General features: G+C 41.8%; 2 protein-coding genes and 1 long non-coding RNA gene across 4 annotated transcripts in view; 1 reads left to right on the forward strand and 2 right to left on the reverse strand.

Moving 5' to 3' along the window:
- The first annotated feature begins 18,016 nt into the window (after nucleotides 1–18,016).
- SYT2 (synaptotagmin 2) lies at nucleotides 18,017–33,653 on the forward strand. Its single transcript, XM_044447534.1, has 8 exons — nucleotides 18,017–18,218; nucleotides 19,485–19,645; nucleotides 25,694–25,819; nucleotides 27,275–27,442; nucleotides 29,078–29,245; nucleotides 30,326–30,443; nucleotides 31,370–31,503; nucleotides 33,443–33,653. Exons 1-8 carry the CDS (start codon nucleotides 18,017–18,019, stop codon nucleotides 33,647–33,649), a joined length of 1,284 nt encoding a protein of 427 aa, XP_044303469.1. The 3' UTR covers nucleotides 33,650–33,653.
- Nucleotides 33,654–33,665: 12 nt separating this feature from the next.
- LOC123031981 lies at nucleotides 33,666–48,002 on the reverse strand. The gene is made up of 3 exons (XR_006416431.1): nucleotides 41,839–48,002; nucleotides 38,134–38,407; nucleotides 33,666–35,552 (listed from the first exon to the last, which is right to left on the reverse strand). It is a non-coding gene; the product is annotated as an uncharacterized LOC123031981 (long non-coding RNA).
- Nucleotides 48,003–62,010: 14,008 nt separating this feature from the next.
- The window catches only part of LOC123032013 (protein phosphatase 1 regulatory subunit 12B-like), a 35,159-nt gene continuing 25,080 nt past the window's right edge, over nucleotides 62,011–72,089 (reverse strand). For both annotated transcript variants that reach the window (XM_044447610.1, XM_044447609.1), the window contains exon 7: nucleotides 62,011–67,810. In XM_044447610.1, the coding sequence (XP_044303545.1) occupies nucleotides 67,724–67,810 (87 nt within the window). In that variant the 3' untranslated portion in view covers nucleotides 62,011–67,723. The remainder of the gene's footprint in view (nucleotides 67,811–72,089) is intronic.

The raw sequence follows: 72,089 nt of genomic DNA on the forward strand, positions 1-72,089 counted from the left end.
TGCCTCCAAAGGTGTTTCGAGGCCAGCTGCGTGCTCAGAGTGCTTTTGTGACCTCATACCTGGGTCTTCAAAAAACGCTTTTGCAACCTGGATGCTGCCTAGCAGCCATAGGATTGCTCAGTGGTGGCTTGGCGAATTCAGATTTAAAGGACCTAGTTAAGATGTCAATTGTTTCATGTGAGGTCTGTGGCTAATAATGCAGAATTAAGACTTGGATCTTAGAATTAAGATTTGGATCCTAGTCTTGAGCTAAGGGGCTAAAAGGCTGAACTGTTGCTTGACAGTGCAAGTTACTCCCACAGTCTCTTCATATACACCAGGCATTATGCACCCACCTGAAGAATTAATACAGACATACTTTTAGTGTACCATTGTGAAGCTGATGATGAAACAAAATGTGAAATCTGGGAGAAGTAGAAGGTGTCTGTGCATTGTGGTCAGTAAAAAGGCATTTGGGTTAAGATGCTGAAATTTGTTAGATAAATCCAACCTCAGGGCTAGCAGTAGGTCGAATGATTATATCTCATAGCAAGGAAAAGAATGTGTGAAGAAACACATTGATTTATGTGAAGCTGGGAGGTTTCTCTTTGGATTCTTCGACAATCTTTTAGCCTGCTTGATATATTTCTATCCAAGTGGGCTTTTAGCCTCTAAGAAATGCATAAACTGATAGCATATTTAATCTTGCAAATACAGGGCAGAAAAGGTCTGTGAAGCCTGCCTCTAAGAGCAGCAGTTTATAGGATGGACATGGTTCCTCTTGTGCACAAAATCTGTTTGGGCAAATTGGCCTGGCCTGATTTCTCATATTTGTAATTCTATTAATTCACATGCCATTCTTCAGAGTTTTTGTTTCGTAACTGCTTGACTCTTCTAAATGCTCCCTGTTTTGTAGGGAGGCTCTCCACATTCAAAGTAGATGAGAAGTCTGGAGGTCTTAAATTCAAAATGTAGCTGCAAGATGACAGAGTTGGGTGGGTACTTTTTGTAAACTGTCCAGACAATTTTAATTATTAGGCAGTATTAAAATGTAGTAAATAAAATACGGAAGTATACAAATGTTTCTTCCCAACAGACACACTCGGCTGCTTAAAATACTGCTTAATAGTTCAGCCAACCTGTTAAAGTAAACAGACCAGAGTCTCAGTACCCAGGATGTGTTAACATAACAATAACTTTTAAACAATACCACAGACATAATTTGTAGTTTGAAAAAATAATATTTTTATTTATTAAAAACATTTTAAATAATTTATCCTCATGAGTGCTAGGATAGTGTACAAAAGGCATGACCAAAATTAATCATAGCAAGACTGAATCAGACGTAATTCCCTTGCTTAATCATGCAGTTCTAGGATTCCAAATGCCTAAGAGTCAACTCAGAAATAAGTCCCATTGTATTCTCCAGGATTTACTCCTAGGTAGGTTTGTACAGCATTGCAGTAAATCTCATTTTACTGCAAAGTGCTTTTTAAAGCTGTGGTTAATAAATTAATAGTGGTAATTAAGTAATGTTCTCTGTCCTAAGTTCCAGTTATTTTTGCATCTCTGTGCCATATGAGCCATGATAACACTGATGGATCAGAATTTTCTCCAGTGCTGATGGGCTTGGAAACAGAATTCTGGTTCAGTCCCCTATTAAATTTTAGTGATGTGGAAAAGGAGAAGAATTTTTAAAAAGTAGTCTTGTCAGAAGGCATCCCTGAGGACATAAATCAGAAGAACTCTGTTGACCTTTAGTGGAAGAAGATGCGCCATATTAGCATCTGTTTCACTTTTTAATTACAAGACCCCATTGAGTGCCTTGTAGAGCTAATAGAAACGAATATGATCAAAACAGTTCTTTTGCTTGATAGTGAAATATCAGCCTTTTGTGCATGCTTTGCTCAGATGAAGTCTTTCCGTGGGGTAGGGTTATCATGTTTGGGTCCATCCCAGCTGCTGCAGCAATAATGTACTTGCTCAAGTGCCACCCTTCTCGGCTATTGTATTCCCCTCTCACTTGCTCCATTCCCCGATCAGACCTACACATGTTATGAGAACATCTCATTTACTTTCCCGGCTCCCAACAACTGACTTAATTGTTGGGAGTCTCTTGGTTTCCAGCATCATAGCATGCTTGCTGTGGACCGAGGGAATTACAAATGCTTATTCCTGCATTCCAGTTGTTCTCATCGCTGCAAATTCCATTGGGCCTACCCAGTCCAATGAATCCTGTTTTTCATGGACAGCAAACCAGTTAGGATCCTTTTGGTGTCATTAAATCCTCCAGCAAGCACACATCAACCTATTTGTCATAGTGAAAACAAAGAGCACAGGAGAAAACTCAGAAATAATCCTTTGGTGCCTGACCTCCTTGGCAGTGATAAATCGCACTCAAGTAGGGGTTAGATTTAATGGTGCTGTGTTCTCAGAAACAACAGTTTCTGAATCCTACAAAAGAAGAAGGACAAACCTGTGGGTATAGGGTAGGGTAAGCATTCAGGAGCCAACTTAAAGTGACTTGTTCCTTCTACAACTTCAATAAACTGATTTAGACCTGTAATCTACCTTAGCTCATCTCACTGCCTGTAAGTCACCAATGGGATGGTTAATTGTTCATTCACATGCTTAATGGCCATTTCCTTTTCACATTCCAGTTCATAGCAGACTTGTATCTTACTAGGCTGCCCAACTGGGCTAGCCTTCAATCGCGATTGTCATTGGATATAGATTAAGAAATGATGGTCTGATAGGACAATTCCTTTCTGCAATTCTTACCAGTGCCTATGCCTGCTACCTTTCAGAAAGTGGTTAGATAGGAATTGATCCATCTGGCTGGCAAGCCAGGAGATGGTGTGGGAAGCTGCTAATCTGTTTGTTCAGAAGACGCAACAGTTCTGTGTGAAATCCAAATGCCATCTCGGGGCTGCTACACTCAGTCCCTTATTACCTCAACCTCTTTCATTGATCTTACAGCTCAGAAGCATTCACAATGGCTGGAGCTCAGAAGTGTTCACAATGGCTGGATCTCAAGGTCAACAGATGACCTCCATGTTACATTTCCCTAGGAATTTTTCTGCACTAGAAGGCCCTGCCCTTCTTTTTCAGTTTTTGTTCATCAGACCAGGGAACATATGCATTCAGGGGCAAGAAAATGAGACTGGACAGCAGCTGTGGTAAGGATGTGACAAATGAGAATGATCTCCACTTTTCCTTCTTCCCCATCAAAGAGTTCATTTCACGGGTTGCTACTGTTCTTACAGAAACTTAACATCTTTGGTCTGTGCATTACTTTTATACTTGGGACAGAAAATTGCACCAGCCTGAGCTGACCACTTGTAGGTCTAGCTAATCTTGAATTGTAGGACTAATCCAGTAAGAGAATCATCTTACCTTAAATAAAATTACAAGCCCTATGAAATTCGTTTATGTTCTGTTCCCCATCCATTCTGAGCATCAGTTCCCTGACTATCAAATGGGGATAAAAATAGGATTGCCCTCCTTTGTAGCACGCTCTCCCTCTTTATGCCTGCGTGTGTGCTTGAGTGTGAGTGAGTGAAAGTGCACATTAGAAAAGGACAATTTTCTCTGTGCAGCAAGTGCAGCAAACTCTTTGTTGGTGTGGATATTGTTACTGAAGAGTATTAAGATATCTTTTAGCTCTCAGCTAGGTTTCTTCAAAACATGCCAAAGGTAGCATATTACAAAGCCTAAGAGAAAGCAATTGGATCAAACCTGAGCATCAGCAAACGGCTCTGCAAAACTTAAAAGTATGTTTGCAGTATTTGTGCCACGTGTGAACGTTGTTAGCAAAGGACGGAAAACTAGTGTGATGTACCATGCAGGATTTACTCAGAGGGGAGTTCAGTGGCTCTGTCTCACTGGGAAGTATATGCATGTCAGATTGCTGCCTAAGACACTGAGCTGCAAATCACACAATCCCGCTTCAGATTTTGTGGCTGCCACTAGGTAGCATGGGCAATCCCTCAGCTTTCGTATTCATCTGCAGTATGAGATTCTTACAAAGGAGTGTGGTAATAAATTGCATTTGCAGAACTCTGCATGTTCAGAGGTACTATACAGATGGTTATGTTATTATCATTGTATTACTAGTATAGGATAAAGAGAAGTTAAGACGTGCTGCAGACATTGCAGACTCAATATCTCTGTTCAAGTGGATTTAATTGATAGGCAAACTTTCTCTATAAAATCCCCATCAAATTGGTTTGCTTATCTGTGAAACATCACAGAAAATCCTTCTTGCACATGAAGTTATTTCTGAGGAGCAATTCCAAGCAAATTGGAAACAAGAGTGTTATCTTGCAAGGAAAGGGTAGTTTAAAAGACTGAAATGTTGCTTAGGGCTTTTAATGGAATGGGAGGATGTTCTGAGAGACTTGTATGGAATTCTGCATGAACTGGAGAATATGGAGCAAGCTGGTAAATTCTTGGTGTCTGAGCCTGCAGCTGGACCATCAGCACGGGAAGCATGAGACAGGAATTGCTGCATCACAGCCTCTGCAGTTCGGTAGCTGCAACAACTGCAGGGAGCACAGTGTGGCTCGACATTTTCTTCCTCGCCCAGCTCCTTGTCCTGGGAGAGTCACAGCAGCTTCGATGACCTAAGCCAAAGAGGATTGGCTCTGTTGTTCTTGCTCAGGGATTGCTCTCAGCATCTTGGCAGGATGAAAGTGCTGCAGTGAAAGGTGGCTTAGTGACTCAGCACTTTCTCTCTTTCTCTGCTTCTTCTCTGCTGCAGTATTAACTCTCTCTTTGCATGGTGTGCCAGATACCTGATTCCTCCCTTTTCAAATGACAGCTGGAACGGATCTGGAAGAAACCATAAGAGGGCAGGACTGAGTAGTGTTAGAGGTCCAACTCTCAGGGAACTAGTCAGAATGTCTTTACAGATGATCCTTCCATTGTCTTTCAGAGGAATACTACCCAAGAATGTGCAGATGCTACTAAGTCATCATGCAAACAGCATCCAGGCAGCTTTCCTGAAGTTAAACATGTTGGAATTTGCATTCCCCCAGCACTATAGTTAAAATGACCAAAATTGCAAAGAATTTTGTTTCCTATTTCTTTGTGGGATAGAGGTTGAGATGTTTGTATAACGAGACTTTAAAAAAAAAAGACTTATAACACCCTGCTGTGGGAAATAGTGCCTCTTACTGTGAAATATGGTCCTTTTCCAGGAAATGAGGGTGAAATCTGGAGATTGGATAATCTCATGTGGTTGGATTTGAGTGTTACTAAGTTCTTCTGGGTTGGGGATGGGATTCCTCCCAAACCATTTTCAGGGCTGCAACTTCCCTCTTTCCTTGAAAAAGTCAGAGAGCCTTCACTGCTCTGACTTGCATAATGTGAGCAGGTCTGGACCTCAGAAAAGGGCTGCTGCTGATGTGCCTGCCCACCTGCCCCTGCTGTTTTTTGGGATGGTATCCTTGTTTCCTTCTATAAGTCAATGGAGCAGTGTGGAGAGGCAGGGAGTTGGCAGGCAGCAGTGACAGCCTGTTGCATGGCATGACCTCTTGGGTGCTTTGACTCCTGTGAGCACCATTGCTGGGGACACCAGCTGAAATTGTATTCCTATGGCAAGAATTGGACCAAAGGTTATAGATTTGTCTTCCTTTGCATAAAATGCTTCCTTGGCTGCCATTTTAATTACAGGGATGATTTGGGGAAATGCTTCAGTTAAAAAAAAGCAGTGTGAACTTTGTGAAGGGCTGAGAGCTTATCCTGCTGTGGGTCTCACAGCTGGTCAGAAGCTAAAGAGTATGAAATCTTTTCTGCTTCACTGATACTAACCTTTGGTGAAATGCAAAGTTTATGCTCCAGCAAGGACACTCTGTGGTTTCTGTTCTTGTCAGATGTGCTTGCTCTGAAAGCAAATTAAGGAAATTATCCCACTGATAATTTAAATCACATTGTCCCCCCAGCCCTGGTCTTTGCTTTGGAAAGTTTAGGAGAGATCCAGCTTTAGGAGCAGCTCTTAACCTCCTCAGTGCCACACTCTGAAAAGGGCTGTTCAAGTAAGGGAATAACCACAGGAAAGTGCTCCACCAGCGTTCAGTCCCAGTAGCCACTCCAGAAGGAAATTGTGGTTGATGGTAGCAAAAGTAATCGAGACAAGTAACAGTGTTTCACTTCCTCTAACTCTCACTTGGTGAGGGTCATCCTACAGGGTGCCTAAAGATGTTTTGGTGCCATGACCAGGCTTAATCTCAGATTGAACTGGCTTGGCAAATCCATCTCATCCAAAAAGAGCTTGGATCAGGCCAGCCACCACAGGCTCAAGCCCCTTGTTGAAGAAGAGGCATTTGCTGCTGGCACATAATTATCAAGATCTTCCAGGTTTTCAAAAGTGGTTTCCACCAGCTCCTTTAAGAAGACTGAGACCATTCCCTCTTTTAAAGGAAGATCAGACTATCTCCTGACCCTGACCAGCTATTTTTTCTTGTGAGATGTAAATCCTTGTCAGCATTCTGGGCTCTCACAAGCTGAAATTCATCCAAATATTATAGGACAAGGCAGTGCTGACCTATGCCAACAGCACAGTCTGAGTCCTGATATGTACTTGTCTGAAAGGTAGAATAGATCTATTTTTAAGCAGAGTGCTGTCAGTTTCCATGCTTCTATCTCATCCTCCTCTGCTGTTGTCATGCTCTGGATGAGCAAAAGAACCATTAACAAAGGGATGTTTTTTTTTTTAAGAGGTTAAAAAAAAGTTTGACTTGTGCTCTATTTCAACATATACTGTTGAATTTCAACATACTCAGACACACAGATAATATTCTTGGCCTGATTCAGGCAAGACATTCTGAAGCCATCAAGCTATGGTGTGCTATATCAGAACGAGCAGTGAATTTGAGGAATCCTTGCTCTCCCTCTTTCTCTCTCTACTGTCGTTGGAAAACACTTCCTGGAGTGTTAAGTGATAGGTTCTCCATGACATCCCAACCAGCAAACTGCCTACAAACCATCCAAATCAAGATACCATGAGTTAAAAGTGCTCTACAACCCTCATGCTGAAGATGGGTATATAATGGAAGGAGCCCATCACTTGTTCCCAGTCCTGTTGCAGAGTTTATTGGACCACAAACACTACAGATTCAAAGCTCCAAGATTAGTTTCCAGCCTCAGCTCTGGGTACTTGAAGTATCCTATGCCCTGCTCCCCTCAGTGATGCCAAAGGGCTATTGGATCACTCCCTCACAGATTCATAGCAGTGCAAGTCTTCGCGGACTAGAACATCAGATGCATAAAGTGTCACCAGCATAAGGATTGTGTGTGCACATACAACATACATCTTCATGCAGCTGACCAAGGGAGTTCTATTTCATGATTACTTTGACCACAATAAATGTTAGTCCACGATGCGAAATGGTTTGTTATAAATGGTTTGTGCTCATCCATTGCCTCTCTGTTTCTTCTTCCTGCATGAACTTCTCATGTACCCACACATGAAGGCATGCATGCACTCCTGTGTGCCTTATCATCTTATTAATACCAACTTTAGGCTATGATTGTACCTACCTTCCTCTAGCAGCATGTGCACTGTATTCCTGCATGATGGATGGAGGATGAGTTGTAGATGGGACGGGATTTAAACATTAAGAAAAGGTATGGATAGAAATTGCACAGGATTCATATAAAGTTTAGAAAAATGTGTAGTGGAAAGGTGTCCTGTGCAGTCCCCATTTAAAATAAATGCATGAAAACATTTTCACCTTTTCAGGGGTCCTCTTCATTTCGATGGGGCTCACCCAGAAGGCTTTCACAATTAATTGCACTCCATGTTGTATATGGTATATGCACTTTCTGCCAGGGTTGTTAACTGTGCATCGATAAAGCAATGAAGTGATGCAACAATTTTGAAGAAGAATTCAGAACAATTGAAAAGAAGAGATTTTACATGAAGAACACTGCTCTGAGAACAATGGGACTTATATAATAAGAGTTAGACATGAGAGAAAAAGTTGCCTCGTTTGGTTTTTTATGCTCCAAATTAGCACTGTGTCTAACTGGCAATACTCTCTGTAGTGCGACTGCCAATTCAATACTAGCTTTTTGTAGATATGCTACTTTCCATGTCAATATGAATTACTGTGTATAATTCAAGTGTGATCTCATGAGACACCCCAACAAATACTCTACAGGAAATCCAGAAAGAATGCCTCTCATTCTGAAGTTTAGCAACAAAGAGAATGAATATGTCAGACATAATTTGCTTGTTTGTTACAGACTATGTATTTCTTGTGCTTGATCCTTTGATTTTTACCTGGCGATTCATTTCTATTCACTCAGCAATATCTATTCTAGAGCCAGTGTGGTGTAGTGGTTAAGAGCATGGGACTGGGACTCAGACGATCTGGGTTCGAGTCCCCACTCAGCCATGGAGCCAACTGGGTGTCTTTGGGCCAGTCACAGACTCTCTGCCCAACCTACCTCACAGGGTTGTTGTTGTGGGGATAAGATGGAGGAGGAGAGATGATGTAAGCTGCCTTGAGCCCTTTGTAGGAAAAAGGCAGGATATAAATCCATAAATAAATAAATAAAAATAAAATAAAATTACTCATAGCAGTTGCTAATGGAGCTGACCGTTGTGCTCCTTTCTTATTTCCCAGGTCTCCTAATTCACCCTAACATCATGTTACTCCTTATGGCAATTAATGAAAAGACGTTCCATCAGATGTGTGGCCAGTTCATGTCTGGCCATCCATCTACACAGCAACACTGTGACTCTGTGCCGGCTCCACCCTTACTGCCTGTGGAGCCACAGGTGACAGTAAATGTATGACCAGGACAAGCAGGGCTGCTGGAACAGTGAAAATGCCCTTGAATTCTGAAGGCAGCCCTGCCTTGCAAGGTCTCCTGTGCTCCCGCTAGCACACAAGAACCAGTAACTTGGCATGAGCTGGCTCTCTTCAAGCGACGTGTTGGATGAAGTAGCTCATGGCTTATGATTGCGTATGGTCCATGGCCATCTAAGGCAGCTTCTGCTCTGCTTCTTTCCTGAATAGGTCTAGTGCCATAGGTTTCTGCCCGCTGTCTGAAGGAAGCCCTGTGTGGCAACAGGAACAGCTTTGTGATGCTCTGAGCCATTTCTAAACTTGGTCTTGTGTGGGGGGAAGATATCTCCATGCAGAATCTGTAGCTAATCAGGCCTGGGTAAGAAGAAGTGGTCTTTTTCTTTGCTGGAGGCTGAAATCCACATGTGAACCACCCTTGCTGAGGCTACTGGCAGGGTTGTAAGTCACCTTTCTACGAGTGTGTAAACCACTTGATACTTTCCCTTTTTTGAGGAAGCATTATACAAATGCCTCAGATGAATGGGGAAATGGCTTGCATGGCCTTATTGGCTCTGCATAGTGGAGCTGGCTCTGGTTTACTTGAAGTGACACACTTTTGACAGCCAGAAACAGGTTCACTTGGACCAATAGACTAGAATGCAAGCACATTTCTTTAATTAAATAACATTCATTACTTCAGTGTCTGCACTCCTTGGCCATCTTTTTTTAAAGCAGTTTACAAGTACTAACTCAGGATGGGTGGCTAATGTTTCCTCTGCAGGAGATAATGGCTGGGAAAGAAAGGGTGGATGGGAAAGCCGTTTTCTTCTCCCCTGCTAACTGCAGCTGCAGAATCATAGTCTTGAAGCAGAGGGCAGGGGAGGCTTTAAGCGGAAAGGAGCTTGGGGTGTGCCTTTATGAAGGTTTGATAAGTGGTGGTGAAACTGTTGCATGCTGGGAATGCTCATGGCCTTTGCTTCCACTTGCAGTACTTGTATGTTTGCAAATAAACCGAATATTATGAAACATTGTAAGTTCTCCTGGGAAGTCCCGGCTCAGAGAAGTGAGGATCCTGAAACAGCATTGCTGGCATACTCCAGAAATAATTTTAAAAATGATAGGCCAAGTCATTCCAAAGTTATGATACTTGTAAAGAACTGGCTAAACAACCCATGGTTTGGTCACTGTGGCTTGTTTGAGAATATACGAAGGATGCAGTCATGTGGGTTTCTGAGCACTTGTTTGTTTCTGCTTTCCTAAGTGACCCGGGAATGCTCCATTACATTCAGACCTGGAGCTCTAGTTGTTGAGAGAGAAACAAGAAGAAATTTTGGGCTGTTTCTTCCTAGACAACCTAGAGTTTTGGGTCACAGGAGATAAATCTGGAAATTCTGGTAAAGCAGAAGCTAGCAAAAAGTTAGGAGACACCACAGTTGCTCACCTGTGCAAAGCAGTCAACCTGTGGTTAACCACTGGTTATTTGAACAATATTGTTCTGTTCCTGCTCACTTTTTCTCTGTACAAGATTATTTGGATGAGGAAGTTCTATATCTTGGCAATTTTTAAATGGCGTTTAATTTCTGTTCTAAGTTATTAATGGCCCTGCTGTCCCTTTCTTCTGCCATGAATATCTAAAAGTGCTTCTCAGTTCTCCTTAGCCCCAACGGCAGGCCCTGTTAATTCATTTACCACGCTTCCTGTCCTTATCTTTCTCTTAGAATCCAGTTAACTGACTCGACATTTTCATCTCGAATGCCCTACATTTTTGTCATTTCCAGTTCAGATATTTGCAACCCACTTGCACAAATTTGGGCTTGCTTGCTGTTTCTAGGTGAGGTAAGTTGCTGCAGAGATATTTAGAAGGACATGTGCAGCTGCTGCATTATAGTTTCGAATCTTCAGAGAGTGAGAAAGAAAAGATAGCTATGTCCCGCCATGGTGTATGAGTGCGGAAGGAAATCCAGAATCTACAGTAGGACATTACTTTGATTAAGAGCAACCAAACTATCACAAAATAGTGGGAAATTTTTCAAAGGCTGGGGGAAGAGGATGGAAAAAGTATGCATAAATGTAATGCTATAAAGTCTACCCTTATAATACTCATAGCTCAAACTATGCAGTTCATTGCTGACTAGGTTCACACAATGAGCTAAGCCATGGAAGGGGTGGCTTAAAGTGTCATCTGAAGCCCCTTTGCTTTGGAGGGAAGGCTTCTGAGTCTCCCCAAGATGCCATGGCTTATTCTAGTTTCAGAAAACTTAGGTGGCTTTTTGAGTAATCTGAACCTGGGAGAAAGCCAGGATGAATGTACCATCCTCCCAGGAAGAAGCTGGAGGTGACACAAGAAATACTTGCTCCCAGTACTCTTAGAAATCAGGTTGCCAAGCAAAAGGGGATCTCTCTGTCCCTTCCCACTGTTCACACAAAATCCTGCTCTCGCAGCATCAGTGGGAAAATGGGGGAAGCCAGTGACAGCTCCCAGAGTGCAACTGGGGCTTCATTTGGCCTGGGCCGCTCTGCCTGGGACAGGAGATAGTCTATCTGATTCTGCAGCAATGTGAAGTGTTCTGGGTATATTCTTTCTATATGCATGACTGTTGTAGCATCAAGGGCAAGAGTTCTGCCGGAGCACTTGCATAGTTTCCCATTGCAGCCTTTCCCTCACAAAAAGATTAATCCAGTCTATGCAACAGCAATTGATTCTAGACTACAGAAATGGGTTTTTGCAGTTCTCAGTGTGTAATGCTGAAAGAGAGGCTAGTTTGGATTAACTATTAACATCTTCTTTAACATTAACATCTCTCAAGCCAGTGACCTTGGCATTGCTTCCAGTCTGCTCATGGCACACTTTTCCCCAAGTTATACTCTTTTGCCAAAAGGAATTGGGGGCTTTGTGCATTTTGTTTATCACAAAAAGCAAGAAAGCTGTATGGGATCCAACCATTTTCCCATAAGGAAAACTTGAAATGGTTGATTCTTTTAATAGCACAGCTTAAACCAATTGCAGAAGCAAGCTCTGTTGCCCTGCAACATCCTGTTTGTCCCTGCGCGGCATCATCAGTACCACCCTCAGTCACCTCTGGCTTCGAGTAATTTAAGCAGTCCAAATGGCCATTTGGCTACTGGTCTTGCTTTCCCTGTTTGAATCTAGTAGCTGCTGAGGAGTATCTGTAAGCATGTCATGTTGTGTTTTGTATCAAAAGGTCCAGGCTGATGGATAGGAGTTCACCTTGCTCCCGCTCCTCCCTGTGTTTCTTTTACAGCCCTAAGAAGCTGTCATTTAGGTTGAAGTGTGGATGTTAAATAGCCCCCCTCCTGACTGATGGAGGCTTTAAATTTACTGTGCTACAATGGGAAAGAATCCTAAGCAAGAAACTGACTGCATCATTAGCCATGCAACTGCCAGATTGGATTTTGCAGAGATCGGCCTGCCTTCTCCACTCACAGCCCCTCGTCCTCCCCCTGCTCAACTCCCCAACCTCCTGTGCTCTCAAACGTTAAATTATTACAGAGCAGGGAGAAGAATCTATTATGCTTGGTCTACGGAGGCACTTGCGCACCAGTTGCTGGATGGCTTCTACTGGCATTAATCTGTTACAGCTGCCAAAGAGCAAAACCGTAAGATGCTGTCCACCTGCACGCTCACTGTTTACCAGTCAGCCATAAACATTTTCTCAGAAATATGCAGGCCTCCTCTCATGTGGAAGAGTAAAGTGACAAGTCGAAGAGTTGGAATCCAAAATTTGCAGACTGCAAGGAATATGAGGAAGAAAGGATCCAATTCTTATCACATGGAGGGGGCCAGTTGCAGGCAGTCTGAAACTCAGTATTAGCAAGGAGGTGGGGGATACTGAATCTTCTATACCCCCATGCAAAAGTTAAGCAGTTTGCTTGCAATGGGAGGGCAGAGGACCCTTGTGTGCCCCCCATGCTGTATTTTCCATCCTGCCTCAAGCAATAAAATGAACTGGGAAGAATACAGATGGGATGCTCTATTATGTCCCAGGTCTGAAAGCAAAAACCATTCTATACAGCCTTTAAAAACATCACTGCCATATTTAGCAAAGCACACTCTGCATTTCCAGTTTGTTCAATACTTCTGTTCTGATTCCTTCCAGCAGCTTGTCTATCTGTACCCTTCTCCAGTGCTTGAGAAGGAAGAAATAAAACAGAACTCCTAGAATATTAGGGGAGAAATCTGTCTTGACCTCTAAGAAGCATCACATCATCAGTCACTGTGAAATGCACTTTGAAATGCATCTACTTCATGTTAGTGACAATGAAGCTGTTTGGAAAAGTGGCAAGCTATTCACATAGCATCCTAAAATCAGGGTCCCAGGAGGTGAGTTAGAGCAGTAAAGTGGCCAATTTTAACCAGGCTTGTAGTTTGTGTGATCACTGATACATTCCTGGGTAATATGCCATTTATATATCTTAAATGAATATGTGCAATTAAAATATGCTCTCTCTTTTTGGCCATAGTACTAAATCTGCTTACTGGAGAATAAGTCCTGAGAGGACATTTTTCTGGCTAAAAATACAAGAGAGCACACTGCTTAAATCCTCCTCACAAACTAGTCAGAATTAGATAGAGAAGCTCCGATTGTCCAGCCTTATATTCTAATTTGTTCCATTGGCTCGGGGAGCGGGGGGGGGGGGGGCAGCTAAAGAAAGTAGCCTGAAGAATTGCAGCCACAGCATTGCCAGTGAAGGGAATGGCACATGGAAGTAGAGAAGGTGAAGAAAATAATGTAGCACAGAAATAGGGTCTAGAATGAGAGAGCCATGGGCCGGTCTGCACAGAGAGTGCAGTAATATTTCTAGAACTGAATAGCTAGGCTTCTGCATTGCCAACATTTTTATTGGCAGCAGCTGGAGACAGACTAGCATGGATTTCACTCCTCAAGTGATTCCAGCAAAGCCTGCAGTGTTCTTTCAGTTCAGTAACAGAACAAGGCATGGATATTGATTCTGGCTGAGGTGTGTGTGTGTGTGTGTGCACGCGCACATGAAGTGGGGCCTGTATTCTGTCAGTTACAGTGCCATGGATGGGGAAGGAGGAACACAAGAGAGGTCCCTTCATGTACACTTGACAAGGATTCCTATATAAGGTTGCCATATCTCAGATCCACTTCCCCTTACCTACCCTCCTCACACTTAAAATTGGAGTAGTCTAATTTGTCTGATCTTCCAATATTGGGAGAATGTTTTCTACCAATTATGTTTCCTTTGACACATTAGCACAAATTTTTGGGGAAAGATCAACTGACTGAAAGAAGACATGCACTGGCCATTTGCTGATGTCTTTGCCATCTTTTCTACTTGCCTTTCTTCCCTGGGAGCTCCCACCATCCCTGCTCCTTGAATTGTAGTTCGTAGGCACCAGGTTAGGAAAGGCTGCTGTACACAAGTCCCAATGTGCAACTATATCTTATATACAATTAAGTATGAGCCCAAAATACTCGGAACAAGAAAGGGAAGGGTGAAAGAGTTTGGACCTTTGGGGAACAGTGTCCCCTCCAGCACACATTTGATCTGCCCTTCCTGGGACCTAGCAGGGTGGTGAAGCTCCAGAACAAGCTTTTTGCAGGTCTGCCTAATTGGGTTTTGGTGCAGTTTTTCTTTAAATACGACTCCTTCCAAAGCCGAAGTGATCATGTAGGGGAAAGCACCTTGATGAAGAGTGTTAAATACTGCATGCTGAACAAAAATAAATCCCAAGGTCACCTATGGAGAGCCACAGCCTGAACTGGCTGTGACTAACAAGGAAAGAGGTTTTGCAGTAATACATGGATAACTCAGAGGAAGCTATCTGTGCACAGTGACAGTGAAAAGGGCAAACTCAATGCTGCCGACTATTCAAAATAAGACCGAAAGGGACGTTGGCAGTAGCATAAATCCATGGTGTAGATTCTTTTCCAGCATTAACCACAGATTGCATTGCCCTGGAGAGAGAGACAGAGAGAGAGAGATTGAGAGAGAGAGAATTCCATGCATGTATGGAGTCCTGTTTGGCCAATGTTTGGAGGGGCGACCACCTGGAAACCACATGTAGCCACCTTGAGTTCCATAATGGAAGAAAGGTAGAATATAAAAGTCATAGATAAAATAGATGCCTGAAGAATCTTGTCCCAGTTCCAATTTGCTCAGTTCCAAGCCTCCATCTCTTATATGTTGCATTCACATTTATTAGTAATGAAAGTATTATGGCTCTCACTGGTTCTCAGAATGGATATGTTTGGCCTCAGCCTCCAACTGTGAGGCAGCATTTTATTTCTAGAATGACTAGAACATATGACTAGAAATGCTTGTAGCACTTTTCTCTTTGGCGTTCAAGAATTCTTGGTGCAGGTATCAGACTCTCACACTTCTCTGAATAGTTCTGTGTGCTTTTTTTTGTTTTTGCTTTTTTGTTTTGTTTTGTTTTGGAAGCTTACCTGCTTAATTGAGAACTTTTGTGCCTGTATGTGTTCAGAATCCTGGATCCAGTTTCAGTTGTCCGAATCATAGCTGATAAGAGAAATCTTAATTTTATATCTTATTACATCCATATAGCTAGTTCTAATATAAAGACAATCAACTATTGTAAGTCGTCCCAAGACATTCTGTAGGGGACAGGATAGAATAGCTTTTAATAAATAAATAAACTCTCTTCTTTGAAATCTTTGAATAACATTGTTTGTCTTTTATTGGAAGGAGCACTGATATATGCTTAGCTTAGGTGAGGTATGCAAAAAGACTTGAACAGCATGAAGCCAAAGGAAAACTGAATGTTTCTGAAAGCCCTCTTGCTTTTGTGATTGATGAATTTTCTCTTCTTGCCACTTGCTGCACTATTCCATGGTATGCAAGTGGGTATCTTGATTTCATAGAAAATTATTAGCCTGAAAGATTGTGATTTTGCCAGTTGTTACCCACAGAAATTCACAACCGAGTGGAGAATTTGAGACGAGGTTCTCAATGTTCAAAACAAGAACGCTGCCCCCTGCACCTTTATATGGAAGCCTACAGGTAGGAGAGAAAATAGAACAGATGGCATGCCTAGTTTGGCATGTATCCTTTCTTCAGATCTCTTGCACTCTCTCCTTCCATGCTTGCCAAGATTACTGCAGGCTACCCAACATTAATTTCCCAACCATTCTCTGGCAGCAGAGTGTGCTGTCTTGCACAGTCCAATCCCAGGGCTACCACCATGCTCTTCCTGCAGGGGACAAGTTGGCGGTAGGGAGTAAAGGTCACACTCGTAATATGGGAGTTCAACTGGTGTACCCTGTCATGTGTATCCTTTCTTACCAGATTGTTTCTAGTGCAAGGGACATTTTGTCTCCTAAGAAAGCATGGATTCAATGAACTATCACAATAATTGGAATTGTTTTTTTCCTTGAAGATGGTATATGCTGAAAAGTATTGGACATTGTGTATCATCTGCTTTTTTAAAATTTATTCTAATGCATCTATACCCTACTTCAACAGAAATTTACCAAAGTTCATACATTGCTTCTTGTTACAGTCTTCCATTGGTAGACTTCATTTTGAAGCTTTGCCTCTTCTTTTCTTTTTGGCAACCTGTTGTTAGGGCTGCCTCATTTTTATTCTGCTCTCTTCTGGCATCTTTCTTCTGTTCTTCTGCAGTAAGTCAGTTTGCATCACCCATATTTTACATTTTCTAGGTGGCAAACCTAACACATGGTAACTGATTCTGTGTGTGCTCTGATGAAACTGATGTGTGGGGAGAAAGATTCAGTGTCTTCGCACTTGGCCTACTTCTCAACAGTTCTTCAGAAGGTGGTAAACTGGGATCTTGAATGTGCTGGGGAAATGCTGAGATATTCTCAGTGTTTTCCACTGTGCCAAAAATAATGCAGATTGCTGTGGCTTCACTGCATAAAAATATTGTTTTAACAGATTCTGTTTGGGAGAAATTGACAGCCTGTTTATAGTTCTGCATATTTCATTTTCCATTACTAAGCTAATCATTCATTGGAGCATCATAGACCCTGAAAGTTAAACATCCTTGCAGGGAATATTAATTGTATTGTAAAGCTAAAGAGTATCCACAAAGTGGTGCTTTCTTCTAGAGATAATAAATGAAATTGTGGGATAAATACAAGAGGCTGAAGAGCATGTAGCATGTTCTGTACTTGAGAACTGGCACAGAAGAGGGAGCTAAGAACTTTAGTATGTGTGACAATTTACTATCTGGCTTTTTTATTTCCCAGTAACAAAAAGGAAGACACAACTTAAATAGCGCAGAAAAGTGATGTTATCAGTTGGTCAGTCCATGCTCTTTCTATTGCTTGAAGCTTTGTTGTCTGAAACCATGTCTCAGTATTTCTACACGGGGATTTTATAACTCATCATTTGGGTTTTTCAAAATTTTACATCTCAAGCAAGATTGTTTCTCATTCATGAAAAGCAGATATATATAATTAGCACATTTGGACCCAACCTGGGAGTGTCGTGCCTGTGTCTTTGGGGCAGATCTGCCTTTAAGAATGCATACAGCAGCGCTGAAGTGGCTTCGATTAAATGGTGGCTCTGATGGCAGTAGAGCAGTCCATCCACTCTGGGCCTCCATCGGAACTTGTGGAGCTATCCGTGGTGCTAAACTCTTTCTTCCGAACAGGGTCAGCTATGTGGAGAGATCTTGTAAGTGGACACCCCACCCCACTGGCACTGAAACCACTAGCCCTGGTGACTAGAAGAATGGGAGGCTACACCGAGCCCTTGTTTGTCTACCGCTATGTCCCTGACTCACCTCCTTGATATTCTTTTTTTTATCTCAGTGGGTCTCACTTCCTGTATCAGAGCCCACCTGAAGGATAGTGACATTGCAGGGCAGAGTACTGGATGATTAGGCATTGGTGTACACTAACTATGCTCTTAATCCTGGACACCAGCTTCCTGGTTTATACTTTACTGGGCCAAACCCCACATTTAAAAAACACAGATCTGCCACCATCACAGGGAGTTTGGGACTTGATCAGCTTATCCATGATGGATCAAAGATAGAAATACAGAGACATAGCATCGTTAGAAATTGTTTGCTTCAGGGAAGAAGCAGAATATTTGTGGAGTGGTTTGAAATGGCAGTATAGCTAATAGTGACATTATAATATGTTTTTGAGAATATACCAGAAAAGCACATGTTTTCAGTATTAAGTGGAATGGTTTAGGGAGGGGCTGGGTCATTATACCGATGTTCCTATGTTTTTCAGAGAACCTGAAAAGCCGCCAAGATGACATTCAGCTTCTTCAAGCCGCACCCCAAGTCAGAAGCTATAATAGTTCCTACGACCACTAATCCACTACCCCCTACCACAACGGTGGCCCCAGCAGTATCAGTGCAAAATGGGACAAAGGCTGGCCCAGTGGAGAGCAAGGCGGATATATTTGTTGATATTAAAGACAAGTTTATGAATGAAATAAATAAGATTCCCTGTAAGTAGCTCACATCTGCTATCTTTTCTGGGAAACATCTGGAAATGATGTGATACTCTGGTCTGCTTGTTCTCTCCCTACGGTTTCTGAACCTGTTCATATCTATAGATTGCAAAAGGTTGGCCTAGAATCAAGTCTGTGTGTGCTTCCTTCACTCTTCCTCCCCACACAGTACCACTAGTAATAACTCTATTAATTACTTGTGGGCTATTACTTACTTGCTGGGGAACACAAGTGGGAGGCTGCTATCACACTAATATCCTATGCATGGGTTTCTCATGGGCAGCTGGCAGGCAACTGTTGGAACAAAATCCTGAATGGGTGGATCTTTGGCCTTATCCAGTGTGGCTCTTCCTCAGTTCAAAAGACCCACAAAAGACCCACAAAATAGGGACACTATTTTGCCATTGGGCAAACTTTTGGGGCATGTTATTTAAAATATGACTGTAATTGCCTGAACTATTAATGAATTGTCATGAAAGAGATGAAGGGAGAGGCTGTTTGCCTTGAAAATGGGTTTTGATATATTGGTGATGATTTATAAGAAATGAAAGGGGTTTTCCCATTGTTGCAAACCTATTGATTGTTAGACTTTATGTCCCCTAAAACACCAAGATTCATTACAAAAATTCAAAGTGGACAAGAAGGTTCAATACTAGGAAAATGCCTTGTATAGGAGAGAGAATGGCCATATGGACTTGCTGACATGCCCATATCTGAGGGCCTGCAGTCAGAGGGCACTTGGTTGGTGCTAGAGACAGGCCTTTTAGGTCAAGGCATCCTCCTGACTTCCTTGCTTCTTGCCTTTCAGCATGTGGAAAAACTGGAATTTTTAATCTGTTTTGTCTTTGGACATCAGTGTTTCTAAACTGTCCTTTCAAATTGTCCATTTTAGGACTGTTTTGATTTTTTAAAAGATAAGCCATGTGTGGAATATTTCCACTCCTGGAGCAAAAGCTGGAGTGGAAATATTCTATTAAGCAAGAACAGACATGCCTCCAGTTTTTTCAGGCTGTGACACCCATAACCCCCAGCCAGTAGAGCTAATGAAAGGGATTATGGGAGTTCTTGTCCAAAATATTTGGAGGATACCAGGTTGCCTACCCCTGCTTGAAATAACCACATAGGTCTCTTAGAAGGTGTGTCGTTTACCTGTATCTGCACCCCCCCCCACCTGCACTGCCGGTGCGCACTGAACTCCTTCCTCTCGTCAGTCTGTGGTGATGACTGTGCCACGGGTGTGCTTTGTGTGCATTCTCCCCCCAGTGCCTCCATGGGCCCTGATTGCAATTGCTGTAGTGGCTGGACTGCTGATCCTCACCTGCTGCTTCTGCATCTGCAAGAAATGCTGCTGCAAGAAGAAGAAGAACAAGAAAGACAAAAAAGGAATGAAAAATGCTATGAACATGAAAGACATGAAAGGCCAGGTGAAAACACCCCTTGGGAAAGAGCAGCTGTGAAGCTGCACTTGGCATGAATCAAGGAGCATTTTTTCCTTCTGTCTAATACTGGTTGAAATGTGGATAAATCAGAATGCATGAGCAAAGAGTTTAGTACATTTATATGCAGAAATACATGTGAACCATAGTCAGGTAGGGCCAGGAGTAAGTTTTAAACCTGGTCCTTCAATGCCTGCAATATCTACCCTATGATCTGTCTTATAAAAGTGGTCCTTGGCATTGGCCAAGGCAGCATGCATGCCAGCCTGATCCTAAACCTGTTAATTTAGAAGTGACTCTTACTTTGGTAAGTATGCTCAGGACTACAGCATTGGTTTGAGATAGGCCATAGTCTTTGAGGGTGCAATTCTATGCATGCTGTGCCAGGAAAAAAATATGAACATTCCCCAGCCAGTTTTACCTGTGGTTCCACACTCATTTATAGGACTGCCAGAGTCTTTGGTGTTTTCAATTTTTAAAGCACTGCAAAAACTTACAAGAGGGGTATAATGTGCACAGCATGGACCTCAAAGCCTTTAGCGTGTCACCTTTACAGCCTACAAATATATTCAGTTGGATCCAGATTTAAGGTGGAGCAACTGACATGAGAGATGCGAACTTCACCACCCACTCCTTCACATGGCAGATCCTCCAGTCCCCTGAAAATGGTGCAGAGAGAGTTGGGAAATCCTGCTGAATGGGGTAAGCCACAATGCAGAGGTAGGGGACTGTAGGGATTAGGCTCACATCTCCTATAATAAAGCCTTCAGAAATTTTTGACTTGGATTCTGATACAGAAATGGAGCAGAGACTGGAATTCTTTGTTGACTTGCCAAGGCCAGTAGACCCAGAGATAAGCCAGGCAGTCACTGAGAATCAGACCATTTCAAATTCTCTGGGGAAGTTTAGAGATGTAGGCAGGGACAGGCCTAACATTATTGGCCCAGTCATTCAGTGACAGGTTAAGAGGACAGAACAATTGAGAAGTGCCAGATGTTTCAGGCAATGGACCCATAAGCAGCAGAATCCATTGGAAGGCAGTCAACTCTTTTTCGATAGGGAGGGAGCAGGTGTAATCAGTTAGAACCAACTTGAAGCATTTCCCGAATGTCCAGTAGTCGATTTCTTCTTTTTTCTTTTGTTACTGACATCTTCTTTCCTATCACAAAGCCAGTCTACCTGGCCAGCTTAGACAATAATAAAGACTTCAGTTAGAAAGTCCCAATCTGTTTGGAAAGAGAGAGGAAAAGACCAGCCATGACAGGGATCTCCGAAAATTGGTCTGAGGGTTGTTCCAAAAGATGCAAAAGGTCCTACTTCTTGTGGAAACCAATTCCAGAGACAGCCCAACATCTGCATTCTTCCTTAGGTCCACTACAACCAATGCAATTAATTCTAGAACCAAACTTAAGTAATTAGATAGGTCATCCTTCATTAACCAGATGTCCTCCAGATATTTGAACTTCAGCCTCTATCAGCTCCAGCCAGCAAGAGCGGTGTTCAAAAGCATTTAGAGGGCACCTGTATGAAGAAGGAGAGGTAGGGTATATCATACTATAATACTGTGTTAGGACTTATGCACTTCTAGTAAACTGAAAAAGCCAGAAGCTTTCAGGACCAGCTATCCAGTCCTTCTGGCCCACACAAACAATGTGCATATGCATGTATGGATGACTAGATATTCTCAGTTATATCTTCTAGCTTTTCTATAACAAAACCACATCAAAACATGTATAGGAAAATCTAAATAGAAGTTACAGGCAAGTTCTATTTCTGTTCCATGGTGCATTTGAAAGCTGTTTTAAACTTTGGCACAGTTTTGCAGTAAGAGGCAGTAATGCTACAGCAAACTGCAGTACTTTTGGTAAACCTGACCATGAGGCCTATTCCCAGCCTATGGAGCACCAGGAATCCACAGAAGGAAGCAACCCATTTCCTTTAACCTACCAACAATGATGCATATTAACTTTAAAGTTGTTTAGCTTTTGATGGTGGAAAATGTCAGGTCACTGAAAGCACTAGCGGATCTGTATGAGAGATGCTCCCTGGAAGCAGCATTCTCAAGACCATCTGTAAATCGTAATTCATAAAAATGTCTGGTTCAGCATCTTACCTGATGCCACCATCTCACCGACTGCATATTTTTTACTGCTTAGGGTTCTATTGTTTCCCTTCATAGCAGCAATCAAACTACCTCAGCAGCAGATCTGATTAGCAATTAAGGCAGACACACTCTGGATGGTTTGATGAACTTTGCATTCTTTTTTATATCTGGGCCTTTTAATTTAGCAACTTGGGCAGCTGGCTGAGGAACGGAACTTTTATAGCCCATATTGCTAAAAGTATTTTTTGTGCATGCAGTAATGAGGCTGTTTGCATGAGTGGCTTTAAGGAAGCACAGCTGAGAGCTGTCTAGTCATTCAGAATCTGCTGTGTGTAAAAAGACCAGAGAAAATTGAGGTGACATGGCTACCTCTATCTATTTAAAGGAAAGGCTTTCCCCTGACGCTCAGCTTTATGTCACTTTCTGTGCCCAATCTACAGAAAATATTTAGAATTATAGAGTTAAGGTTGTGCTCAATACATGTTCTGAAATGCAGGATGTACCTGTAACATCATCAACAGATTAACAGTCTCTGCCGAAATACCCCCAGCAAAGGAGAACTCATCACTCATCAACAGCTCTCGGCTGTTGAACAATTCTCACCTTTAGGATGTTTCTCCCAGCACTCATTCATTCATTCAACATTTTTGTATACCCTTTCATAGCTCTCTGGACAGTTTATATGATGAAAGCCAACAACATAAAACAACATAAATAACACAGTTAAGCACAATTCAGACAGTTAAAACCAGAATATCAGTAATAGCCAAAGAGTTTAGCCAAACTCTGCTTTCTTGCCATTTCTACCCATTGTTTCTAGCCCTGGTTCCAAGAGCAGTAGCAGCATTATAGCTCTCCAGATATTTGAAGACTGCCTTCATGTCTCCCCTTAGTCTTCTCTTTTGCAGTTTAAGCATATCACAGGTATATCTTTTTAAGAAGTCCTGAATAATGTCTAGTTTTGGTCTAGAGAAGAAATGGCTACAGTATATGATTTCCCTTCTCATCTTCTGCTGTGATAACCCATTTCTAGGCTGAGCTTTATACAAATGGACTATAGTTTTCTGCTGTCATTGTATGTGGAGAAGAGAGCCTTGTCTATATTGATATCAGCAGCCATGCATCGCCCGCTTCATCCAAAGGAAAAACACCAATAGGAAAGGGGAATATTAGCATTTTGCCCTCCCTGTAGACCTCTGGGAGCAAATGATCCCACCCACTCAGTCAGGCAATACAAGTCGCTACCTGTTTTTGCTTTGCACTTCATGCTTCATTTTGTTGTTGAGGTGTTTTTCTTTCTGTTTTTGTTTTGCTTTGTTTTGCCTCTTTGTAAAAGGTCCTTTCCAGCACCAGACACCAGTATGCTATCTTCTAGTTACTGCATTGCATAGAAAGCCATGTTTTCTCTTTCTCTCCCTCTTTTCCCCTATGTATTTCTGTGCTTTTTGGCATCCAGAGAAACACAGGTCTAGTTGCTTCCTTCAGGCTTTTTCTGAGAAAATTTACTATTAACATGAATTTGCTGGTTTAAAATAGAGCGTGTGGCAAACTGCCTGTTTTTGCACCCTTCTATGCAAAATGAAAATTGGAGCAAGACACATGAGTATCTTATGGACAAGTGCACTTATATGTGATAAGTGCACTTTCAAAAAGAGCATCCATAAGTTGGCCTCTTCTGTTTTGAAGGAAAAGCTGTGTGGGGAACCAACTTATAATATGATCCTAGCTGAAAGCAACTCTTAAATAACCACTGTCCATTGTTGGGTTACTTGAGGGTTGTTTCCTCTTCAGAAAAGCCATGCTTCCCAGGTTCAGATGATGGGGCAAGCTGCAGCCAGGTAGGTCGTTAGGCAAATTGTGTCCAGCACATGCTGCATTTTAATCCATGTCTTGTTTGGGCATTGGTGACCATGTGTGTTGGCAATGTTTTCAACAGAAATTATTCTGTACTAGGCATGCATAGTATTATGGTCATACCTAAACCCATGGCTAAGGTTCTACTTGAAGGAGGCTCATGCTATGTTGTACCACATGAAGTTGTGGCTATTGAATGAATCTGCCCATGAGAGTGAGATTTGGGCAGGGGTGGGGGAAGGTCATCACTTCTGCTATCATTCTACTGCAAGCTTATAGCTGATTACTTGGAAGATTAACATCCTGTTTAAGATACTGAAGCCTTTGTGGTTACAACTGATCACTATTTCACTCAACAATATGCATTATTATCATTATTATTGTTATACCCATTATTATCATTCTCTCCATGGAGCTAAAGCAAAACAATTCCAATGCAAGGCCTGGGCTGATTTAGGGCAAACAGCACCTGTGGGGGAAATGTATCAGTAGCACGATCTGGGCTGGGCCCCCACACAGAGCTTTTCTTCTTCAGAAAATAGAGGCAACAAACTTATGCCTAGTCTTGATGCAACAAATCACTGAGCATTTAAAATACATTTCTGTTAATTGGCTTCCTTCTGAATAAGTCTGACCAATGTATATTAAGGCCTTAGAAGGTGTGGAATCTGCAGTTTCTCAGGAGCACTGGGTATTGGTGATGATTTGTGCTGTTTTTGTCTCTATAATGCCCTTCTCTTCCTTCTCTGTGCTTTCCTTATCCTCCTTCTGTGTTGTTCTGTCTCCACCTTTTCTGACTAACCTGGATGTCAACTAACGGTAGGTCCTGATGTAAACACCACCTCCCTTTTAAGTGGAAAAGGGACAAGGGAAGGGGGTTTATCTCAGATATACTCCCTGAGGTTCCATACTTAGATTTTATTTAGAGGATGGTATTAAACCTGACACTGGACTTGAATTGAGAAAAGTGAACACAATTTTCTCTGGATTCTGGTTGAAGGGAGATTAAATGTCAAGTAAATTCCTCCAAAACTAGCCAGTTTGAAATGAGGTCAAGTCCAAATTCAGTTTCATGCTAATCCAAGTAAACAAGATGTTTGCTGGATAACTAATATCGCATCCAAAACTAAGGACAGATCTGTTTGCTATTGGATGAAGTTCCCTTTCAAGTTTACATGGGCTAAGTATGGTAAATGAAAAAATGCATTACTAGCTACTAGCTGCTTGCGCGTATTTTTCAAACATCACTGGGGGAGGAACCAGTTTTCAGAATATATTTTCAGACTTTATTAACAAATACAATAGCAGCAAAATTTAAAAGCCTGGGTAAGAAGCACGAGTGTGCACCTGAGTGCAGGGATGGGTGCATGGATGAGGGTACCTATCTTATTTGATTTAAGCAAGATAAGGAAGAAAATGCTGGAGTTAGCTGAGGACCCTGTTTCTGGCCACCAAGCCCTTCAGTGAACTGCACTGCTACCTCCATACTGTTACTGAACTTCCAGGCTGCTTCTCCTGCTGGGTGTCTACTCTCCTTTCTTTAGCCCTTCTTGCCAGAGATTGGAATCTTTCATTAATATACCCAAGTAGACCATTCCCTGGCTACACCTGTCTCTCTAGGCATTCTTACGTGTTCTCAGTTCCCATTTAGTTTAAAAGTCCAGTCTTTGTATTCCCAAAGCTTAGACACTAACCCTTTGTGCTAAAAAGATTTTTCTTTTGTTAATCGTAGTGCTGTGTTCTGCCTATATATTTTACAAAATCTCCCATCCAGTAGGTAGAGGGGGTTGTTTCTCTGCACTAGCACTGCATTTATGAGAGGAGGAACATGCCAAATGCCATATTGTCTTTAGAGTTCTTAGGGAGAGTAAATGCCAGTGAGGTTGGGCTTCCTTCCCCTTTTCATCTGGCTCCTGGAAATACATTTTGCCACTCTTGAAGTCAAGCTTCCTGAGCTGTATGCATATGTATTTCAATTCTAAGGTAAGGCTATGGGAGAAAGGATATGAGTGTGAAGGGAAAGTAGGTTCTCACTTTATAGTCACTTGAAAAATGTTGTGGTCTTGCTTTTCTTTCAGGACAAACAGGATGATGACGATGATGGAGATGGTGATGAAGAGGGGGGAGAAGAGGAAGAAGAGAAGGAGCCAGAGAACTTGGGCAAGCTGCAGTTCTCCCTAGACTATGATTTCCAGGCCAACCAGGTAATGTGTGCAAGTGAATATGTGGGGCAAGGACACATCACAGGTCACCCTAATCTTTACTACCATGGGAGTCTTGACAGAGGCTCATTCCTGCTGGTTCCAGGAAACTAGTTAACATCTGGAAATGGCCATCCAATCTTTTGTTTGACCTTGCTCTAAAATGATTTTCATAAAAGGGATCCTGGGATTACACCATGCCCTTGGCCAAGCTTCAAGACAGACCTCAGATGTTTTGTCAGGCTCAGACTGAAGTCCAAAGGCCTTGAGGCAGAAGATGTGGTCAGAAACAGGCTTGTGGTCAAGTTTCACAGGGCAAGCTGCTCAGACTGGGGAACTAAGCCTGGAGCAACATCATCTCTAGTTCCTCTGGCTACCTGGACTGACCATGCAGATGAGCTTCCATTCCCTCTCTAGCTATTCTAAGGTTGGCACTGCAGCCCAGGAATGATCAGCTGCCTGTAACTTGCCTCAGAGGCATGGGGAGTTAGGCTCCCTGAGTCCTTGGTTCAAGTTCCCCAGTTCAAGTTAGTTTCTTAGCAGCTAACTAACAAGTTAGTTTCTTAGCAGCTCAGGCTGGTTCACACATCACAATACCCCATATTGAAAACAAGCCATGGTGTGTTGGTTAATTGCTCACTAAGCCACAGTGTTACTGACAGTTTGATACTCAGCAGTTTACCATGGTTTGCTTCTCCATTCATCCTCCAGCCTGCTGCCAGCACATATCCCAGTAGCCTTTGCATAATGTTGCCAGGATAATATTGTCCCCACTCTCCTTTCTTTCCTTGCAAAGCACCTGCGTTGCCATATATATGCCATATCTTCTCATTAGAGCTTCTCATTATGTGCTAACCTGTTCACTCTGAAAACAATGTGTTTTCACTCTGAAAATGATGTGACAAGCCACTATGATGCTAAAAAAAGTGACAACTTATCATGGACTGCCATGTTTTGGATTGCAATGCACTGGATTGTCAATGTCATGCACAAACACATGTAAGAGTGTCTTAATAGGGGGATGGAATTTTTAGTAGAGGAGCAGTAATTAAAATGAGTGATTGGCCCTTTACCTGTCCATTTTCTCCACTACAAGTCATTCCCAATCCACTTTCTACCCTAACAACAAATGTCTGGGAAGCAGTTAGCAGGGTGATTATTTAGAAGAGAAATGTCTTGTGTGGGGAAAGGAGTTAAAGATCCTTTTATTCCTGCTCAAAATTCTCCTTGCTTGATACAGCTTCTCTTTAAAAGAACAGCGTACCTATGTGTGTGTGATATATGGTCAGAAACTGGGAGCTTGTCTAATGCAAGTTTTTCGGGGCTTAGCCAATTCAGCAGAAGGTAGACAGCAGGTTAAAGGCGAGACCTGGCCTGAACCCTTCCTCCCCAAATTACTGACATGTTGTATTCCAAATCTTCTTTGCTTCCTGAAAGCTGTCTTTCTTTCCATGACAGCTCACAGTAGGGATCCTCCAAGCAGCTGAGCTCCCGGCACTCGATATGGGTGGCACTTCAGACCCCTATGTCAAAGTCTTCCTACTTCCTGACAAGAAGAAGAAATTTGAGACCAAAGTGCAAAAGAAGACTCTCAATCCAACCTATAATGAGACTTTTGTTTTCAAGGTAAGGCTTCTCCTGGTCTAAGTGTCCTATGCAGCTAATCCATTGCACAGATCTAGTTTTGCTTGCAACAAATAGCAGGTGTCATCCCAAAACTCAGGTGTAGTCCAAAGGAAGAAAATTGGCATGTGAAAGTTCCAGACCAAATATGGGTGGTCAGGAAAGGAGTTCAAGAGAAGTAACGAAGCCTCTGAGAATTATGGTTCATAGGGCAAACCTGCCAGTAATGAGCAGGAATGTCAGAGCACGCAGGGGTAAGAAGAGTAGCTACTAGAACATCTCATGATATGTAAAGAGCAAGTTTTTAAATGGCTAACAAGATTCAGCACTGATAAGGGCAGCATGATGTACCCTGGAAAAGCTGTGTCTAATTACATATAAGCAAATTAGCAGTTAGAAAATAGACATTAGTTGTACCACAGTAAGTCTCTGAAAACATCTGTTCTGTGTGTGATGCTTCCACAAGATAATGTAGCAGTAACTATATTTCCTTCTGCCAGAACATGGCTGATATTGTACATGGTGCATAACCATGGGTGGCCGCCACTATGGCCAATGGTCAGGGATAATGGAGGCTGGGAAAACTATGGAGGGCCACAGGTTCCACACCCCTTTTCCAGAACCATGAACAACTACGTGTTTGTTTCCAGTGTGAAACATAAGCAGCTGAAAAAATCCAGATATCCAGCGGTCTGGAATTCTGACCTCACTGTGTTTGTGTCTTGCATTGTAGACCTCAATAACCTGTCATTAAGCCAATTCTCAAGACACTCATTCATCCTACTGGAGTAGTAATTTAATCCAGAGCTTACTGTCGCAATTTTAAAGTATAGTTGATTTTTTATTCTAAGTATGTGTATTCTGTCTCCATGAGAAAAATTCCAAAGGCACCTCACAGTCTAGGACAACATATTAAGACCAATAATACAATGCACAATAATCAAGAGTAGAAAAGGAAAAAGAAAAAAGGTGCAGGAGGTAAAGTCACAATGGGGAGAGCCATATTTCTGCCTGCACAGCCGCCCCTGAAGAGGGCACTGCAGCGTCATGTAACATTGCACCCAAGGGTGCTTGGTCCCAGGAATATGGCCGAGCTGCCTAGTGCTGCCAGCCTCAGAAATGGCAGCAAAACCAGTCTGTCAAGATCAATCCTATGTTTCGCCTCCCAAGACAAATCAAAATGCTTGGGCTAAAGATATGACCTCAGCACTTTATCATAAGGGTTTAGGAAAATACTTGCCATTATACATTTGGATAACTTTACAGAAATGGTTCAAAGAATAAATAGACCTAATTCTAGATTTATTTATTTATTCATTTAATTCTGCTACCAATTACTGCTCATCTTTTTTTGATGAAAAAGAAAGTGAAGCCAGAATATAAATGTAGAAAGACTGGATTTGTCACCTTGCTGTAAATCATTTTGTTTTGTGCCTTTCTTGATCTTTTTTGTTGTTCTGTTTTAATATTTTTCTTTTTGTTGTTTTTGTTAAATAACAGTGTCTGTTCCTTAAAAATGACTTTCTTTACTGTCTTTACATAAAATCTCGCAAGACTGTTTGGACAAATTTTTGGATAGTCTTTTCCTGTTAGCTAGCGCTTCACAGACAATTGTACAATAATCCTACTCTGTAACAGATCCCCTATCAGGAGCTAGGCGGGAAAACCTTGGTGATGGCCATCTATGACTTCGACCGCTTCTCCAAGCATGACATCATTGGAGAAGTCAAGGTGCCCATGAACACTGTGGACTTGGGACAGCCCATTGAAGAATGGCGGGATCTAGAAAGTGCAGAAAAAGAAGAGGTAAGAAGGAGAGGCTAGAAAAGAATGTACATTTATTTTTTCCTTTGCCATTTGTTTCTGTCCTGTTTATTTGGCCTCAACTGTATGAATGTGAATACTGATACTTCATGTGAGTGTCCTGAAGCATTTGGGAGCAAAGCTCACACTGGGGACATAAAAATGTTGCGGGAAATAGTCCTTGATGGGCAGTGTTGCCTTCTATGAAGTACAGAGAAATATTCCATCTAGCCAGTCTGTAGCCTGGCTTTTTGACATTTAGCTGTCTCAGTGAGAGATAATTTGACTCTGTCACCATCAGAAAATTGGAAGCTGACTGGTCTAGTCTAAAAGCCCCATCTCCATCTGCCTTATTTGCAGGATAGGACCTGGGATCAGCATTGATAAGTGTGTAGTGACTTACTGAACACCTAATTCTCCATCCTGCTGAAACTTGTGATGCACTTAATGTATAAAGAGATCTCAATGCACTGTGAACTTACTGTCAGCAATTTCTATCTGTTTGTCTAAATTAAAGCCCCTCTCCAGCATACCAGCCAATTGAATGCCCCTGTGTCTCTCTTGTCCTTCCCACTTGATTTCGTACCTACTTGCTGCTTTCTGGATGGGAAAGCAAGTATTCTATAGTCAGGAGCTGAAGGTGGGTTGAGATGTTTCTATCTAATACACCTGGCACAGGGTGTCTTGTTTTCCCAACCTGAGGAGCAGCTGGAAGTGACATCAGAAACTACCAGAAAGCAGCAGAAACCAGGACGTGTCTGATTTGGTGGCGCTCCAGACCAACATTCCCCAACTGGGCACTCTTCCAGTTGTGTTAGACTACAATCGCGATGGGTCGGACACACTTCCTAACAACAACAGTAACAATCATCCAGTTAGCAGCTGTACTGGAGCAGATGGCAGGAGTTGAGGACCAACTCATCAGCCCAATGGCAGGTTGGGGAAGGCTGTGCTTACATGAAAGGAAAGCTTGTGGCAGGTTCACGGCATTGTGCACATTCTCAGTCTTAGATTCAGAACATTTATGACACAGTGTATAATTCCTGAGCTCATTGTTCATTTTTTCCCTGTGTTTGTCAACAGCCAGAGAAGTTGGGAGACATCTGTATCTCATTACGTTACGTGCCCACTGCTGGAAAACTTACTGTCTGTATCTTGGAAGCCAAGAACTTGAAAAAGATGGATGTCGGGGGACTTTCAGGTGAGTGCAGGATAACTTTACATCCACCAGATGGCATCTCTGAGCCAATGCAGAAGCATTCATGGGAACTTCTTTCTCTAACACAACAGAGACATAAAGCAACTCTTGCTTCAGTTGCCTTGTAATGAGGAAAGTATAGTCTACATTGTCCAGAATGCTCATTCTCACGGAAAAGGCCTTTCCTCTGCCTCTTAAGGTCATTCAAGCTTCAGTCATAAAAATGCTCTCAGCCATCAGTGCAGAATTTCAGGATTTTTGTCCCCACAGGCATTATTGGTATCACCTTGAATTCAAGATGCAGCCCTCTCTTTTCCATCTTCTTGTCCCAGAGAAGTGATGGAAATCATGCACAAGTATCACAGGGACATCAGAGGAGCATGCTGGATCACAACAAGCGTCCTTCTGCTTCAGCATTCATTTTGCACAATGCCAACCAGCTGCCAAGGACAAATGCATGTGGAGGACATGAGTGCAACAGAGCCTTCTTGCTCACGTTCCCCAGCAACTGGTGTGCATGGGCCTACTGCCACTGATGGCAAAGGTATCTCATGGTCATCAGGCCTAGTAGCTATTGATAGTTTTGATATTGAAGGCACCCATCTTAGTCTGTGCAGAAAAACAAGGAACCTTGTGGCACCTTGAAAACCAACACATGCATTTTGTATATGTTTTTGTGGACCACAGCCAATTTCATCAGATGTTAATAATAAATAATTCTACAATAAATATTGTATAACTGCTGTTCTGCACTGCCTCCTATTTGGAACTATGAAGCAAAACATTAACAGCATCTCTGACCATTCTTTCCATCTGTACAACATACTTAATTCCCAGCTATTCTGTCTTGAGCTTTCTCTTTCCTATAGTCTTGTCTTCAAATGTGCATTGCTGCCTGCAAATCAGAAGTACTTGATCTTATATTCCAGATCCCTATGTGAAAATTCACCTGCTACAGAATGGCAAGAGGCTCAAGAAGAAGAAGACCACTGTCAAGAAGAAGACCCTGAATCCCTACTTCAACGAATCGTTCAGCTTTGAGATTCCCTTTGAACAGATACAGGTTTGCATGCTGCTCACTTGGGGAAATTTAGTGGGGTGAAGGGAAGAGGTAGATGCAAAGTGTTCCCAAGTCACATTGCTCATCAGTGGCGAACTCTGCCACCTTGCCTGGGTCATGGGACTTTGCATCGGCCGCATGCATTTTATTCTCCAAGCACAAGAGAGAAATCTCTGGTTGGTTTGTAATGACCTAGTTTCTTCTCTGCTGCTGACCGTTCAAGTTTAGCAGTGGAATGGTCCAAAGGGGTTCAAAAGGAGGTGAAATGTGTGGAAAGTAAACATGGTGGAAGAGTTGATCTACATAATTAAGGGTGTAATTCTACCTGTGTAGGCAGGGAAAAACGTTCTACAACTGACAGCTGGGAGTTAGAAGCCTTTTTTATCTAAACATGCATAGGATTGTACCCCCTCCTATGCATTTTCTCATGAGACCAAGCCTGCTAGACCAATCGTCCCTTGAGGAAGGGGAGTCCTAGGAAAGCTGCACAGAAGAGGGGCATGATAAGAGCCTGCATCGTTAACAATAGCTCAGAAGCAAGAAGGACCCTTTTTTTGTTTTTAGATCATGTGCACATGAATGGCAGAAGGCACCAGCTTAGAGCAGCCTTCCCCAAATCCGCCATGAATGATAGGAATTGCAGTCAAACAAATCTAGATGGCACCAAGTTGAGGAAGTCTGTTTCAGATGTTGCATATTTGTGTGGCATAAACATCACAGAGGTTTTGCTTTCCTATGTGAGCATGTTTATTAGTGCCATGCCAAATCCCTTAATGCTCTTTAGCAGCCTCTTAGTTCCCCTGAGAAAGAGGCAGCTATTATTCTGCCTCTTTCACTGGGATATTGAGAATTTGGGGGGAAATTTTCAGGGTACAAATCTTCAGTGCTCACTTTACTGTAGGAGTTGGTGAGGAGCTTGTATGTGCTCTTTATTTTACCATTTTTATCCCTGTTCTGTCCTTGCAGCCTCTTCAGCTGCTTGAGCTTCTTAGACAATTCCCTAGAGGTTTCAGCCAGGAATTCCACCCTTGGGGCTTTCCAGCGCTGTTTGCTGAATCCCTGAAAACTCAGCAAGGCATCCTTGTTGCTGTTAGGACTTTTAATAATGCCTTGCTCAAGCAAATGGTCTGAAATAAATAGACTGAAAATTTAGCAATGTGCTAGTTTTGTCATTACTATTAATAAGAATGCATGTTTAAATGTTGCTCAATTAATTGCGGTACATTTTAGTTGATTACAAATTTCTAAAACTGATTAATCTAATCAGTTAATTGATGTAAACATTGCTGTCCTTGTCATCACACACCATCCCTGTGTTCACATGCTTGTAAATGAGTCTTGTGTGAACACAGCCTCTCTCTAAATGAAGTGTATTACCTTGTCAGGGTTTTTCTGGTTAGGTACATGAAATAGATTTTCAGCCAATATATTTTCCCCAAATTACCCTCTGTTGTTTGTCCTTTGATCCTAAAATAATCCCAGTGCAAGACTATGTTAGTTCCTTGCTCGATGCATGAGCAAGGAACTAACATAGTCTTCCTTTTGCAACAGCAATATATTCAAATCCAAAATAAGTCAGAATGGTCAGAATATAAAAGAGAAAAGAACTGATTTTTCTACGTAGATTTAACAATGTATTTATTTAATTCTTTATTATATTTTTAATCTTCCCAATAGCAAACATTCTCTGAGCAGAAAATGAGCAGTTAAAAGAAAAAAGTACAATACAAATAATTTAAAAGAATAAATATTTAAAAGAATAAGAAAGTACACAAAATGATGAACAGCACTGGAATAGATAAACATAAAGCTATCTAAGAACATTCATAAAAATCAAGTGGACACCCACTTTTCTACAATAGGTCATGGTGGGCATTGCAACAAAATCATCATCCATCATCGTCGTCATCAATCTCTTTCTCTCTTCTTGTTTCTTTTCCAGAAAGTGCAAGTTGTGATTACCGTGCTGGATTATGACAAGCTGGGAAAGAATGAAGCCATTGGAAAAATATTTGTTGGTAACAATGCTACCGGCACGGAGCTTAGGCACTGGTCTGACATGTTGGCTAACCCACGTCGCCCCATTGCCCAGTGGCATTCCTTGAAGCCTGAAGAAGAGGTGGACGCAGCTCTCGGGAAAAATAAATAGGCAGCTCCATATCCCAGCATCACCTACTGAACATTCAAGTGATCCAGAGCTATCAATACCTCAGTTAGGCAACATTTGGTTTATGTTCTGTTCAGTTTTCTAAGCTGCAATACCCTTCCTTTGGTGGCTGTAGAGAGATTCTGGATGAACTCAAGAGCATCCAGTGGGGGAAATTCAAAGACACAGTTGCTCCTTTCACATTCTTCAGAGTAGTTTGTCTGCTGCATGTCCCATCATCTTTACATGTTGTTCTCTTCAAAGGCAAAGCAAACTTCTTCCTTGGGTTTCCCTGAGACCACCATGAATATTAGCACAAATAGCTTTGCTTTTACTCACTTTGAGATTTTCTTCCTTAAAATTGGACCTTTGAATATTGTATGAGGATCATATCAGAGCCTGACAATGTGAGTTGACCAGATACACTGTGCTTGCTTTGGAAACTAGAAAAGTGCATGAAATGGTGCTCTTGTGAACCATGTGAGCATCATCACACTTTGGGCTTGGTGGCCTTTGGCCATTAGCCATCTAACAGAGGGCAGGGAGGGGAGTGCAGTTCTGGGCATACAGTTTGCCCACTGCCAATTGTCCAATATCTCTGTAATGACTAAGTAATACAGTAGGACTTCTGTACTCTAGTAGTTTTCCATTCTCCATTAGAACAGTGGAGTGGTAAGAAAGTTGGGAGGAAAGGTGACTGCATGTAAATGCTTCCACTCTTCTGTCCAAATGCAGAACAGAACACTAAGTATTTATTTCTGAAGAACAGTATCATGGGATATTTGTGCAAATAACCAAGCATAGCAGGCTGACTATTCGTGTGGACATTGGAAGGCTCACCCTTTTGAGTGGATTGGATTCTTGCTAAGTGACAAGCTGGATATGTCATGAAAAGCTGCAACAAGAACCTTCATGTAGCTTTGCAATCCTGAAACAAAACCCAGTAGCCCTGGGTTGATTTGCATATACTTCCCATCATGCTTTGCTCTGGCATCTTTCTTTTGATGACACAACAACCTAAACCATGGTTAGCTAGAAGTTTCTAGTGGGAAGGTCTAATTTTTATTGTATTTGGAATTGAAGGTGTGTGGGAGAAGCTGACTGAAGCTGAGACTCACATCTTTTTTAATGCTTTGAGGGGCAGAATCTATTGGATGAGAGGACAGTGAAGAAAGAACAGGCCAGCTTGCCCAGCAGACCACAGACTGAGCAGCTAGTTAGCAGAGCTGGAGAATTCAAAGGGAACTAAAATGTTCAGTTGGGGGCTTCTCCTTCCCCCCAATGTCACACTTAACTAAGAGGGAGCCTAGTGCAAGAGGTTAGAGGGAGAATGAATCCATTCCAACAAAAGGACCAAAGATACATCCAAAGCAGCCATTTCTCCTGCTCTGTCTGGCTGCCAAATCATGTATGGTTTCTTTGCTGATCCCAAAGGGATAAGCCATATTTGCTACTAGCATTTGCAGTAATCATTGAAGGGCCTCTCTGTTATACACACTGGGTCAGTTATCAGTACCTTGGACCACTTGGCTCCCTGTTCAGATTGTTACTCATGGAAGGAGGCAAGTACAGTGGGTGGGGGAAGGATACACGTGCTAGCACCATCCTTCAGTTTCTGTTTTCTTGATGGACCATCTCCCCAATTCAAATTCATGATTTAAAGCAAGAAGAGGTAAATTTGCTTTTCTTCCAAGCCATGGTTTCCAGATAGGGACTGCTTTGCTGCTTCTGCATTTTGTGCGGATGCAGTTGGGAATTATGGCTAACAGGCTGGGGGTGGAGACTGCCAAAGGTTCAGACAGAGCTAGAGCAGCTTCACAGCATGTCAGCAGCCTTCCGCTGTCATTGCCTTGGTTTAGTCTGGCAGGGATCAAGGGCACAGAAATCCTCCAGGGGGTACCTGGACCTGCAAAATACATAAAATAAAATAGAATAAAATGGGATGGAGGGAGGGAGGGAGAGAGAAACTAGTTCCAGCCATGAGATGGGTGAGCTTGTGGCATACACAAGGTGCAGATTTGGGGCAGACAAACAGACAAACCATTGTGCTGAAGGGGGCAGGTATAATCCCTCTTTGGCCAAGGGAGATTTTGGCTGGAACCTGTTTTGCTGGCTTGGCTTGGACCTGATCTAGGTAAATCATGCATTCCCTGACCATTTTTATATTTTGGCAGCACAGCCAAATGAGTGCCTGTATTCTCATGTTTGTTGGAACAGAATTAGGTGAGACATACATTTAAACAGAAAGACAGGGAAAGCAACTAGATATGCTGTGCAAATTCAACGTTGTGTTTATTTATTATTTATTATTTATTAAAACATTTTTATGCCGCCCCATTTGCTGAAGCCTCGGGGCGGCTTACAACAATAAATTAAAAGTAATTATAATATAAATTACAATAAATATAAACATTAAATTAAAAATACAAAAATACAATATAAAATAAGCCGCCCTGGCCATCAGCCTTTCTGGTGATAACACCTCGATTCACATTCTGGCCAAAATCAGAAAGCTTTTGTGCGAAGAGTTACTTTAAAAGAGTGTCAGCTGCTGGGATTTTGAACTAGCCTTTTGCCCCCTGAAAAAAATCTGCTTTGAAAGAACAGCTTGGCTACTGCTCAAGGCTCCGCATGGCATGCTGCCCATTTATGGAGCAGGACTGTGTTTTCAAAGAACTGTTCCTTTTTCACCCAGCTAGGGTGGAAGTAAGGAAACTCTGAAGCTATTCCCCTTGAAATATGGCAGCCCTGTGTTTGGGGCTGTACTGTTAGGACTGCAGATGATTGAATGCCACCGCATACCTCTCCTCCGAACCAGACAAAAATCCTGCTTTGTAGTATCATCTTTCTTGAGGCTACTTTTCTATATTGACATTTTTTCCCGTTCAGGAAGAGCTGCGGCACAGTCTAAACTGTAGGCTGCAGAAATCGATTGTTTCTGGCTGAACAGGCCATGGCAAGTAGAGAAAGGATCAGTCACGTACAGAATCCTGCCAGCAGTGTCCTAGTTGTTCAGTGTGCTGCTCCATGCTAATGCTGCCCCGGATTTGGCTCAGATCCTGTTCTTATTTCCGCCTTCCCTTAACTCATTGCAGAACCAGAGAGAGACAACTATTGCCCATTGCTAAAATACATTTCAGAGGGTAAAACAAAATTTCTAAAAAGAAGGGAAGGGACTCTTGAAGACCTTCTACATGTTCTGGAAAGTTCCCTTCCTTGATTAACCAAATCTAAACAGCCACAACTGCAATCCTATGCATGCTGCACATGGATGGTGACCTATGTGGCCCTAAACCCATGAGGGAGTCTTAGAGCCCTAGAGACACTGACTGATTTCTTAATCCAGCCGGCAGGGGCATTGGCAGTCATGTTTGTGCTTAATCAAGAAATTGCATTCACTGCAACATCTCTATAAAGAAAGCTTTGGTGCTGGTTTCTTCTTTATGCCCCCACTTAAGGGTACATAAAATTTATTCCCAATTCCTTGATTGTGCCTCTTTTAGCTTTTAATGCTGCCACTGGCAAGAATATAAGATTACAGCCGTAATTACAGAAGAGTGTCCTTGGGGAGTTCTGGATCTCTGCATGTGGTTATTTTAAAGCTAGACCTGGCACCATCCCCAATCACATGACATCAGACCATCATTGCTATGGTGCCAGGGAATTCGAAAGGCAGAGTGGGAATTCATAGGCATTTCTTTCCACAAGGAAAAAAGATAAAAAGAAGTCCTGCACCAGGCTATCCCCTGTCTGACGGCATTGTGGAATTGTGAACTCTTTGACCCGAAGAGGTTCTCATATGGTTCTTAACAAATCTCATTTTCTAAGAGAATGAAGAGCACTTGAATGCATGGGTGAAGGTGCATTTGCACTTGTTTGTTTTTCTGTCTCTGTGTGTCCGACTCTAGTCTTTGAGGGCATCCATAATTTGGATGAAGACTGACAGGTTGATTTCTTCTCTGTGGTGAACTCATAGTACTGATTTCATATTCACAAATTATCCTTCTTCTGCCCCTCTGCCTACAAACCATTCTGGTTTCATGGTTGTTTGTCAGCATCTATAGAACCTAGAATCAATTCTGTCTTAGTTCCACTGCTATTTGGGTGGAATACTTGGTTCTCAGCTGTAAGAACGTTCACATTTGTAACTGTTTCCAGAGGGATAGCCATGTTAGTCCCTTGTTGCAAAAGCAAGATGTTCTACGGCACCTTAAATAATAATGGTAGTTATTGTTATCATCATCATTATCGATGATGATGATGGTGCAATTCTTAGTTGCCTTTGAAGACTGCAAGACTAATTAGTTTGTGTGATGTGATCTGAATTGAAACCCTTCTTAAAGTTTACAGACTTCACTCCTTGGATTGAAAATTTGTAATTAAAAACAATGTGCTTAACAACCTCTTAAACACACTAAAACAACAAATCCTAGATGACAAACATTCATTTAATCCAAAATCCCCAATCTAATGATAATGGTACAGACCTTGAGTTACTGTTCCTGCTCATGTTGTTGTTTCATATTTGGCTCTAAGATGAGATCTGTAGGACTGGTGGGAATAAGACAGAAAGAAATCCTGCAGGTAGCAGTTCTGATCTACCAGTAGTCACATGTAGCAGCTGGCAATTCTAGATGTGGGTACAGGTCCCAGTGAACATCCAAAGAGGCATCTGGTCAAGTGTGCATTGCTATGCCGATGGGCATCTGTTTCTGTGCCAGTGCTGGGTGGAAGGCTGCTGATACGCATGGAGGACTCCACCTGGGTTGGAACAAATGTATTTGGGAATCTAGCATTTTTAATAGACCACACTGCAAAACAGCAGCATCACCACACAAACCTGATTCTGTTCCTGTTCCTGATGCTAACTACCCAGGGTACCCTCTTTGAAACCAATGATGTAGAAGAATCAAGTCAGAATACACGTTCCTCTATGAAATGGTGTCTCCAACTTGTACCACTTAAAATGGGAGCTAAAACTTTAGTACACCGTATTAATGTATTTTGGTTTGGTTTCTTTTTCTATAAAGGGGGAGAAAAAGTGAAACAACTCAAGCCATCTGAGCCTCATCCAAATCCCATCATTCATGTGTACTTATATATAAAATGATATAGAAATCTGTTAATATAAATAAAACCTTCATGTATACAATGCATGATGACTAGCCAGTATGTAAGTAGCAGCATGCAGAAAAACCCAAAAATCAGAATTCATACTACCATGTGTGTCATTACCCCATTTTCTAGAATACAGTCAGGCTACAGAGTTATTTTTAAAATGTGGTGTGAATGAACTTATTTTACCTAATGAGAAAGGGTGGGGGGAGGGCAATGTAAAAAAAATGAGAGAGAGAGAGAGAGAGAGAGAGTGGTTGTAAGATTATTTTAAATAACAAAGTAATAATTTTTTAAATAAAAAGGCAACAAAGCATGACTAATTCATTAAAAATATTCATTGAAGGGGGGGGCAAGGGCGGATACAATTCCAACAATATGGCAGTGAATGTCATCAATGTCTTGTAATCTATATTTGCAGAACTGTAACTTGCTGGATTTTTACCACCTCCAAGTAGCAACAACATTGCAGCTTCAATGTTCCGTGTCGTGTTGAAGCATTTAACTGTTGAAGCAAATTTAGAAGCCATATTAGATCACAGGCTGCCCGGATCCTGAAACTGGGATTGGCTGACAGGTGATCCTCAGTCTCTCTCTCCTCTCCCTTGCTGATGTCTTCCCGCCTCTTGTCTTTGTCTCTCCTGCTGTCCGTGTCTTTTGTTCTTCCTGGGGGCATTTGTGGGTAACAGAGCTGGTTTGTACCTGATGCCTTATGCTGGGTTGTCCTCTGACTGGAGAGCCTTTGGAGCCCTCTCAGGTCTGGCTGCAAATGGCATTGCCCTGAAGACTTTTCTTGAGCAAGCATGAGCCTCTGGCACCTGAGGCAGATGTTTGGGCCAGAGCACCCAGGCCGTTCCTGCCGATGCTGATGTCTCTTGTGGCCCCCCTGCGCTTTGCCATGAGCTTATCTGATGCCATCGAGGCAAGTCAGGGAAACTAGCCCCCCTTTTAAATTTCCAGCAATGCCCTGGAGTGCCCAACAGAGCCTTGTTTCAAGACATTGTGGGAAATGTAAATGGCAGATGGTTTTCTAAGTTGAGCTGCTGCCCCTGCCATGTAAATATTACCTGGAAGTCTGTAGGGATCAGCTGGGAGGGGTACCCCACCTGGACTCTTGATAGTATACCCGAGACCTGCCTGGCCCTGTCTGCACAAGAAAGGATGCCATCTGGCAAACAGCAGCAGCAGCGATGGCAGTGTCTGTTCCATCTGATGCGTGGCGGCCATGTGCAAAATACATGCATGCCTGTGTGACTGACTGCTCTTTTCTGCAAAGCACACAGACATGGCCCTTCCTGGTAATCTCCTCTGTGTATTTTTAAGGACCAGATAAAGAGTAAAATGCACATGCATTTCACAGCCACGGCAGGTTGCGTGCATTCTGTGCCCATGTGCTCAGTAGGATGGGTGGCTGCTCTCCAGCACAACCGTCTGGCAGATTTACACTGAGCAATGGTTTAGGGTGTGTTGTCATGGGGTTGATGGGAGGAATAGGAGGCACTAGATGGGTGAACAGGAGGGATGAGAGTTCGCGCTTTTAGCACTTGTTTTCAGAAGGCTACTCTGAGGAGCAGTTTAGCTGAGAAGAAATAAATATCCTTCAGTGGTGAAGTAGGAACTAGTGAAGGAGGAAGCCGGTCTTGCCTGCAAAAGCCTTCTCCAACCTGATGCTTTCCAGATGTGATGCCTGCAACTCCCATAATCCCCAGCTGGTCATTGTCCATGCTGGCTGGGAGCAGTAAGCCTTCATATCTAGAGGACCCTACATTGGAAAAGGTCTTGTTTGTCTTGGGAAAGTTGTTGGAGAGTGAGAGGATTCATAGCTCAGTTTCCTGGGAAGGAGGGAGTTGTGCTCAAAGGGGGAGGCCAAACATAGGCCCTTTTCAGGGAAGGCTTCACGGGCTCAGTGCTCCCCCACCCATACATTCACTGTCCATATGAGGGGAAAAGAGCTTGTATTTGACCCATCTGAAGATGCCACCCCACCTATATCTTCAGTGTGCCCTTCCGGCACAAATTCTGGCCATCCACATGGTCAACTGTAGGTCCCAAGGAGCCCAGATGTGTGCATGACCCTTCATGCATTGGGACTTCTTGTGGTAAGGAATCCCATATGCCCAAAGCTCCAGTTCTCCCCTTGCATTCACAGGCAGGGTGCTGCTATCCAAACACGGACATTGGAAAAAAGAGAGGCTAGCCTCCTATGTCTAGTACTACAAGTGGAAGCTGAGACCTGCAGTCTGCTTAAAAAGAGTCTATAGAGCCACTATTAATGTTCCTTGGTGCCTTCAGCTTCTTGTGGCATTTGTAGGATCAGCTCGCTCAGTTTAGCATGCACTGCTGTCAGGAATCACTGACCCATCTGAACTTTGGCCACTGATGCTCATGAGAAGTGAGTAGTGATGACAACAGGAGCAAAGGAGCACAAGGCACCAATCCAGGGGAAATGTGTTCTGGAGGAGCGCAGCTAAAAAGCACAAGTTGAAGTGGGCTTCGCCTCAGTTGTCCCCTGCATTTTATAATCAGGGCAGCCAAGGCATCAGGAAAGATGACAGGTAGCCGGAGCTTTGGAGGTGGAGCACAGATTTGGATATGAGGTCAATGACAACGATGCGCACATGCAGGTGTGCAGTGCAGAATAGGATGAAGAGCAGATGCTAACCATCAGCTTGGCCTGCAGCAGGAGCCTGAGGTGCCGACAGCTGCACCTAGTTGATGATCTCATAACCACAGCGCCTTGTGGCCAAGGTGGTGCCGACCAGCTAAACTGCAAGAGGCCAGCATAAGGCTTCAGAGATCGGTTAATTGGGGCAGGGTAGGTCTCAGCAACCTTTGCCCCTCTGTCTCATGTCTGTCACTCACAAACTCCCTACCCAAGTTTGCTCTCAAGTCCTGGCCCACTGCATCTTCCTCACTTCTGTTGCAGCCCAGAGCTCTGCAGGGCTGGTCTCCAGCTCTGCCACCCCTCACCTTGCAGGAAGTTGCTTTTAATGTCCCTATCCCTGCCCTCATGTGGCCTCCGTTTGTGTCTTTGTTGTTCAATGGTTATTTTGTAACAATATGCGTCTCCTTATTACCTTATTAAAGAAACTAGCTGAAAGACCCAGTGGTTGTGTGCCTGTTCATTTCTGAGGGCCGGCTTCTTTGGTAAACATGCATCTTGGGATCTAAGCTGGGGAATGAAATGCAAAACAGTGCAAGTCACACAGATAGTGGAGGGAATTCTGGAAAGTTAAAAAGCCCCCAGTTCAAATTATTGGATGAGTGCAGCTCAACATGCAGAGGCCTTTGCTAGACATCTCCCCTTGCATTCAGGCAGCCTAGAAGAGATTTTAATGAAATATCAGATCTTATTCCTACCATAGTATGAGAATACTATTCTGAAGCCACAGACACAGCTGTTTACTTACCCCTTTCTTGAAAATTCAGAGGAAAGCAATTCCACAAGCTTCTCTGCACACAGATACCATGTAACATTTGTAAACTGCTTGATTTAAAGTTAAGCGCTTCTGCTGTGTGTACCAGTGCACTGCAAAGCTGTGAGTACTGAGAGCTGTGAGTTAGGTTGTTTCCAGTTCAAATCGACTCATAGCCATAAACCAATTTGGCCTCTTCCTACATTGTGACAATTAGAATGTGGGACTAACTTACAGGCTGTTGCAAAGGTTGAACTGATAGACATGAAGTGCTTTGAGCATGTTGAAGAATTATCTACATGCAAAGTAATAATTTTTTAGCAGACCTAAAAAATCCCCTACAGATCTATCTATGGCACACTTTTGATTTCTGTACATGGTTCTCACTGATTGCCAAAAAGCAGGCAGTAGTTGTGGACTGCACATTCATGGTTCAGATATTCCAAGAATTCAGAAGGAAGAGTCAGAAAAAGGATCTGTTTACTGCTTCCCATGATGTTAAAACTGCTTTCCCAAATCAAAGTGACTGAAATAGTCTCACACTCACATTAAAAGCTCATGCGCATGGCCACAGTCCTGAATGAACTCCAGCAGGGCGACAGGACACAGTGAGTTCAGGGCCATGGGAAATTGTCATTTTAGCTGAGCACGAGGGACTGTGGTGCTCCTTGGTTGTGAATGAGCCAGCAGCACTCAGCCATGAAGGTCACTGCAGAGCCTTGCCAAATCACTGGACTGCAAGTTAACCTTACATAAACGGTGGCAAAATGAACCTTTCTCTGTGCTGAGATTATTAAAGGGAAAATGCACTCTTAGATTATGCAGCAGTCCTATATGCACACGCATGGATAGAAGCCCAACAAACTCTGTTGCTTCTCAATCGCTGTGCATTCACTGTTAGTGGAACAGCAGAAGGCTGGGGTCTTGGTTATATTTTGGAAGAGACCTATAAATAAATCTGTCCACAATCATCCACAAGTTAAGTAATTAGATTATGCTCTCTGTTTACTGAGAGGGGAGGCTGTTTTGCTCCACCTACATGAAAGTATATAAAAAATGGCCTGAAGAGAATTTGTTTTCTTCAGTTGAGAGGCCAATTTGCATTTGTTGTTCACCTGGTGCTCTTCATAGCACAGTGATTTTGTCAGACTGGAGTACATGTAAGTTGGGTCTATAAGTGAGCTAAGATAGACATGGGACTTTGTCCGAGTCAGGAGTTGCAAACTACATCCAACACTGTGCATGGCCCAGCTCTTCTGTGAGGCTTCTCAAAGCTCTGCACTGCTTTCACGCACTAAAGCCATCCCTTCCTTTGAAACAAACAGATAGACCTTTGCAGGTCAGCAATGGAGTTACACCTTTGAGCACCCATGTAAATTAAGAGCTATGAGCTGCGGACAGAAAACTCTATGCTGAGAAAGAGCCAAAATCTGGTGCTTAGATCCCAATGGGAAATACTAAGCCAGGTTTACACCTTAGAAAACAACAGCAGCTATTCTTTTATTTTGATGCACTTTTTCTCTGCAGACATCAATGCAGCAGTTCCCTGCCCAATTCCTATGAAGAAGGGAACTACCCATGAGAACTTTTCTGCATAGTGTGCTGTGAGGTTTTGGAAATTAGAGGACTTTGGATTCAGCCTCTTCCCCTCCCCAGTGCAATGAATGGGATACTGTGGAGCATGACTTGAGTGTGCTTGCTGAAATGATTCTAAAAGGAACGGGCCACTTATTATACAGAAGCTAACGAGCCTGCCTTGTCTCTGCATTTGGGCACTACAGTCCAAGACATGAGATGAGAAGGAGGGTGATGGACAGGGGAAAGCTGCCATGCCTGAAAGTGAAGTGATAAATGAGTTGCATGTTTTAAAAAAGGAACTGGATGATGATGATAGTGAAGGCAGGAAGCAATTCATGGAGGAAGCAAGATGGCGATACTCTTGGTGCTGGACATTGCCTACCAACTAGGTACATTGCAACTAGTGCACAGCCAAATAAAGGATTACTCTAAACAAATACAACAAAGGATTCTGTTTACCTTCCATGAAACACGTATGTACACACAGCTCTAACAAAGACCCAGTAAAGCAGTTAACTGCCCTGTGCTAGAGGACAGTCTTAATCTAGCAACGAAAAGATAGTAAGGTTGGTGCCAGGTAGGCCTCAGTGTGGCACTCGTTCCATGATGGGAGAGGGGGCTATTATTTGTCCTGTTAAAATCAGTGAGTAAGTCCAGCAAGTAGGTATTGGGTGTACAGGGTACAGGCTCATCAGTCTTCCCATGTTCAAAAGTAATTGTCCGATTGGATCCGAAGCAACTAAGCACAGACATCCCAAGAGCTATGGGCAGAAATTTCCATAGCTCATCTTGAAAATAACTTGCAAATAGAGCATCTCTCTAGCCCTGGACTTTATAAAAAAGACAGGCAAAGGGAAGTCTCATTCATGGAGCCATTCTATGCAATATGGTTGAACTTTGGATTGCATAGACTTAGACTGAAAGTCATGTCTTCTTATCACAGTGTTCAAGCCCTCTCCGCTTGCACTGGCTCACTTTCTCAGTGACATGTCGTTCTGGCAAATGTTCGGTTAAGAGGAATTGCTGCCCATACTGGGATTTGGTTTTGCACATTATTTTGTTCAGATTCTCAGGTGTTCTGTTATTTTCAACCACTGCCTCAAGCTTCTTATTTGATTAAAGCAATGGAACCTGAAATCAAAGGACCCTGCAGAGAGTGAACACAGAAGAAGTGATGAGGGAACATTTACTTCTCCAAAAGACTTACTGGAAGATAGGTTTCTTCAGTAAAGGAAAAAATCATTTGCAAAAGCAAATTTTCAGACTTTCCCCTAAATGGTTCCTCTTTTTCCCTAAGTTCAGTTAGGGACAGACTTGGCTTTCTTCAAAAAGTTGATGGCAAGTATCTTGTCTACTCAGGCACAGCCAGGGTTGCATCTGTTGAAATCCACTAACTTAAATTGATTGAGGTGTAGCAGCATGACCACTCTTATTCCAGTTTACTCCACAAGAAGTAGAATTTTCCCTGCTACTGAGCAATAGCTCAGTAGTGGATAAGCATTCACTTGAAAAGTGGATAAGCATTCTATAAAAAGACAAAGGAGGGCATAGATTGGCATAATATTTATCTGTGCAATTTACATGCAGAGCACCATTCTATATCCTGCATCCTTGGTACACATAAGCTTCCAAACTTGGAGGCCTATATACAACCTATGTCCAGAATGAGACAAGATTGTGACGATTGCTGCTGCCATCATGCCTCATGCTGGGAATTTTCTCTTGATGACTGTTTTCAGTCATCTAGATTTAGTGCTGGAGGATGGAAGAAAGGAACCTGGAACACTGACTGAAATTGCTGTCAACCTGCAGCCCTGGCATTCCACCTCTGTCTCCCTCTGAGCCTCAAGGTGGGATGGGGGGCAAAGCTTGAGTGGTTTCTTTGTGCCAGCCACAAGGGGGTGGGCACAGGACCACATGACCTAGAGTTCTCCAAAGAACCCTATAATCTTCCAGACAACGTTGAACAGACACAAAAGTATAATGCAGCTCAGCTGTGTACCTGCAAGAAACTTGGTTCCGAACCATGAGCAGGAGTTATCTGCACACAAGCATAAGTGTGCAGGTGCTTGTGCTTTATACTTGTGCAACCCATTGTGAAACCTGTTGTGCATAACCAGTTCTATGAGAATAAAGGGCCACCACTGTGGATACTGCTCACAGCCTTTCTAGTGTTATGGTCTTGATATCTGTTTTATCAAATTTATATAGGCTAGTTGTCAATAATCAACATTAAGTCTGTGTGGACTGGAAACCATTAAGCAATCTGAAATAAGTTTTCCAGTGCACCCATAATCTTGCATTATTGGGTGTAAGCTGTTCCTGGACTGGCTGAAGCAAATCTAGTCAGATCTCTAGACTCATTTTTGCTCTCTGGTATCAGTGAATCAACATCCATTCATGCACTGTATTTTTAAACTGCCTTCTAATTGACGTTCTTTGGGCTCTGTCCATTAAAACAATTAAAAACAGTGCCATAGAACCAACATAAAATCAGCAACAATGAATAAAGCCATAGCAACTTCATAAAACCAAATTAAAAAGAGCAGCAGAATGAAATACTAAAAGCACTGAAAACAATTCTTAAAATGCCTAAGGGAATAAAAGACCGTTCCCTGACACCAGCAAGGCCTAAGACAAATGCCAAGATAGGCTGCCTGGGAAGCAATTCAGCAATTATGGTGCCGTCACTGAAAAGTCCTTCTCACTTGTAGCAACCCACCTTACTTCATTTGGCAGGCACTCTTGGAGAAGGGCTCAGACAACTGTCGATGTCTGGATAATTTATGGGAGACGGGGTTTCTTTCGGCCCTAAGCCATCTAGGCCTTTAAAGGTTTGCACCAGAACTGGAAAAGTACTGGCACAAACTGACATAGTTTGCAGGCCACCTGCTCTATTTCGGGCAATGTGGATATGGAAAGCGAATGCTGCCATGCTGTACAAAATCCCTAAATATCAAGGCCATCAAGTACAGTTGCTTTTGCAGCTAGGCCTCACACCATTTGAAATGGTTTTCCATTCGCTGTTCAGTTTCTCCCCACATATTTCATCCTTATTTCTAAAATAAGGAGTAGCCCTTCTTTTGGGTTTCAAAGTTTTATTGATTTCTACTCACTAAACAAATAATTATTTCAAAGACTTCAAACATACTGAGTACAAAGTCTTATTTCTCTCTACCAATGTTATGTATTTCAGCCCAAATTAGAGTTCTGATTCTGTAGCCATTGATAGAAAAAGTCCCATGTTTGGTAGTAAACTGTATCTTCCTTTTCCTTAAGAGATAAAGTCAGTCTATTCATTTCTGCACAGTCTAATATCTTGTTCAAGATCAAATCTTCAGCCGGTAGCTCTTCATTTCTCCAACATTGCGCATATGCGATCCTTGCCACTGTTATTACATGCAAAGTCAAGTATATACTTTATCCAGATCACTGGGGAGAATGCCTCACAGAAATATTTCTGGGTTAAACATTACAGATCTTTGCAACATTTCCCCAAGCCATCTGTGTATTTTAACCCAATATTTTTTTGCTTTATCACAAGTCCACCACATATGATAAAAGGTACCAGGTTTCTGTGCACATTTCCAACACTTATTTGACGTATCAGAGTGGCCGTTCTTAATGCAAGCAAATGTTAAAAATGTCATCTCTCGAAACTTCTTCCTTATTTGCATTTTATCCCTCAACAAGGTCCCTTTTGCACACCTTTTGTTCCATCAGTTCCTAAGTGGGATTCTTTGACCAACAAAATGCCCAACTAAAGCATCAGTTTCACCATTTCTGAGCAATGAAACTCTATCATACCAACAGTCACTCAAATGACACTTTGCAGTATAAAATGAACCCATTACATTAATTAAAAAGCCGTAGAAACAACTTCTATTTATTACAACAGGAGCAACCGTGGAAGATCAAAGATGAATTAAAAAGATTCCAAGGCCCATCCATCTCTCTTCGTTTACATTTCTCAGAGAAGTAACAGAATGTATAAAACTCCTCTATAAGCCATTTACACCTAGCAGAAATGGGAAGGGAAGCCAGCATCTCTTCAGCTGCATTCCTAATATTGCATGCTCAGCTAAGTGGGAGGCAGCGAGACAGTTTTCAGTTTTATAACAGCTTGGGGACATTTGCCAGAAATTGTCTCACTCCTCCTCCTAATGTCAGATTGGTCTATCTACGAACGAGTTTAGGAAGCTTCCTCCTTCATTATTTTGCTTTACCTAAAGTGTGAGTCATTCCAGAAACAAATTATTTGTTTTACAAACACCACCTTTAGCCAGAACGTGATTTCTTCAGTGCACAGCTGTGAAACCCCAAAGGAGAACTTTCCCTCATGTGGCCTCTGACTAAACGGAAATGTGCAATCCAAGCACTTTGAGCTCAGTATTTGGGCTGGGAACTCTGTAATCAGACGCATCCGAAACAGTATCTCAACTCGGAGTGGATACCTGCCAGGTAGGTTAAAAATAAAATAATATTTATTTCATTATTCATTTTAATTTCGACTCAGAAAGGGAAAAGATAGCATGTGGATGTGTGTGTCTCCTAACATGTACAATACAAAGTGCTTTTGATTCTAGCTAAAATTCACCCATGTGAGATCCCCTCCCTGCCTTGCTGAGGCTGGAGAAACACTTTGAACGGACACAGCTCCAGGCCAGGGGTGCACCTAGTGTAGCTCCAAGGAGAGCTCATAGGCCATTGCATTCTGCATTCTCCTGGCCTTGGTTCTGGCAATCAATGGGCGACTGCTTGTGTTATACTTTGTTAGACTGATTCTTCTGTTTGGTTGGCGCTTGCTGTTTCATCAAGTGAATGTGGACCGCACTCATAGCAGTCATAAAGGCTCTTTTTGGCTTAGTTATGTGTATGGATCTAGCCAGTGCCCTGAAATCTGTAGGAGGTATTAAAATTCACGTTTATCCTCCTGCAAAGCCCAGAAAGGGCCGCTGCTGGGCAGGACCACATCAGGCAAACTGCACGAATTCCCAATGGAAAAGCCACTTCTCCAGTAGTTATCAGCTATCTGGTATAGCCAAAGTAACCAATTATTTATTTGTTTGTTTGTTTTTGGTCAAGGCACAATACAGACTCAATTATGGCTAATTCGGACTTCCCCTGAGCTGCTGTAAATATTCATTCCTCAGGCCCACCCATCCAATTCTGCCTGAAGTCTGGCTAAATATCTAAGTTCATCTGAACTAAAAGGACTGTGTAGAATGGCTATAGATTTGGAAATTTGAAGTCCCCCTTTTGCAATGACAATTGAAGTTTGCCATAACCCAGATAAGGTCTCAGGCCCCGTTGCACAAAACAGGGAGTAGAACAGTGTATTTAGCATGGTACCATATTCATTTTAAAGGTGTGAATGCAACCCCATGGAAGCTAATAGCAAGTTCAGACAAAGCTGCCTCAGTGCTGGCTGACAGAGCATCTAAGCTGAACTTTATTATCCCACCTGTACCTTTGGGACAAAGATACCTGGTTATTTAAATGTCAAGGCTTTCCAGGTGCCCTGGGCCATCACAATCTCTGCCACCAAGAGAAGATAATAGCTCAGGTGAGAGAAAGGCAGGCCCAGCTTTCCAGAGCCACCCTGATGTTTCAGGAGCACAGACATGGTTGGAGGAATTCATGCCATAGACCGAGACTGTTCTGTGAGCAGCAATCCTGTAGCTCAGGCTGGAGAAACACTTTGAAGTGACTCAGCTCTAGACCAAAGCCTTACAGTGCTGCATGGGGAATCCTGCCTAAAGTCTCTGGGGTGAGTGTTGCCCCTGGCCAGCTAAAGGCCCAGAGTCCTCTCAGGCAACTGCTGGCTGATAGAGACTTATGCAAGGGGTGCTTCTCAGGGCTGCCCCCTTTTTCTCTAGGAAATCAGAAATCTACCCTTTTATAATTTGAACAGCTGCACAGTGGTAAATGCACTGCTCTGCCAACAGCTAGAACTGGCTCAGCTGTTACTTGCCTGAACAGCAGATCTACAGCTGTGCATGCAGTTTTTTTCCTAAGAGACAAAAGCAGAACCAGGGGGAGGGAGGCTGTTGCCTCCTTTGAGAGGGGGCCAAGACATAGCACAAACACACCTGTGCACAACACACCTGTGCACTTTCCTGTCAGGTGCACAGTTGTTCTGCCACCTACTGCCTGCAAGGGTGGTCCTCAACCAGGTGGGATGGGGATTAGCTATGCTTGATCAGGATCTGAGATTCTTAAAGAACCTGGGCTTTTCTCTTTTCACATTGTTATCACTCACTTGTTACAACAGATAACTTAATACAATTTTTGCATGAGTTGAATTTTTGGCCTGCACAAATATTGTTTTACAGCTACATGTTTTGTGCCTGATTGCACACCTAGAAAAACACAGATGACAGGTCCTGTTAATTTATTTATGATGCTTGTCCTTATTTTTCCCTACAAGTCCCTGGCTATATTTTCCTCTTTGTGCCCTACATGTTTCCTGTTTCTAAAGCAGAGTAAGTTATGGACAACTCATAGTCAAAACAATTCATTACTCTTCTTTTCAAAGCAGAACCGGAATTAACTTACTACAACATTGGGGTTGTGATACCTTCTTCTGTGTATATCCTGCAATGTTCCACCCAGAGCAGTGTATTGCTCTTTAGTAGATAAAGGCTTCCAGAGTGGCTTACAAAGATAAGATAGTTCCAGCTTTCAGCCTTACAGTTTAAAATACATGACATCAAAGGAAAGAGATTGGAGGGAAAAGGAAAAAAGCAAACCCAGGCAAGAATTCAATGAGAAAAGGCCCTAAAACTCTCCAGTCTTTTAAGGAAAGCTCTATCTTAAGGATAGAGCTATCCTTCCTTGCTTTGACCCTACTACTCAACCTCAGATTTCAAGAAACTCACACAATGCAAATGACTAGGAAACATTTTTTAAGCAAAGTTGGCATGGACTTACTTGCATTTGAGCACCAGAACTCCTTTTAATCCTATGATGATTAAAATTATAACTTAAATAACAGACAAATGAATGTTTTGGTGTGTGTGCGTGCATGTGTGTAAGTATGTGAACAGAGTCTGTGTCTACTGGCCTCTAGAGCTAATGTACTAACACCTGCTCATCAAATCCTGAAGAGGCAATCACAGGTGAATTTCTGTTTCTATTGCACCAATAATGGACACACTGGTGATTAGATTTTTCGCAGGTTTACAGTACTTTTAGAATGTGTCTTGCTGGAACAGATTGTGAAGGGAAGTGCTCTCATTAAATGTAGAAACAAAGAATTGTGTTAGATCAACAACCATGGTTCTGTAACCAGATCTACTTTTAGCTGAAAAACAGTATTTCCAAAAGAAGAATAATATGCAATCAATGATTTTGCTGACTTAAATTGTCTCATAGTACTTGTGGTTAGGCTGCCCACCCATGTTACTGCACGTAGCCCTACAAAACCTGGAGGATTGTGGGCATCCAATGGAAGGTGGGAGACCCATGGAGGTGATGATTCCCTTCATACCCCTCTCCCCTCCAAGACATATTACATGGTCAGTGTCAGTCAAATAAATGTTCTTTTTTCCTCAGAAGGCTGAGGCACTGTTGGGAAATTTGGAAACCGTGAGTGGAAAGGTTTTTAAAAAATCCTCTGCAAAAAGATTCTCAGAATATTAAAACAATTATTCAGAAGTATCTTTTACTAAGAGGCATTTAGGGATGTTGCAAGTTCTGTTCAGTCGCAAACTTGTGACTTGACTCAGTATATAATATGTGAAGAAAATGTGCATTCCTGACCGCCTGGATTTCTTGTACAGTGTTCTGTGCTTCTGAGCTTGTGCTGGTTAAATGCTGTAGCAGGATCAAACAAACTGGAGAATATCCAGCATAGCCTGAGGGAAAGAAGAAACGATCTTAGAACCTTGAAAATATACATATGGTTTTATTCCTTGCAGAAATGCAATGTTTTTCCAAGACTGTTTTTCCAAGCCTGACTCTTCAATGTATCAAAAATGATCTGTAAAGATCTCTGAAGGAGATGTGTATTCAGGTTGAATCCTGCTACTGCATCATGCCTAAGAAGCATTTCTGAACACTGTTTTAACTATTAGGTGAAATAATATACGGTGGATCTGACCCTCTACTATCTAAGTTCCTACTGCTGTAGATAATACTGTTACTTGGAGGCAGCCTTCCCCAGCCTGGTACCATTCAGTTCCTTCTAGTTCCATCAGTCCCGTCCAGCATAACCGGTGGAGAGATATGCTGGAAATTCTGCTTAAAAACATCTGGAGGACACCAGACTGGGAAACCTGCTTTATGTCCAACTCAGAGAGGACCTCTAGCAGGAGGAGGTAAGGCACATGGCTAGAAGCCTGACTGAGGCCTATGGTTGGCATGCATTAAAACCGGTTGATATACTTCTGTTAATAAATAGCTATTTATCAACATTCTTGTTCCTTGTTTCTCAGCTGCTGTTTCTGGACTTAACGGACTGTGTTCTTCAGGGAGCCTCAAGAGCACACAGGGTGACATTAGTGTTCTCAAGCCTGAAGCTATAATAGCTGCCACTATGGATGACCCCACTACGACTGATAAACCAGTGGCGATCGATAGAGAAGAGATATTTGCACAAATTAGAGAAAAATTTTTGAATGAAAGTAGAAGTGTTCCCTGTAAGAAGTTATTATTAGTCTAATTTTTATTTCTAATTATTTTTATTTTATATTTCTATTATTAATTTATTTCTGCCCAAACCTCTGGGTGGTTTGCAACAATTTCTCAAAAGCCAAACCAAAGCAGATACAGTAAGACCCAAAATAAAATTCCAGTATACAAATTTTAAAGTTTAAAATTCCAATACTGTATACAAAAATGTAAAACAGTTTATACATCTAAACCCATTTCAGTAAAAGTCAACCTACTTTAAACAGCTGGCATAACCCATAACATGCCATAGATGCTATTTAATGCCTGGAGTTAGAGAGCGGCTTTAACTTGATGCTGAAAAGACAACAGTGTTGGTGCCAGGCAGGCCTCACTGGGGAGAGTATTGCATAATTGGGAAGCCAGCACTGAGAAGACCTTCCTCCTTGTTGCCTTTTTCTGGGCTCCCCTTGGAGTTGGCAGGTGCAGGAAGATCAATCCCAGATGCAGATTGTAGCGTCTGGTAGAAGCAGTTCACATTTGCTTTTTCCTATCATGGAAGCAATGGAAAATGATACAGTACCCTGGCCTGTTTGTACCACCACTGCAATTTTAACCCTGCTTCTACAATCTATGCAATGCACTGCTGCCACCAGGGGAGTGTGAGCATATCTATGACCATAAATTCCTTCTTCCCTATCTCTGGTGGCAATACTGCTACTCATTATTCCTGGGTTAAATAGACACCAGAGACACCAGTTTGGGAAGGACCAAATTGTTTGGGGATGTCTTTCAGGAACATGTTTGGACTGGCTTCAGTCTTCAGCTTAGCAGTTTTTTACTGAAAAGGAAACAAGGGAGATAAGAGACTTTCATTGGAAAATAGGTTTTAATCCATGGATGATGGCTTTTGAGGTGAAACACTAGAAATGAAAAAAGAAACTGTTCCTCTTCTTTTTAAAAAATAAGAAACCATACTCAGACCTGTTGCATGCAAATTGTAGGTGTTAAGAACCCCCTAAAAAGATAATTCATTAAAAAAGGAGGGAGGGAGGGAGGATGAGCAAAGGGGAAGGAAATGTTCTCTGCTTGGAAAACACAAGGCAAAGGATTGACAGCACCTATATGGGTGTACCTACATCCACGGGTCTATGCTCAGAAGTGCAGTTGGTGGGTGCTTGGAGACAGAGCCTGATAGGCACCTCGGAGAGCAATTCTATGTGCTGCACCCTCAGTGCACATAACCTTCTGCACTTACCTGAACCCTATACCTAGAACAAGACCCAGCAGCAATGATCACTGTACCAGGTATTCTATCTAGATGGCCATTTTTGGCCAGGTACATAAATCACCAAGGAAGAGAAGGAATGGAAGCTGAAACAGCAATTGGTGTTTGCCAGGCCCTCAGCCCCATGCTTCTTCCTGTACCCCAGCATGCCCCCTTTTCCCCCTCCAAGGGCCAGTTGGGACCTCATGGGGGCAGCTGATGTGGTTCTTCCCATGATGCCTGCAGGGTAGAGGTTGAAGACCCAGCTCTGAGATCCCGGGATTCTGGAACTGGGACTGTGAATAAACCTGTGGCCTTTCAGACAATTTGCGGGAGCATAGGACTGCACTCTAAATGACTGAGTACCCTTCCCGACTTCACAGCAAAATCTTACAAGCCATTGTGGAATGATATAGAACTGGACATTGCATAGTGCAGTCCTAGACATAGGAATGTGCAAGGAATCTTGGTGGGCATTATCAAAACTTGCTGAAGGCCCAGCTCAGCTTCCCAGATTGCATCCCATCTTGCTCCAACTTGGATCCGATTTGCTCTAGTGTGAGTTAAGCCAGCACACTTCCACTTATAAAGCAGGCTACGATTTGAATTTTTTACAGGGAAAGACTTCTGTGTAAAATACGGCCACACTTTGTGCAAATGGTGGCCATAGTTTGTGCAAGGCTCCCTGCCTTTAAACAAAAAATGCAAATAAAGGTCCACTTTAGGAGCAGACCTTTCCCAGTGTCTCCCCCAGATCAGCCCTTCTATTGCCTTTTGAGTCAGTGAGATGTGCTGAAGCCAAGCTAGCACAAGCAGATTGAGTTCTTTGGTGTCCTCAGTCTCTACTGAGAAGTGTCTAATCAGAGGGCAGTCCCATCAATGCGATTATCTCTCGGGACGCATGTGCTGCAACCTTCATCTATGTGGCCTTTCTGTATTAGTTGGTGTTTTAAAATGTACAGTTCAAACTGGAACTTTTAAGGGATATTCTGGAGTTTTTGATGTATGTTGATTGAAAGGCATCATGGAAATATTCTCTAAATAAACAGATCTTCTGGGATCTGTCATGTGACTGCATTGCTCACTACTGTAAGTCACTTATTATAGCCCAAAGGCAATGATGACTGTACCATCAGCATGGCTTGTGCTTGTTTTTTACAGGGCCATCATGGCTTATAATAATCCTTGTGGTTATTGTTGGGCTGCTGAGCTTCCTCTGTTGCCTTTGTATCTTCAAGAAATGCTGTTACAAAAAAGGCAAGAGGGACGAAGAAGAGGAGGAGAATGCCATGGATGTGAAAGATATGAATGCTCAGGTAATACCTGTGTCTTATGGAAGCTCAGTGTTGCAGTGCTGCAATCTGTATGGTTTGAGGAGCGCTTGATTGTGTTTCTAACAACTGGGTAGAGCAGAATGTATGAGCAAAGGGGTAGCTTCAGAAACTACATGCACACCTCATGCAGATGAGGACGGCAGCGTTTGCAAAATCAGTCCTGTAATTTGCCCCACAACACCGGGACCTTGATCTTAGGTATGTACACAGGTCAGCCCAACCCTGTACCTGTTTCTTTAGATGTAAATCTCACAACATTTCTTTTTGGGTAGGACACTTAGGATTGCAGTCTTAAATTGAGACAGACAGAAGTCCTTAATAGACTTGAACAGGGACAAGCTCCACAGTCATTTCTTTGGGGCACTGTGGTCTCTGGACAAACAGGTTTTTTTAAAACACCAGAAGAAGCAACACTGAGAAAAGTACACATACTACTCACAAGGATGCTTTTGTTATGCCATCTTTAAATTCTGAATGTCTTCACTCCTAACTTCACTAAAATCAAAAGGTCTAAACCAAAGTATAGGTAGGGCAGCTTTCCCCAACCCGGCACCTGCCAATATTTTTGATCCCAACTCTCATCAGTCCCAGTGAACATGAACAATAATCATGAATGCTGGTAATTGTAGTTCAAAGATCTGCAATCACGCCATACAGATTTACACAACTAAACTACATGAGCTCGCTCGTGAGAACTATTATCACATGGGTGAGAGGGCCTCTGGCTATGGGACAGCATACAAAAGTGATAAAATAAATGAATTCAATAAATAAATACAATGTGTGTTTGATAGCGAGATCCTCAATTATTTTTATCCCTAACTGTAACCCCAAGGTAAAACTGCATCCAAACACGCATAGGAAACTAACTAGAAGTTCTAGGAAAGTGAAATCCCATAAAGATGGGAATTGCTTTATTCCAAACTTTAGGCACAATCCATCAGAAACTTCTCTTGGGCAAAACCCACTGAAACTGAAGGTGTATCACACAAGCTTGGTGTAATGTAGAATGTTTACTTCAGGGCATTAGGGTTGCTGCAACACTGTCGTCTTTTTGGTAGACCTGTCTGGGAGTTTTCAGCTTACAGTATATTGCACCAGGGGTCCACAGAAGGACTTTCAGACTTTCACTTTGTCCACTGTATGTGTAGTGTCATTTATTACTATATTTTCCCCACCTTTACTCCAAATTGCTCTAGGCAACATATATGACTCTTCCCTCACCAACATACTATGCAAAAAAAATTTTTTTTAATGTTCTTGTGGAAATTTGTACTTCGATGTCAGGTTTTGTGTAGATTTCTCTAATGTATACATCTCCCTCCCAGTAGTTTTCATTAATGTACTACAGTTTTTGTGCAATTTCCCCAAACAAATACATTTTATATTCCTTTTCACTAACATGTACATATTTGGTGCACACTTCCTGGTGTTGCAATGAAGTGGATTGCAGAGTTTAGAGAAGTGCAGATGTTGGATTGTGAAGTGCACACACTAGTTTTGGAGGTGTAAATTAGATAAATTCACACAAAGAACTCCAAACAAGCCTTTCTCACTTATCCCTAGTAAAATCTCATAAGACTGCCTGAACATCCTTTTTATTTATGTATTTTATGTATTATATTTTTTTAAAGCTAGCCAATAGCAACTTGCTTTTAGATAGCTCCATTCAAATTTGTTACAGTGATGTTCAACTATAGCCTTACTTTGCAATACATTACCTTTCAGGAGCCGTGTGGGAAAACTTTGAAGAAGGTCATCTCTAAGTTCAACTGCTTTTTCAAATGTGGCAACACCGATAAAGTCAACTTGCTCATGAATACCATGGACTTACAACAGCCTATTGAAGAACAGAGGGAAAAACAGAGCACCAAAGAGGAGGAGGTAAGGAGGACAAGCAAGTGAAGAAAATGTGCCTTAGGTTCTAGGGAACAGAGAATACTAAGGAGGGTGGGATGGCACTTGCCAAGCGTCTCCCTGCTGGCCTTCTTGTGAGTGTTGGCTCCGGTGCTCAGCAACATCTCTCGCTTCTTTCTAAAGCACTTTTAAATGACCGTCCCCACACGGGCACAGCTGTGTCCATAGAACAAGGCAGAACCAAACGGCAAGGGAAGAACATACCTTTCTTGTCATGGCTGGGCAGAAATGAATTTTCCCAGCAATAATTTAGTTTGCTCTTTTAGTAACTTGGTCATGTTTGGCAATTAAGACCCATTAGCTTTGTAAGGACTTTCTCCTGCTGGAGAAGAAAGTTGTCAGAATTGGTTTATTGATATGGATCAAAACATCTGCCTGAATTTCTGGAGTCTCCTTGAAGGCATAGCCATGCAGATTGTCATGGTGAGCACCTGCATTGCAAAATTTACTACTACTGTATTCTGCGAGTGTCTTTGGCAGGAAGGAAAGCGGGAATTGCAAGATATGCATCTTTAGAAGGCAAAGGTCCTTGCTGGGCTGACTTGCCTGCTGTGAACTACTGAAAGCTTTAGTGCTGAATCAGTGTGGAATTCACTATTTGGTGCTAAGTAGAGTTTTGTCAGTACCAAGCAGTTTGAATCTGATGAGTATACATCAGAAGGCTGGAGGGATTACTAAAAGCTAAGAGGATGGTTATAATAATGCAAGATTGAGAGCTAGGGTAGCAAAGTGCTTAGAGCATTGGACTGAGACTTGGGAGATCTGGGTTCTAGTCCCCTCTTGGCCGATAAGCTCAATGGATGACTTTGGGACTGCCACTCACTCTCAGATTTACCTACTTCACAGGATTATAGTGAGGATAAAATGGAGAGGAAGAGAAAGATTGTGTAAGCTGCCTTGGTTTTTCTTGCAGGAGCAACTGAAGAGAAAAAATTAGAACATTTTAAAATAATAAAACATGCTTGACCCATTAAAACAAATTGCTGGCATTGGCAGAAATCAGTGCCATATACTTAAATTTGCAGACATGTAATTTGTTTCCTATTTACCTCCTGCAGGTAGCAGAACATTTGCCGCTTCAAAGTTCTGTTATTATCGAGCAAACTCAGAAGCACTATTAAATCTCAAGCTGTCAGGATCCTGAATCTGGGATTGGCAAACAGATGATTTTCTGTCTCTCTTTGCTGTTTTCCTGCATGTTGTCTTTGTCCATCTTCTTGTCCATGTCTTACTGCCCCTATTCCCTTTACCTCCCATTCCAGACATGCCTCTGCCCAATCAGTTCTCTGGCATGCACACACTTCCTAACTTTAGTCTGGGCGCTGCTTCCTCATTGTCACTGGAGACACAGGTTGCCTCAGTGGCTCAGCGCATTGCTCATCAGCTTAGGCTAATATCCCAGCTATAACCCTACCTGGGCAGAGATGGCCTCCTAACAGTTATTTGTGCTCTGCTAACTGCCTGCTTGGATTATGGCAATGTGTTATTCATGGTGTTGCCTTGAAAAAGGAGCTGGAGGTTTCAGTTAGTTCAAAATAGGTTGGCCAGATTGCTAACTGGGACTGCTCAATGAGATCATATAAAGTCAGTACTTTGGCATCTGCACTGGCTGCCAGCCTGTTTTGGGGCCCAGTTCAAAGAGCTGGCTGTAATCTTTAAAGCTTTGAACAGTATGTGACCATATAATGTGGAGGAACATCTGCTCTCATATTTATGTACCTGGATTACTGGCTGCAGCCCTTCTCCAGATGCCCTTGCTAAATGAAGTGTGGCAGTGGCTGGAAAAGGAACTTTTTAAGGGTAGCACCATTTGTGGATTACGCTCCCCAGAGATCCTTGCCGGGCACCTCCATTTTAGTGTTTTTAAGATGACGTGAAGAACTGCTTTTAGCATTCTGTTCTGCTGTTGGTTTTATGATGCTCTGCACACAGCTACCACAGCATTACTAAACTCCTTGATTTAAAGTTAAGATTGCTTGAGCTCCTCAGCAAGGTGGTAGTGTGCAAGAACTCTTGGTGTGTGCACTGATGTGCTCTAGTGGCCAGAGCTGGGAGTTAGGAAGTTTCCAGTTCAAACCTATTGCCAGTCTAAAAACTGTTTCCAATATTGATAGGATATGCAAGGATTCTTGAGTTGAGGTACATGAAGCGCCTCAAATGTTCTGCAGATCAAAAAATGAAATACTATTACTTTAAGGGCAAGGTTGTGGCAAACCTTCCATATCTGCATAATATTATAATATGCAATAATGAAGTTCCTCTGAGAAAATTCTGGATTTAAATTCCAAAGTCAAAGGCAATAAAGTTTCATGTCTTGGCAACAGACTAGTTAAACTTGTCTTCTTTCCAAATGGGAGAGACAAATGCCAAGCAAGTAGCAATTGATGATTGGCTCACTGATGCTGATTAACAAAAGAATCCAGTGAACAGGCGCTGCATTTTACATCATGGAGTCATTGCCCATATTAGATTTTAACTGACATAACCCTCACAGTAATAAATAACTTAATAAAAACAATTAGGTGAAATAAAACAAGAATGTGATCAGATGAAGTAACAGAGGAGATCTGAATTAAAAGAGATAATGTTTTGAGAGCACATACAAGCTAGGATGGATGCAAATAATTATATCACATGTACACCATAGTCTATCCTAAGATTCTGTAATGCGTTGATATATATGTGTGTGTGTGTGTGTGTGTGTGTGTGTGTGTGTGTTTATAATCTAGTTTGTTAGGAAGTTAGAATTTTAGCAATATTGTTTAGACATAAGCAGTTTAAAGACAGAAATGTATCCATAAGAATGTAGCTTAATAAATATAACTTTAATGGCAGTAAAATTCAGCTAACCAAATTTTATAACTTCCAAAAATATATATAAAGAAAGCTTTGAACCCATATGAGGCGCTATCCCTTTGGATTGGTTATGCATATCTGATATAAATATTGCTTTTGCTCTGCTTAGAAGCCTTGCCTTCAGATCAAACTGAATTTATCATGTGTTCAAACCTATGCATGTCTAAACTTTATATGTAGTATTGTTATGCTTATATTAAAGAAGCAAAAAACAAATCGTTTGATAGAGTGGGTTCTTAAAAATAGAAAGTGAAGTATCAAATCTTACTTTAAGATGGGATCTGGTTGTGTGAAGGATCAAAAGATGTGCAGTTGAATGTGCAACCCAGGATTGCCTATGGACTGGCAACCTATTTGGTGAGAACCTCTGAACTAAAGCAAATGTATTATAGAACATGCCTGGAATTAAATTGACTCACTTGGGTCCAGTCTAGTCCTCAGGATTTCCTCAGAGGGCCCTGCTTCCTTCCCACACCCATTTTCCCTGATCAGTTGGTGTTTTCCCAGTTTGTGTGTTTTTGCACCATTCTAAAAGGCTGAAATTTCAGCCTGCAAGTTATTTATTTATTTAAAGCATTTTTATGCCGCCCCCTTTGCAACAAGCCTCGGGGCGGCTTACAAAGCAAATAAACAAATATTGAATAAAGTTTAAAAGTCCGGATACATCTTGGCAGAGCTATAAAAACCCAATAAATAAAAAACAACAATTAACAGTTAAAATATCATTTAAATAAAAAGGTCTTGGCCTGGCACCGAAAAACAAATAACGACGGTGCCAGGTGGACCTCTCTGGGGAGTGCATTCCATAGGTGGGGCGCCACTGCAGAGAAGGCCCTCCTCCGGGTACTCACCCTCCTAATATCTTTCACGGAGGGATCCCGGAGAAGGGCCTCTGCCGCCGATCTCAGGGGGCGGGAGGGCAGATATGGATGAAGGCACTCCTTTAGATTACCAGGTCCCAAGCCATTAAGGGCTTTATAGGTGATAACCAACACCTTGAATTGGGCCCGGACTGCAATGGGAAGCCAGTGAAGCTGACAGAGGACTGGGGTTATGTGAGAACAACGCCCAGTCCCCGTCAGCAACCTGGCAGCTCTGTTTTGCACCAATTGAAGTATCCGGACTGTCTTCAAGGGCAGCCCCACGTAGAGCGAGTTACAGAAGTCTAATTGGGAAGTTATCAATGCATATGTCACTGTCGCCAGGCAATCGTTCTTCAGGTAAGGATGCAGCTGATGGATCAGCCGGAGCTGGAGGAAAGCGCTCCTCGCCACCGCTGTTACTTGAGCTTCTAATGACAGCTCTGGGTCGAGGAGCACTCCCAAGCTGCGAACCTGTCCCTAAGAGGGAGTGCAACCCCATTTAGGAGAAGGTCCAGGTCCCCCATCCCGAAGCCCGACCCACCTACTAACAGGACCTCCATCTTGTCTGGATTGAGCTTCAGTTTATTGGCCCTCATCCAGCCCATTACCTCGGCCAAGCACTGGTTCAGTACAGCCATTGCCTCACCTGGATTAGTTGAAAATGAGAGGTAGAGCTGGGTATCATCAGCGTACTGATGATTCTGCAGCCGACACCTCCTGATGACCTCTCTCAGCGGTTTCATGTAGATGTTAAACAGCAAGGGGGACAAAATGGACCCCTGCGGAACTCCATGGCATAACTGCCATGGCGCAGAGCCATAGTCCCCCAGCACCACCTTCTGGAATCGGCCATTGAGATAGGAGCGGAACCACTGCAAAGCAGTGCCTCCAACTCCACTAGCCTATCCAGAAGGATACCATGGTCGATGGTATTGAAAGCCGCTGAGAGGTCCAGGAGGACCAACAGGACGCACTCCCCCTGTCTCTCTCCCTGCACAGGTCATCGTACAGGGCGACCAAGGCAGATTCAGCACCATACCCAGGTCTGAAGCTGGACTGAAATGGGTCCAGATAATCAGTCTCATCCAAGAGTGCTTGGAGTTGTGCTGCCACAACCCGCTCTAACACCTATATTTTCTTATCACAAATTAAAGGCCCCTCAACTTGTACTAGCTCATCTTCTGAGTGACAAGTAATTGCTAGGTCAAGAAGTATCATGCCTCTGTATCTAGACTCTCAGGTGTTGCTACTACTTTCAACCACTACTTCATTTGACTAGGAGGAGAGGTGCAGGAATATTTACTTTTTCTAAAGATTCACCAGAAGAGTTTTTTTCAGTAAAAAAAAAAAAATCTGTTAAAGCATGAAGAACTTGTCCCTGCTATTTAAAACAGACTCAAGCAGATTAAAGCACTTATTTTATTCATTTATAAATACTGTTGTGTTTACAAGCATCATAGATGTGAATATTATTCCCAAACTTTCAAACATATAATACTTAGAATACTATATAACAATCAGGAAAACAAAAATCATTCATCTCAGAATTTGAAAGGCCACTCAGAAAGTTGCATAAAAATACATTCTTTTCCATCACTCACAAGCTAGTCTTTTATCCAAGTAGTGTATTTACAAAGATCTGTAAAACTCTCCTTAAAACAGGTAAGTACAGAAAGCTTGCATGTGGAAAGTTAGCGAGCCAATCACAGAACACCACCATCTCTTTTCCAGGAGTCAACAATTGTGGAGGGGACTTGTTACTACATTCCTCAACAGCAGGAGGTTGGGGAGGGAAACACAACAGATCTCATGGCAAAGGCTTAGATCCTGCTGTTACACAAGAGGATTTAGTGAGAACACTCTGAAATTTACATTCACCAAGGGTCCAACTTGCCCCAAGAAAAGAGAACATGTGTCAGGGGAAAGGAAGTCGCTCTGGGAGTTGAGTTGATTTCACCTGTGCACTGCTATCTTAGAAAAACAAAAACAAATCTTCTTAGAACATGCTGCCTCTAGCAAAATCACACAAAAAGATTTCAAATATGGAGGTGAATGTGATCCACCCACAGATCATTCAACAAAAAAGCCTGGGGAATTATGCAAACTTGAAACTAACATATAGTTGCCTTTTGAAAAAGCCCCTCTACTTTGCATTCTTAATACCCCGCAATAGAGGTATGCATCCACAAGTAATGCACTTCAAATTTAGAAGCTGCCCTTTTCATCAAGTGCGCTAGTATGGTAGTGAGCTTAGTTGGGTGGGGAAAAACTACATCAAGCCAAGGGAAAAATACAGAAGGACTGTGCAGAGGTTGCAGCAATGTGAGTGCAAAGGGCCAACTACATTCTTAGTGAGAAATGGAGATGTCTGTCAACTGACTCACTTGTGGAAAGATCAACAAAAATATCACTTTCAGGTACTAATAAACACCCACCTTCCAGATTCAGAAAATTGTCTACAAATGTATAAATGTGTTTCCATTTATTAACGGTAACAGTTATTCCAAAACTCCCTAATACCATAGAGGTCAAGGGGTTATTTGGGGAGGAAATCTAGCCCCCAGACACAAAATGGCTCACCACTCCCAAGTTATGGAGTTAAGAACACATGATGCAATAGAAATCTTCGCAGCACCTTTCTTTATAGGATTGTTGCTAGACATGCTTAGGCAGTCAGTGGGACTTAAAACTCACCATAACTTACTGACGTCTAACCTATTTCAGTAGATCTACTTTAAGTATGCCTAAGTCTGAATTCAAGCAATCACCAGTAAGTCCCAGGCCTTAGCCACCTATCATCTATTTTGGGGGGGGGGGGGGCAGGGGGTCAAAAAAGATTCAAGTCATAATGTGTCAAATGTCAAGAGGGAAAGGGATCTACATTTTGATTTCTACAATTTACACTCTCACATTAAGCTTGCTATCCTGCAAGCACAATGGAACAATACTCTTTAACCTAAATGTGTCAGATCATCCCATGCGATCAGCCAGGAACAAAACTGAACCTTCTCAATGAAAAACAAATATTAAGTCTCTTGCCTACTCAAGCATTGCCATGGGGCAGCATATAACTTATTTCCACTGGTTTAATTTATTGGCAAATAGCTTTATCACTAGTCTTGTAATTCTGGGTTACGCCTTGGGAAAGAGTTTTAGCTGAACATCCAACACTGGATGGCATATATAGCCCATAAAAGAAAGGGTGTGCTATAGTGCTGATGACTATGTTATCAGACTTTGATAGGCTTGCTTCCACTAATTAAAGTTAAGCCCATGTGGAGTGGAAATCATAAACCAATCTGAAATTAGCTTATTTGACAGAAAGTAGTACACTCATAAATCCTACATTCCCAGAGATGAACTGCTGCCTTCCTGACTGAGGTGTGTCTGGTCAGATCTCTAGATTCATCCATTAATTCCCTCTGCCAACAGTAAATCAGTAGGGATATAAAGGGCAGATACTACCATACTATACAATATCAACTGTCACTAAATATTGATGAAGCCAAGTACACTTGCTCTTCCACCTGCCTCTGTGTTCCCATGCCCCAATTCAAATCCTTTTCTATGTTTTCTTGTATAACAGTGGTTCATCCATTTTACTGAAACACAACATTGTCTCTCTTAATACAAACCAAGCAATGGCAAAGTAATCTCTCAAGACGTCTTTCCTATTTATATTTGTTTCCTTAACCTAGTCCTTTCTGCATGCCTCTAATCAGAAACTCTGCTTTGACCAAAAAGTTGTCCATCTTAAACCTTGCCTTCACCGTTTGAACAATGACACTCATTGTTCTGTTTCATCCTTACTGTATGAGCTATGAATTTGAAGTCAAAGAGTTGCACAGAAACTTCAAAATAGCTGTGGAAAAGCATGATACATACTGAGATGTACATTTAGCTCTGTAAATTGTTCAGAGTAAGAAAGTAGCAAAGCAGAAGAGTCTTTTTCCTGTTTTCAAGAACAACTTTCCTGTGTCCACAAGCTTAAAAGCCTTCCTCTTTCACATTGCAGAATAACCTTTCACTGTTTCACCCACATAATTTGACATTTATGCAGAGAATTCTCTAGTGGACTACACAATTATATAAAATCCTTCTGGATTCTAACACTACCAATATGAAGTAATCATCAATAAGGGGGAATATGTTCTCACTAGATTTCTTTAAAAACATGCTTAACAGCTGGAATTACTGAATTCTGCAGAAAAGTTCACTCCCTTGGGTAAAATCTGAGTTAAAGTCATTAACAAAGATATGCATGGGATTTTTGCCTGTGCATGCAACGTGATTAGTTTAAACACAGTTTCCCAATTCACCTGAATCAGCTTTGGAAGCAGTAAGCATCTTAAGGTTTCATCATGTTCTGAAGTTGGTGGCCAGTGTTTTTCAGTTGGGTCAAAATGGTAAACAATGGCTAGTAATTTCCTGATTGTGCCTCATCCAAAGGGAGGACTTATTCATATCTGAAACTTATTCAGCCAAGATATGATTACTTGAACTAGGCCAGTGTTTATTTCAGTGCTGAGATAAATATGGGGTTGAAGTGGTTGATTTGGAGGCCTTCAAAGCTTAAAGGTGACAAACTTGATCATTAAAATAAAGCACTATCAAAATGCATACCTTGATGCCCATAATATCAGTATACACTTGATCTTAGCCAAAGGCCAAGAAGTGATAATAATGACTCCCACGGACTAATCTGATTTAGGCTTTTTCCATGGCACTACATGATAGCCAATGCCTTGCCTTATCAATGAGACTATTTTTTCCACATAATTTTCAACTTAGGTGGAATCCAAGTGTATTTATCAAACCAACATTCAAAGTCTTGACTTCATGTTGTGTCATCCTTTGTGCTGCTATAAGCATTAATAATTTTTGTCATTAAAGTTATGTACATCAAAACTGTGAGTTTTGTTTAACCTTTTATGCTTCGGTTAAGAACTGGCAATAGGAGTGTGCAAGAATCACTGCATAGTAGATTATAAGCACTAGAGAGATCAGCACATGCATTCGTGCCCGTCGTGGAAAGTAGGAGCCGAAAATCCTTCATGGTTCTGTGGTAGAAGGAAAAGCAATTCCCTTCCTTGGCCCAGCCTATCTAGGTCTCAAACAAGTTGAACAGTAAGCGAGAGTAAGAGAAGTGTCAAAAATACCAAACATACAAAAATATGTATTTTTAAAAAATGCTATGAATAGTAGTAAAGCATATGGAATTGTACCCATCCTGAATCCTGATCATATGCTGTACCAATGATCATGCATGATACAGAATGTCAAGCCATTTTTTAAAATGGCTTGCCAAGGAGTCAGGATCTATTTCCTTTTGTTTAAAGTTCACCATAACATAATTGGAGACCTTTGTCCAAAAGCAAACACCTTAATTGGCTAACTCAGAGGTCAGGATTACTGGCTCTTAACAGAATTCCATTCATTTCCTCTCAGCTGGTGGGAACAAGGGGAATACCCATGGATAAGAAACAACAGAAATGTGAAAAAACACCCATGTGTTTATTATGGAGATCACACTTAGCAGGTCAAACACAGATCATGCAGTTTGCTGCACTGAGCTATGCTGAGAAATGCCTGTTTTGCCAATGCTCTTTTTTACCTATTAATGCATGACTACCCCCAAATTCCAAAAGTTCCTTTCTAACCAGTGAGAATTATCTAAAGCTAGCCCAAAACTATAGTCTCATACAATTGATATCATGCTTTGGAAGAAAAAGAACACAAGGAAAATAGAGACCATGCCCACTGACAAAGTGTCATATTCTCAGCAGGAAACCTTCTTAAAAGGTTCTGAGGGTGAAATCTGGTTCTTTGTTGAGTAACACAATGTCTGAAGCAGTTACATTCTAAAAATCCATAAAAGTGAATTCATTCATTTCCAGTGTGCACAGAAGCAGGTTTTTGAACAATACAGATCTTGTTGATGTCTTCACTGGATGCAAACTCATTCATGTCTTACTACTGGGCAAAAGATGACTGTATGAAAATATTCAAACATTATGCAGTACTTTTGTTAAGAGTTCCTATCAAGACCAAAATCATTACCTTCCACTGGGGTTAGTATTTCTATCCATCAGCCTTCCTCCACTTTGAAAATCAAGAATGCTCTTATCTTAAACTGATTTTGCATCCATTTGAAAATGATCAGAAAAATGAATTGTTTGCTCAGTTAGTTTGCAGGGCTTTTCATGCAATGTTATTGTTTCACAGAAAAATGTGTCTTGCTAAGAAAACATTAAGTTGGTATCTTGTGCAGAGAGGTATGGCCTGTATGCGACTGGAAATTCAATAAGCAATCCTTGCTGGTTAGCTGTCTTGCCACTAAGTCTTGGAAGGTCAAGAGCAAAAAGTGGTAGCCAAAGAAAGCAGAGGTTATAAGACCACATTATTACTAAATAGTACCAGGGAAGGCAACCATGGAAGGGAACATAAGGAAGCATCTTGAAGGAGGTGTGCAAAGGTGAAGCAAAATGAAAGGGGGAACCATTGATTGTCCTCCCTCAAATTAAATTAGATTTTAAATCTTACATTAAATAAACCAGTCAGTTACTGTGACATGTAAGCTCCAAGCTAAGTAACTGTTGTCAGACTCCCAGAGAAATAAGTAATTATGATTTTCACAGACTGCAGACTTTTATATTCCAGAAGGGAGGTTGACATATCCTCAGCGACCATTCCCAGTTTCGCTCCCAATTTCTCCTCCAAGACAGTTATCTTAAGACATGTTGGATCAATGTCATATAGTCACTTTTATATCACTTATTACAGCAGATACTTCTATACATCAGATTATGGTGGACGGAAATGGGACTTACAGCAGATAATTTGGGCTGCCATGACCATGCCAACCCAGTCTCTGTCCCTCTGAACAAGTTATTTCAAGATTCCAAAAATAATAAATTGTGGTAGGGTGTGCTGTGTTTGGAGAAGAGGGGCAGGATAAGCACTGTGCAATATGGGAATGCCCAGCAAGGTGCAACAAGCTGTGTGTGTGGCCAACTGATCCGTGTCTGAAATGCCAGGTTTTTTTTCAGAAGCACATTGTAACGTTGGCAGTATGTGCACAGAAATATCCTCTTTATGCCCCTTTTATATTCAATATACTACTTTGACAGTTTACTGATGACCCGGATGAGTGCTCCATTTTCATCTTTCAGCCGCTGATTGTCTGACTTCAGCTCTGACAAAACCTGTTTAAAGATAAAACAAAACATCAAAACATGTCAGAACTGATTGTCCCCAAATTCCTTTGCATGGTGGGGAGAAACACTTAACCACTCATACAACATCAGTCTTTTTTCTTCAAAGTCATCATGCCAGCAAAGATATGTATGCTGTGCATTTACCTTATTCAGCCCATGTGAAATTGACTTTTAAATGCTCATATGTTCAGAGTAGCACTTACACAAGTAAGTATGTTAGGTTACACTTTACACTCAACAACATGTAAATATTCCTTGCAGGTACTATTAGCCGTGATTAAATTTTGGAGAACACTTGTATTTAGAATAATTTGAAAGTCCTACCAATCTGAACACTGCTATTTGTACTGGTCCTGCTTTTCATCAGTTTAGGCAGTGTACTTTTATGATCTGCCTTAAAACACAAATAAATCCCATGTGAGAGAGATCACTCACTTTTAAAACTCGATGGCAAATTATATACTTCCAGAAAATTTTGTGTAGATTTACTAACTTTACTTTTTAATGGATGGTACCCTGATTATGAAACAATAGCCTTGTTTGATAGTATTTCTGTTACATCTTATAGGGATTTATTCTTCTTCATTTCAACACATGGGGAGATATTACCATATACATTATTCAAATCCATCCTTAAAATCACTAAGGAAACATGCATACAATCAAACATACATGAACACACATACGCACACCTGGTAGTCTACAAACTTAGAGTTTATGTCCATAGGTTTTTGGAAAGTATTGTTTGGTAACTTCTTCGCCCGTTGACAGCAGGTTCCTTATGCATGTTCACCAAGAGTAATTTTGCTTAACGTCATTGTGATTACTAGAACAACATTCACATTTGAATATTTGGGTCCCGCAAAGAAAAAACAAGATTCTGTGAAAGTTGCAGCAATATCAGAGATTCATGAGCTGCACAACAATGTGTAACCAAAGATAGGTACAGGATGGGTCCTGCAAGAAATGCTTTGATTAATGCTATTTCGGAGCTTTGGATTACCTCTACTATATATAGTATCGCATGCTGTGGTGACACTGAGCAAACACTGAAGCAAACACCGAGTATTACAGATTTTAGGAAAGGTCAAAAGATCAGAAACTGGTCAATGCTTCATTAAAATTATACAAGCATTTTCAACTCTTACACCTTGGCAGGAAATATTCCTGTTTCTTTTAAGCATTTTTAGGGAGACTGAAAACATCTTATGTAACATTAAGCATAGGAATATACTATGCTACCACTGGGCCATCTAACCTAGTGCTTTGACAATGAGTGGCAGTAAGGGCTCGCCAAGGTTTCATGAAGGATTCCTTCCTAGTCCTACCTGGATATGTTTGGAATTGAACCTGAAACTTTCTGCATGCAAAGCATATGCTCAACCACTGAGCTATGGACCTATTCACTAGAGGCTTCTATATTCTTTAAAGATTTAAACATTAGTATGTATCATGATATTCCTAGGAAGACATTGCCTAAATCTTTAGCTGATTGTAATATGTAGGAAATAATCAACTGGCCACCCCAAAATTAACCTGTAAATGTAAAATCATAATCAAGGATAGTGCACACACCTATCCAGTCTTAGATGTCAATCTTCAATAGTGAAAAGATTTAGATGCTTTCAAAAACCAACAACATTGGATGCTAATGGAACACTAATTGCTGCCATGCATCTATTTTCTACAGGATTATTCTATCAGGAAAACCCAAAGCATTATGACAGGAATGTCAGAGTAACCTTATTTCTTGACATTCATATCCTCTACGAAGAAAAACCATAGCTGTATGGTTCCCTAGAATTACTTTTGCTGATGCAAGCTGTAAGCTGAGTACAAGTTTTAAGAAAAATGTTACTTTCATTTGATTTGAACTAGCTACATGATCTTGAATTTGATGCCTATTTGTCAATAGGGCTAAATAATTATTTTTCCACATTTCCTGCATTTTAGAGATTTCTGTAAAACTAGAGCTGCAAAATCTGTAGATTAAAAATACGAATGATAAGAAAATACTTTTCCAGAGGAGCTTGGAGCTGCTGCCTGTTCGCCATCCTGGGTCCTCCTGCTAGGGCTGCAATGCTGTGCAAGTTTAAACAGACAAAGGCTTACAACCCCCAGCATAACTAGTTGGGCCATGCTGGGAGTTGTAGGCCTTTTCCCTGTCTAAACTATGTAAGATTGTGCTCAAGTCTCTTAGTTGAGTTTTCTCTGTGCATGTCTCTGTTTTTAATCCATGCAAAGAGCTTATCTGTTAATGTTTGTCATGAGCTTGAATGGGCTATTAGCTACCCTTTGTGATAGATACAAAGACTAATGTGAAAGATACAGTAACACATTATAGCAGTATAAACATTTCATCTTTCGAAAGTTAACAAAACTTGAATGACAAAACTATCATGATAAACTACTGTTTCATGTAACCAATCTGTTCCTGTTTACAATGTGTGTGTGTGTGTGTGTGTGTGCTTGGAAGACCTGAACCAAGCTCTCATGGATAAGACATTTTGGAGGGCTTTCTCACAGGGTTCCCATAAGTCACAGACAACTTGATCACACTTAATATGCATGCACATATATGAAAACAGTTCAACTACAGGGCCTCAAAAGTATCATCACTTAGATCTTTCTAAGATATAAGATGTCTCTCATCTTATCCACACAATTAAGAAGAAAGGCTTTAGAAGCTCAAAAAACACAGCAAAAATATAATGTACCTTCATAACGAAATCAGTGGCAAGTCTGTGTTTTCTAATACTGCATCACTAGTAATGCACACCAGATACCATTACATTCCATAAAATGAATCCATATGTAAGTACCCTTAACAATGATCTATATGAACCGATTTTGGCAACTTACATACATTGAGGTAGTAGTAATGTTATTGTTCTATCAGACCTGCATTATTCCTTCATAACTTTCAAAAGCTCTTATCAATCAGTTAGCTGAATTGCTGCGTATTTTCCTCCACTCATACTTTCTGGCATACTTCTTCCACTCATCCCTTAACTAGAAAACTCTTTAAAAAGCCTGAATAGTCATCCTTATTGTTGGACACTGTTCTCTGACATGGAACCCATATGGGGAAAATGCATACCTGAGAAGCGAATGTGTAAATCAAGAACTGTATCTCCAAGACTGTACCTTGTAGGAATCAGAAATGCAAAGTTTATAACCAATAGTACCTGACCAAGAAGCTACTTGCTTACTACTTAAGTGTCACATTTCTTATCTGACAGCATTAGTAAGAACACAGAAAGTGTAGTGGATAGCTTGGACAGACAAGAAGAGTGAAGACCTGCCTGCAAGAGTGGAAGGAGAGGTGAGATCAACTGGAGGGGGAGATGCTACAGCTCTTCTGACTCTGGGGGCTCAGCGGACTGCGAGAGCCTGGCTACAACCCGGGTCAGAGCCCTGTTTTCGGCCAACAGCTGCTCATTCATTTGCCTCAAAGTATGAATCTGTTTGAGCTGGTGAAGGTTCTGTAAAGTGAGATATGGAGGAGATAGACAAAAGACAAAACAGAGAATATAAAACAGCACAGAAACATGAATTCAACTGACAAGCAAGAAAAAAAGAGAGCAGCAATGAGAGGTGGAGCTCAGGGGAAGCACAGAAGAAGCTGGACAACACATGGAAGCATTAGAGAGCCTAAAAAGAAACCTCAGGTGCTGTTCATTCTCTTGACAGTGAAACCTACCCAAATTTTGGGTTTAATGATAAAGCTATCAGTGTAAGGTGAGAAATTACTGTTCTCTTATGGAAATATGTTAAAACTTCATTATGCCTGTAAGCCCACCCTGTGCACAGCACCACATTCCTTTGCAAACTGACATCTCTTTAATGAGGGGCTAAAGAGGATGGACGGTTAAGTATCTATATAAATCTCTTCATATGACCCACATCCTGGCCAAAGTGGGTTTCGTATAGTAAACAGGGATACTGTAACAACTGAAGCAGACGTCTTTAAAAGCAGAATACCTCATAAAACCACTCTCTTGCATTCTATAACATGCAGTAATATTTGCAATGGGAAGGTAAATTAGTCTATACAAGTTAGTGGAGATTCAGGTAACTTACAGCCCACATAAACTATACACCAGGGGTAGAAGATTTCTTTGAGCACTACAACTGAATTCAATTTCAGAGAATTCAGAGGGTCACATTCCAGTGTCAGGTAGGAAAACAAAAACAAAGGCAAAACAAAAAAATAACAGCATATTTTGGATTAAAGCTTTAGCTTACTGCCATTTCCTAACTATTA

Source organism: Varanus komodoensis, unplaced genomic scaffold, assembly GCF_004798865.1.
Source record: "Varanus komodoensis strain SLA01 unplaced genomic scaffold, ASM479886v1 scaffold52, whole genome shotgun sequence".
In the NCBI taxonomy this organism is placed as follows: domain Eukaryota; kingdom Metazoa; phylum Chordata; class Lepidosauria; order Squamata; family Varanidae; genus Varanus; species Varanus komodoensis.

Coding starts and splice junctions, on each gene's coding strand:
- SYT2 (XM_044447534.1), top strand. CDS start 18,017: ATGACATTCAGCTTCTTCAAGCCGCACCCCAAGTCAGAAGCTATAATA. Junction 19,646..25,693: donor TGAAAGACATGAAAGGCCAG/GTGAAAACACCC, acceptor CTTTTCTTTCAG/GACAAACAGGATGATGACGA. Junction 25,820..27,274: donor ATGATTTCCAGGCCAACCAG/GTAATGTGTGCA, acceptor TTTCCATGACAG/CTCACAGTAGGGATCCTCCA.